Below are 72,089 nucleotides of genomic sequence, written 5' to 3'. Positions count from 1 at the left end.
CGCGGGGCTCGAACTCACGGACCGCGAGATCGTGACCTGGCTGAAGTCGGACGCTTAACCGACTGCGCCACCCAGGCGCCCCACACATTGCCTTTTTCTAATGTGAGCTTTATTTTATGCTACTTGGGATTACGTGTGATAATGTATGTAAAGTGCCAGAGCTTGGCACATAGCAAGCACTCAGAAAGTGTTGGCTCATTAATTATTATTTTCTTGGGTTCTTCTGATAAGACTTTGAGACCGTGCGTATTTGGCAAACTCCAAGCCCTGGGGATGGTGGTAGAGCTGAGAGAGAATCAGTGGCATTATAGGGCCGTGGAGCTAGTGGGTTATATTCCTCTTGGGACAGCCATGGTTCAGTGGCTGGAGTTTTTCCTTGAGTTGACTTTTTTAAGCCTGTAGGCAAGATGCCAAATGGCAGTTCAGCAAGGGTACTACATAGGGGTTGGAAATAAAAACTTTACAGATCAGACAACATGCAATGCCTTCTGCCCCCTCTGTGCTGGGACCAGGGAGCACTGATGTGGTGTCCATGGAATGGGGCATCTAAAACTGTAACCTAGCCTCCAGGCTAGAGGGGCAAATGGAGACCTGACAGCTTACCTCACACTCCTGCCAGTTCATCAGGATGGGAAACAACAATAAAGGCTTGTTGAGGTCTAAGCCCTACAGATGGTTCTCAAAAGGAGTATTATTGGCATTTGGGGTTGGGGTGGGGGAACAGTTCTTCACTGGGTGGGACTGTACCAACAATGCAGGATATATGGTACCTGAGGCCTCTGTCTCAGTAACGTCAGTAGAGCTTACCTCACAGGTGCTGCAAGAACCAAAAGGTTTCTTAACCTCCCCAGGTTGGGAACCACAGTGTGAGGAACGACAAGCCTGGGTTATCCTCCCTGCAAATATGCCTGCACACCTGCTAGCTGGTGGCCACCTGACCTCAGCTCCGTCACTCCCTCATCCTGGTTCTTTTTTTTTTTTTTTTAATGTTTATTTTTTTGAGAGAGAGAGAATATGAGTGCATGAAAGGGGAAGGGGCAGAGAGAGGGGGAGACACACAATCTGAAGCAGGCTCCAAGCTGTTAGCAAAGAGCCTGATGCGGGGCTCGAACTCACGAACCATGTGATCATGACCTGAGACAAAGTCAGACGTTTAACCAACTAAGCCATCCAGGCACACCCCCCCCCCCCCCCCCCCCCCGCCCTCATCCTGGTTCTTAAGTGTATAAGGCTGGCAGAGTGAGTTCTCAGAGTTGAAAAGTATTTAAAGATTGTAGATCCTGACTGGCCCCTCCTTGGAGATGTGGCCTTTCCTGAGGGGGCTGTATTAGTCACACTACCCCAGTCATGCTTGAGTATGACCGGCAGAGGGTGATTGAACCTAAGGCCAATGGAGCTTCAGATTCAGAACCTCTTCCAAGGCTTGTGTATGAATGAAACTTGATAAGATTCCCAAATTTGAAACATCCTAGAATTTTAGATGACATTACCAGTAACTCCTCACTTGAGAAGCTTGGCGGTGGAATGATATTAAGAATAGCTGCAGACGGGGCGCCTGGGTGGCGCAGTCGGTTAAGCGTCCGACTTCAGCCAGGTCACGATCTCGCGGTCCGGTCCGTGAGTTCGAGCCCCGCGTCAGGCTCTGGGCTGATGGCTCGGAGCCTGGAGCCTGTTTCCGATTCTGTGTCTCCCTCTCTCTCTGCCCCTCCCCCGTTCACGCTCTGTCTCTCTCTGTCCCCAAAATAAATAAAAAACGTTGAAAAAAAAATTAAAAAAAAAAAAAAAAGGAAAAAAAAAAAAGAATAGCTGCAGATTATTATGTCTGTGTGTGCCAGGCACTCTGCACCAGGTGCTTTCAATGGTTCTGTGCATTCCTTTTTCATTACCCCTATTTTATAATTGAGGAAATTCAGGCACAGAGAGGTGCTTAAGATCACACCTTACAACAGGGTTAAGAATCAGGATTCAAACTCCCACGTTTCTGACCCCAAAGTCCCATGTGTTCTGCATTTGGCTACACTGCCTTTCAGGCAGGGGGAATAGCTAATACCAGGAAGTGTGTGTCTAGTAAAGGGGTTTGTATTTATCTGAAGAGTGGGTGTCCAGCTTAGGCTGGCAGCAAGGGGTCCCTGCAGAGGTGGGCTTTGGGCGGGCACGGCGGTGAGTGGGAGCAGTTTAAGAGGAGAAGGGGTGGGGGTGGAACACTCTGGAGGGAACTTGAAGAGTCTGACAGGCCAAGTTCAATCCAGAAGTTACTATTCATGAAACAACAGTGGCATTGCCCTTCTCTCACTGATCAGAGGCCATGGAGCCCTCGGACTTGCCAGTTCTGGAGCAGACAGGCAAGGCTGGGCCGACAGGCAGGAGAGTCAGCAGAGGCATTTCTCTGTTGGCAGAGATTTGGTATTTGAAGTACAGGTTGGGTAAGTATAGGCATTAAGAATGTACGTTTTCAGAAAAGAGTAAATAAAGGCACACGCACAAGACAGACACACCCCAGTATGCACTCATGTGGGGCAAGAGCAGTGCCCCACAGAGAGGAGAATTCCAGAGAGGCCAGAAGGAGACACATTATCTTACCCACAGCAAGCGAGGGGATCTCTCCAATGGTTTCTTAGTGAGGAAGAGTTTGAAATGTACATGAGAAACCCCTCTTATCTCACTCGTTCAGTGTTGTATATAATTATGCTTAACTAAGCTATGTGTGATTCTCATTATATAATGTAGCTTCATTATCAACATTCCCCTCTTTGCCATCATAAAGTGAAGAATTAAAGATTCACTGGGTAATCTGACAATTAGCAAAATGGAAAATGCACAAGCTCTGTGAGCCGCTTGTTGGAACGTATCTGACAGAACTACTAGCACGGGTACATAAAGAATATGGACAAAGATATTTATTACAGGACCAGTTGAATAAATTATGGGTCAGTAGACAGTGGATTACTATGTAATCATTAGAAAAGGCTTGAATAGATTTATATTAAGTGAAAAAAAAAAAGCAATGTGTAGGATAATCTTATTGTGTAATGTGCAAACACAGTCTTTTATTATTTTAAAATTGGTGTGTGTTATGTATATCTACACATGTTTGTGTGAACAATGCAGAAAAACTCTGGAAGGACTGTGGATACCTTTGAGAGCTGAAGTTAGAAATAAGAAGGAATTTTCAGTTTTTTATTTACACCATTCCCCAGAAGGTAGAAGTAGTGGGTTTGTGGGTGAGTTTTGTTTCCTTTTTGCACTTTTGCAATATTTTTCCAAATTTCCCATAAAGAACCCATGCTGCTTTGATGATCGAGCTTCATTTCTGCCTGGGAAGCAGCATGGTGTATGTAGTAGCCCCACTGTATGCAGAAGCTGAAGCAAAGCATATGGTTGTGCAGTCAGCACACCTGAGTTCACATTCCCTCTACTGCTGTGCAGTAGATGATGGCTGTGAAGAGATGACTTCACCTCTCCGTGTCACAGTTTGTATCCCATGAGATTGTTGGGAGGGTTCAGTGAGACCCTTTGTGCAGAGGGTGTGGTCAGGATTTAGGAATGGTTGAGTATGGACTTCCTTGCAGGAAAGATCAAGCTCCAGTGCACAGGTAGACAGGTTGATGTTGAGCCAAGGGCTATGTTTTGCTGTCTCCATCTAAGATCGGAGGGACAGGACCCAACTGGAGGCGAAACAGGCCAATGAAGAGATGAGAGTAGTGTCAGGACCCTGCTTGGGGTGCTTTTCCTCTCTCAGTAGAGCCACAGGGAAAAGGTCCAGAATAACCCTTAAATTTGAGTCCTTGCCCACCTTACATGTGGTCCAGCGAGGTTTTTCCTTCCTCCTACAGACCTCACTTCTGCCTGATTTTCTGGGACTGAAGTCTGAAGGTTTTAGTAGGGGACCTACCTTACCCTCCTCCACTGGGAGGCAGGGAGAAAGGGAACCTACCCTTTCTGCCAAGTTCTACAATGCCCTTAGCCAATCTGGTCAGGTTGCACCTGTTACCCAATCTTCCCTCAGCTTTCTTCATTTTGAAGCTTGAACAAACAAACCATCAGTCACCGGGAGCTGGGTTCTGCCTATGGTGGAAATTGGTTTCTCAGAATTTACTGTTGGCCTCTAAAATCATGAACACTGAAAATAACTCATGGCCCCATTTGTGGTTCCTTTTCAGATAAATCATAAGCCAGACAAATCTAGTGTGAAAGTCACAGTGGCCAATGTAGATATCAGCATATTTAGGCTCTCTTATTTGACTGATTTGACTGTTTAATGAAACAGGCCTCCAAGTAACTGAAAATGGTCACCTGAAGGCCGTGTAAGGACAACTACACACTGAAAAACACCCGAGTGTGTGGAAGCTCCGTGTCTGAAAGCACCCCTCCCTCTTGGTAGGTGAGAACACAGCTATGTCACTTTGCCTCTTGAGATCTCTTACAGTTCTGAGAATACAGGGGAAGGCACAGATGGCCAAGATGTCTCACAGTCTGGCCCTAGTCATTATTGCCAGCCTCACCTCCTACCAACTTCCCTTCCTGCACTTTGCCCCTGCCTCCTAAACCATCTTGAGAGACTTGCTCCTCTCTGACACCTAAGACATGTGTCTCTCTCCAAGCCAGCTCATGCTTTCCCATCCATAGTGGTTTGTGTTGCTTCTCTGATTGGCTAATTCCAATGCATTCTGAGCGACCCCATTCAGCTATAATTTGCTCTAAATGTCTTTCTAGAGTCTTCTACCTTGGTGTTTCCTAAGACTTTGTTCATACTTCACTGGTCTTACTGTTTTTTAATTTTGGTAATATTTTGTTTACTTAGTTACTATTTGCTTTTATGATCTATACTTATACTTATTTATCTTATCATGGTGTGTTATATACTTAATCAGTAGCTCTCAAACCTCAGGGGGCAAAAGTATTTACAAGTGGCAGTAGCAACAACAACAATTTATTGAACACATATAACATGCAGGCCTGGGATTGGTAAAATAGTGGACTACACAATAGACTGGGTCCTAGAATGTATTCTGTTATTGTGTTCCTTCTTCCAGAAGGGACCTCTGATTCCAGAGCTTTACTGTGGAGCCTGGGAATCCGCAGGTACTAATTACAACCCTGGATGATTCTGATATAAGTTGTTGGAGACACACTCTTTAGGTAACAGTGTAGTAAACTTACAGTTTATATGAATGTAATGAATATCATTTACAATATTGCTGTAGAATAAATTTGAATCTAAGTGCCTTGAGCCTGGTGTGTGAGAACTAGCCACTTAGTTAGTGAGCAAAGCTAATTAACCATCTAGGACCCTCATCTCAACGATAGTGTGTTGTGTTTCTCTTCCAGTCTTGTAGTAAATGGTGTAACATTTCCTAAACAAGTATACTAGTGAACCTAATTCTGCAATACATGGGAAAATGTACTAGGTGCTATAATTGCAGAATAAAGAAAGTGCTATTGGGTAACAGAAGAGGGAGAAATTAATTTTGACTGGGATAATTAATTTATAGCTAGCAGTTGAATGAAATGCCAAAAGCAAACAAACACACACAGGTGTTCAGGATTGTTTTTCTGACACCATTTGCTATTCATTTGTGTGTTGCTTGCTATGAGCAGGAACATGGGTATAACTGGAGATCTGTGAATGCCAATCTTCAAGACAAGGAGCTGCCAAGGAGGGCTTTGATATGGCCAAAGAATTTTATTTTGCATTTCAGAAATCTCATTACAATTATGCCTTAGTAGACAATAGTGAGATATATTCAATTCCAAGCCCACAAAAATCATAACATGGAGGAAAGGCTCTGTAGAGGTTACACAATAACTTACCTTTATGGAATTTTTACATCTCCCAGAGGAAGCATGAAATTATGCAATTTTTATACGATTAATCAATTCCAGAATAGTCTGTTTGTCCAAGTAGCGGACTTTTGGCTTCTCTCTCCCTGTAGTAGTGCTTTGTTGGTTGGTTGAGGATTTCGTCGGAGAACTGGGGAAAGATCCTGGAATTTAGCGAGAAACACCATATTAACATCAGGCATGTATGTATTCATTAACAACTTCTAGAACTATTTGTTGAGCACTTACTACGTGCCAAGCATAATGTTAAGCACTATAAGTCAATACCCCACAAAACAGGCCCTGACTTCACTCTCATGTAGACACAATCTAGTGGGAGTTACAGAAAAGTGAAGGGATATGGATTTACATTTGAAGTGATTGGTTAAAGTAGTTTGGTTAAAGTAAAGTGATTGGTTAAAGTAGTGATTGGTTAAAGACATTTTTCATGGCCCAAGAAGTAGGGGTAGGTAACAAGCAGTTCTTTGGGAGAGTCCATAAGCTGGCTCATAGGACAAATAAGAAGTACAGAGTCCGTAAGTAGGGACACCAAAAAAAGGCAATTAGAAGCAGCAATTTAAGGATTGGCCTCTGGGTGATCATTCCTGGGAATGGTCCTTTAGTCTGATGCCCTTAAAGACTGGCCATGGGTTTGCTGTGTGGCATGTTGTCTTAAGGGTGCTGCTCAGGGACTAATGCTCACAGAAGAGAAACCCCCTGGGCCTGGAACAAGGTCAAGTAGACTGAACAAGCCTGTGCCTGGTGCCCCAGACACTTACAGTGCACTCATTGAGCTTTGTATTGGTGGACTGAGCTTCATACAGCAGAAACCACTCTAGTGAACTTAAGTAGAAATATTACCAGATACTGCTATTACCAGATATTGGCTCAAAGAGCTAGCTCTAGGATTCTCCTCAAAGAACACTTCCAGGCTTCAAAGTCATACAAACCTCGGCTATAATCCAAGCAGTTGCATTTCTGCTTCAGGAGGCCACTGAATTAAGAGGCTGCTGACTCAGATTGCCTCTGCCTCAGTCCATACCAGCAAATGGATAGGTGCTTTCTGTCTTCCTCTTTTCAAGTTTATTCGGTAAAACTGGAGTTTTTCTGGAATTCTAGCTGCAAGGGAGCCTGGGAAATGTAGTTTTTGGCTTTCTGGACTCTTCAGCATAGGAAGGCACACTAGAAGGAGGTTAGAATAAATTTGGAGTAAGCTAATTACAGTATCTGCTATAGGTATGCATCTCTCCCTGGTCTAATCAGGTACAAGTGGGAGATTCAAATACAACATATCCAACTTCCACCATTTTAATTAATAGGATGAAGGTTTTAGGGATAGAATATTGGATCTCCTGGCCCTGCAGGGTCAGGGATTTGGGTACTTTTTCAAAGGTTGTAGGAGCTGGAGAAGGACAGCCATGAAACTGACAGCCAGGATGTGATGGAAAGGGCCAGGCACAGCCAACAGAGAATATTCTGGAATGCAGTGGGAGATGAGAGAGGAGTAATGGAGGTACATAATTCAGAGGGGTAGCTGAGCCTCAAAGGCCAGAGAAAGCAGTTGAGATTTCAAGAGCAGGAACTCAGGAATGGTTCACTTTGTTATTCTGATTAATTGTTGGAGAAGTCATGATGTTGACCTATTACTGAGTTAATTAGGAGGTCATATGCATACCACGCAGTGTCTTCCCAACACTCCGGTCACTCAGTGGTTGATCTTAGTCTCAAGATATCCTGAGAGACGCAGATCACTCAATCTGATTACCTCACCGAGCAGCTTTCCTTCTGGGATAGGCTTTGTCTTCCCCAGTGGGACTGGGTCATGAGATTCACCTGCAGGCTCAGTCTGACCCAGATCCTGAGCCAACTGTGACAGAGGCAGGAGGTGAGAGAATTCCAGCCTCATCATTCAGGAGGATTCAAAGAGAAAACTAGATGCCAACAGACCTGGTATGTGGACCACTATGGGTTCATTCCCTTTATTCATTCACTTAACATTGAGCCCCTGTTATGCACCAGACACATGCACACTCTGCAGGGTGATCTAATGCAAGCAAGATGAGTCAGACACCATTAGGTGGAGAAGTGATGGAACAGCATATCATGCAAGAGAAAATAGGATGTGCATAAGCCTTGTGGCTGAAGTGGAAGTAATGAAAGTCAGCGTGGCTGGAGAGATGGGCAGGGGCTGGACAGTGAAGGCTTTATTGACTCCATTAGAGACTTGTGCTTTCTCCTAAGAGTATAGGGAAGCCATTGAAAAACGTGTTAGGTGGGAAGATGGACATTAGATCACACTTTATCATCAGTCCCATGCTTGCTTTCTTGAAGGATTGATAAGATGGGGAGAGGCTAAAGTAGGTACAGGGAGATCAGGTAGGAAGCTCTGCAGTAGTAGTGAAGGTAAGAGATGATAATCACACAGAGGGGGGTAGTGCTAAGGAGGAAGAAATTTAGAGGAGGAAGAAGACAATATAAGAAATGAACAGTTTTGTTCTTTTCTCTCTAGTCACTTCAAACACTATTTTCATTTTTATTTTTTTATAAAAATTTTTAAAATGTTTTATTTATTTATTTATTTTCGAGAGAGAGAAAGACAGAGCATGAGTCAGGGAGGGACAGAGAGAGAGAGAGAGGAAGACACAGAACTTGAAGCAGGCTCCAGGCTCTGAGCTGCCAGCACGGAGCCCAAAGTGGGGCTTGAGTTCACAAACCGTGAGATTATGACCTGAACCAAAGTCGGATGCCTAGCCAACTGAGCCACCCAGAAGACCCTATTTTCATTTTTAGACTTGTTTTTTATTCTCATATTTATCTTTCTAACTTTTATACTAGCATAAGAAAATCAAAGGGAATAGATCTATTTAGGAAAAGTCACATCACAATATGGATATGCTTGCATATAACACATTCCAAAGATTCTGAAGTGGTATATAGTCTGTATTATATATAGTGCCATGGTTAAGAGCATGGATTTTGCAGAGTAATAGTGATGTGACCCCTCATGAGCTATTTCACCTTTCTGGGCTTCAGATTCAGTGAATCAAATGAGGATTGATAGTACCAAACTCGGTGGCTGCTCTGAGAATTAAATGAGACAATCCCTATAAAGCCATTAGCATAGGTCCTGGCATAATGAAAATGCTTGATGAATGTTAACTTGTGTTGTTCTTCATAGATATTATCTGACCAACCTCTACACAGTTGGTTGATGGTCCTGTGGACCTTCAGAGCCACCGTGGAGCAATGTGTAAGCAATTATTGCAAGGACCCTAAAAAAGGTTATTCTTTAATTCTGCCTTTTTCCCCTAAAGCGAGGTTCTGTCTCTGGGACTGCAGAACTTGTTGGAGAAGGATTTCATGGCAAGGAGGGTGGGGAGGAGGGAGGAGAAAGGATTGGTGAGGGGGAAGTCTATGAAGTGGGACACAGGATTTCTGCTCCCGTTGGGTAATGTTGGTAATAGTTTTATTGTGGCTCATTTGTTGTAAAGCTCTCATTTGTTTTTTATTCCTCATTCATTGTGTGCCAAGCACTGATACAGGTATTGGGGATACTGTCATGAACAAAGTCTCAGCTTCTATGGAGCTTACATTTTGGTGAGGTTATCTTTTTTGTCAGCAATTTTATCTTCCTGGAAGTCTTAGTTGGCCCTCACTTCTTCCTCCATGATAGGAATGAAAAGATCCAGTAGAACACACTGCCTATTCTAGATCCATATTGAAAAGAGTTTTATTGTGTGGAGTTTGGTGTTTACTCTTCCTATGGAAATTCAGTTTGTCTTCTGTAAGGAAGGGGAATAATAGAGAAGTTAATCACTCCAAAGAATCATCCTCCTATCAGTCTTCAAAATATCCATGTTGTCAGAGATGAAGAAAATGAGGCTGAGAGCTTAAGTGATTTTCCCAAGTGGAGGTGGGACTCAAGATTTGGATTTTACAATCCCATGCTTGATTTCTGTTTTCCACAAACTGGGAGTTATTTGCTCAACTGTAAACAAATAAATTGAATGGCATTAGCCCAGTTGACAGTTGGCTTGATGTTGGTGGTTAGAGTTTCCAGTTAATAGATTTTACAGTGAATACACTTTCAGATAGAGTAGTCTTCTTGGCATATGACAGAGCTTAGTGGTTCCCAAATGCTGAGTCCACGGACCAATGTCTATGATAGAGTCATCACCAATCTCAACAAAATGCGAAATAAATTTAAGTTAAAGGCTGTTCTTCTCATAATGTCTTTTCAACTTTTTGTTATGAGATGATGATGAAAGTAAGAGGTAGTTAGGCGTTTGTTTTCAAATTGCTATTTTACAAAATAAAAAGTTGGCAAGCCTATGTCTTGCAATTCTTTCTTTGTTACAGTTTACTGCTGGGTAAATTCAAAAGGTTGGGGAAAACTGATACAGCCAATGAAATGAAAAAATAGAAGTTCTGTTTCTAGAAATATGGAATACTAGGTGTTAAAAAAAAGATCCTCCTAGTGCAAAACACTAAAAAGGAAGTAAAATTGGAAAAATTAGATATAAAAAATGCATAGTTGTATTGGCAAGAAAGGAAATTCTTAGAGACCAGAAATGACAAGAAGGCACAAATCAAAGAAAACTACACCTGGGAGAGACAAGACAAATCTCAAGGTGTGAACAATGTGGGAAATAGGATCTAAGACTTTTGCCTAAAGCTAGTGCTCCCCAATGGTCATATCCTTGGTGAAAAGAGGAAGTAAGAAAAAAAAGTGCCCCTCAAAGGAAGCCCAGTATACAACTGCCTGTCTTACCCTTGGGATACTAGGAAGGATGAATTTCTCCTAAGAAATTCATAGCCATGAGTCATTCTCATAGGATTTAACGCTAGAATTCCCATTACTAATATGAGCTGAAAAATCCCAAGCTGAGAATCCAAAATAGTCTGAGTTGGGTATTCTCTCCAGGTACCTGATGGGAGCAGGTAAATTTTCTCTGAAGGCGTGCTTCTTGATTTCGGCCTTAAAGAATTCCTACAGATATAATTCCAATTAACATTAGCTCAAAATTAAAAACCACAAAATATATGAAGAAATAAAATGTCATGGCTAGCAATCAAGAGAAACATCAAGAAACAAAATCAGAACTTTAAAAATTTCAAATATTAGAAATGTTGGATACAAAATATAAAAGAGTATTAAAGTATAAGAAATTACCAGGTATATACCTGGTAATTTCTTAATTTTTAAAAAATTTTAAACTTTTAAACTTTAAACTTTTAAACTTTAAACTTTTAAAAAATTTTCATGTTTATTCATTTTTGAGAGACACAGCTCAAGTTGGGGTGGGGCAGAGAGAGAGGGAGACACAGAATCCAAAGCAGTCTCCAGGCTCTGAGCTGTCAGCACAGGAGCTGATGTGGGGCTCGAATCCACAAACTGTGAGATCATGACCTGAGCCAAAGTCAGTTTGCTTAACTGAATGAGCCCCTCAGGTTGCCTCCCCAGGTATATTTTTTAAAAAGAACCAATTAGAACTTGTATAAGTGAAAAATTAAACACTGGCATTTAGAAGTTTCACTTACACAGGTGGAAAGAGATGTAGTGAACTGGAAGATAGATATGAAATAATTACTCTGAAAGTGGGAAGAACCAGGTTGCAAATATGGGAGATAGATTACGAGAAATTAAAGATAACAGTCAGACGGTGCAATATACATCTAAGTAGAAATTACAGGAAGAATAATAGAGATAATGAGAGAGATGCATACCCAAAGTTGTAATGAAGGGAAAATTTCCAGAACTGATGAAATAGAAGAAACCTTAAATTCAAAAATCCTTATGAATACCAAGCATGATAAATTAGAAAGCCACACCTAGGGGCACCTGGGTGGCTCAGTCAGTTGAGCGTCCTATTTCAGCTCAGGTCATGATCTCACAATTCGTGAGTTCGAGCCCCACATCGGGCTGTCTGCCGACAGCTCAGAGCCTGGAGCCTGCTTTGGATTCTGTGTCTCCCTCTCTCTCTGCTCTTCCCCTGCTCACATGCTGTCTCTCTCTCAAAATAAATAAAGATTTTAAAAAAAAAAAAGAAAGCCACACCTAGACACACTGTATTGAAGTTATAGAATATAAAGATAAACAGACCTTGGAAAAGCTACAGAGAAAAGAAAAATAAGCTATGAAGGAATGATAAGAAGTTGATAGCTGACTTCTCAACAGCATCTATCGAAATTAAAGGAGAGATACACATTCACCATCCTTCATTGAAAAATAGGTAACAAGCCACATGTAATATCTAAAGAATTGTATCCTCAAAAGGCTTACATTGTAGTAGCATATGAAACACCTTTTTAACCATAACTGGAATGAATTGGCCCACAAACTTGAAATACAGAATTTTTCCCCTATGTTTTTAGCCAGCCATTTGATCACTCATGTGTCCCACCTGCTTATTTTCAGGAAGCTCAGTGTCTTCTTTCGAGAGTTACCATGCCCTTTAAATGAATTGTCTAAGAACACTGGATACTTACTCCAAAGTGTATTAGTCCTCTTCTAATGCCAGATGTAGAGGGAAATGGATTTGGTCAGTTTATACCACCCAGTGCAGTTACTTTTTCACTGATGTATGTATTGTAGTTGAATTTGGCCTTGAAAAATTCCATGGATATTTGTCCATTGCAAAGACATTTTGATGAGTTCAGATCATTGTTTGATCAGTTTAACTTATAACTTTCTTGAGTAGAAATCATAACCTCCCAGAGAGCAGTGGGTCACATTGACTACCACCACCATTTTCAGATGGAAAATTACTGTACTTATTTCCCAGAGCGGTCACCTGCCTTCTCAGAGTGGAGGCAGAGTTTTAAAACCATAGGAAACACCAAAAGTCTTATATTCATCTTTCCCAGGGCAATGACACCTGCTTAGTCTATACTTATATGACCAGGGGGACTACTCAATGACCCTCACAGGATCTTCTCCAGGGAATCATTTCTCTTCTTCTATAGACTGAATGTTTGTGTCCTCTCAAAATTCATGTTGAACTCTAAGCTCCAGTGTGATAGGATTTGGAAGCGAGGACTTTTGGAGGTAATTAGGTCATGAGAGCAGAAGCCTCATGAATGGGATTGATACCCTTGTAAAAGAGACCCAGGAGAGCTCCCTTGTTCCTTCCATGTAAGGACACGGTGAGAAGACAGTTGTCTATGAACCAGGGAGTGGTTCTCACCAGACACCCAATCTGCTGGGGCTTTGATCTTGGACTTGGCCAGCCTCCATAACTGTGAGAAATACAATTCTGTTGTTTATAAGCCACTCAGTTTATAGTATTTTGTTATAGCAACCTGGACTAAGACATTCTTCTAAGCTACAAGGTCTTTTCACTTCTCATTCACAGCCCACTTTCAGCAACTGATCCCAAATGGGCAGAATCTACTTATATCATGACACAGCTGCCAACTTCTCTTGCTACAGGAGAACAAAACTCACAGAATCCATTTCTCATGGGGCAACTCTATGAGGCAGACTACTATAGCTGAAATGCCTGAACATACGTTTACCTGTGGGTAACAGGTATGCTTGTGTGAAAATCTCATTCCTTGCTTATTTCTAAATAGGGAAAGTATTTCTGATGGTATATGATTGCCAGTGAATGATGCGAACAAATATTCACATATATTGTGAGGGAGGGTGCAGGCAAATCTGAAGGTATAATCAGTAGATATCAAACTTGTTTTCCTTTCCAGAAAATAGGTCTGATTGCTTGGCATGAATATTACATTGGAAAGAGGCAGAAATACTTCATTTCTTCATTCAGAATGCAAACATGTATCATGAGGTCTGAAAGTAAATCCAGTATACCTAACCACATTCATTCTGCGGCAAATATCTAGAAATCAGCTGTGGCCTGCACACGTGTATTTATGTTTGTGTGTATGTGTGTGTGTACACAGATACATTGATTAATAGCAACGAGTACTTTCCTTGTGATCAAATCCAAGGAGATTAAAAACTTGACATCTAGTACCTAACCAGTTGCAAAAGGGTATTTATAAGTTACTAGGATTTCAAAGGAAATGAATGTTCGTTGAAGACTAGCCTATGCTGAGCTCTCTTTTATGTGTTATTCTACATATATGTTAGCTCAATGTTTTTAAGCTACCTTATCATTTATTAAATGTGGTCAAGTAACTTTGGATCCTTGATCTCAGGTTTTTAAAGGCATAAGAAAAATCCTGTAAAATTCAGGCCTTATAAGATATAATAGGAGGCATTTTTACTCCAAGGTGCTATTTTTATTAAAATATTGGATTCAATTATTACAAAATAATATGTGATGCTCATTTAAGAACTTGCAGACAATATTTCAGTAAATAAAGTAAAAACTGAAAGTTCCCTACACCCCTGATGGATTCCACTTCCCACTAGGCCACTGGTAATAGCATTACATTTCTCCCTCCTGATCTAGTTTTATTTCCTGCATCATGCTCTTTTACTTAACACTGTATCTGTGAGATATGTTAACCTCAGTACTAACAGAGATAGATTGTCCTTCCATAGTACTTCATAGAACAAATATACCATAATTATTTCTTTACTGATACACACTTAGGCTGTTTTCAATGTTTCATTTATAAAAACAAATTTATAGCACTTATTTTTATACACATATCTCTGTACATTTGTCAGAATATTTCTCTTGAGTAGATTTCTAGAAATTGAATTAAAATGTCAAAGGATCTATATATTATATTAATGAATATATTGTATTCATTAAAATTAAAAAAAAATTTCCTTAAAGTTAGCTAGATTTTCTTTAGTTTGTTTTAGCTCCAATTTAACCTCTAGAAAACTGCTGACATGGTTTTGCAGAAGCCCCTCACAGAGGACTAAAGATGCTGAGAAAATGTGAGGGAAAGACTTTAGGCTCACCTGCTAAAGTCACACAGCTCCAGGACCATCCCTGTGTCCCTGACAAAATGAATCAAAGCAAGTAGACAGAAGTTAAGAAAAACTGAGAGTGCTGGGTGTTCAAAACCAAAGATTTAGAAAAAAATACCTTAGAGGATCCTGGCTAGCTCAGTCAGTTAAGCATCTGACTCTTGATTTTAGCTCAGGGCATGATCTCACAGTTTGTGGGATTGAGCCCTATTTTCGGTTCCGTGCTAGGCATGGAGTCTGTTTGGGATTCTCTCTCTCTCTCCCTTTCTCTCTGCCTCTCCCCTACTCACTTCTTTCACTCTCTAAAAATAAATAAATAAACATTTAAAAACTAAAATCTTTTTTTTTTTTAAAACTAAAATCTTAAATAGTCTCTCTCTTTTTAAAAAAGTATTTATTTTTGAGAGTGAGAGAGAGAGAGACAGAGTGCAAGTGAGGGAGGGGCAGAGAGAAAGGGAGACACAGAATCCGAAGCAGGCTCCAGGCTCTGAGCTGTCAGCACAGAGCCTGACATGTGGCTCAAACCCATGAACTATGAGATCATGACCAGAGCTGAAGTCAGATGCTTAACTGACTGAGTCGCCCAGGTGCCCCTCTTTTTTTTTTTTTTTTTTTTAAGCTTCATGCCCAGTGTGGGGGCCAATGCGGGGCTTAAACTCATGACCCAAAGATCAAGACCTGAGCTGAGATCAAGAGTCTGGCACTTAACCAACGGAGCCACCTAGTCACCCCAAAATCATCTAAATCTTAAATGATGCAGGAAGTTTCACAGGCAGTTGAATACGGAGATCCTTATCTCCTTAATTATAAAATAATCTTATGTGGCACTATTTTAAATATTCTAACTTTTTACAAATTTCAAGTATTTCATGACTTAAGCCTTCATATTTCTCACAAAGACTTATGCTCATCAAGACTAGAGGCAGCGTTTTGGAATAAAGAGTGCATTCAACAAATCCTTATAGAGCGACTCTCAACTGTCCAACTCTCCTGTCACTAGCTGTAAGTGAATATGTATATAAAGGACAAATAAAGGGCCAGGCCCTGTTAGCTTTCAGATATCCCCAAGGAAAGAAATGTATGCACATTTCCTTGGGCGTGGCTTTCAGAGAAGTATGAGAGAAGCCGTGCACTCATTTGTTTTTGTTTTCTCTCCTGCTTCCCCCCTTCTCCTTGCTCTTTTTTGTTTGTTTGTTTGTTTGTTTGTTTATTATTTTGAGAGAGAGTGAGAGCATGAGCAGGGGAGGGGGAGAGAGAAAGAGAGAGAAGGAGAGAGAGAGAATGCAGGAGCAGTAGAGGGAGAGGGAGAGAGAGAGAATCCCAAGCAGTCTCCACACTGTCAGCATGGAGCCTGACACAGGGCTTGAACTCACAAAATGTGAGATGATGAGCTGAGCCAAAACCAAGAGTCAGACCCTTAACCGACTCAGCCACCCAGGCGACCCCTTTCTCCTTGTTTTTTGAAGTAATCTTGAAATGGGCTCAGTGACACCTATGGAGAGAAGTGTGACTGACCTTTCTTCTAAGTGCCCTACAACCAAGAGGTCTTTCTCCCGCATGAATATTCAGATGTCAAGTAAGAGGTTTTCTGTGACCAAGTGATTTTCCATAGTAGTTAGATTCAAAAGTCCTTTTCCCTGTATAAGTTCTTGGATGTTGACTGAGGTAGGCACGTGCAAAGGCCCTCCCACATATCTTAATGCTCAAGGAGTTTCTCTCCAACATGAATCCTTCAATGCTGAGTGAGCAGTGAGCAGCAGCTTCAGGCTTTCCTGTATTCACTGCATTCAGAGAGTCGCCCCAGCATCACTCCTTGGGTGTCAAGGGAAGGAAAAGCTGTTACAAAGGGCCTTCTCACACTATTTGTACTCAGCGTTTTCTTTCTCTAGAGCGCATCCTCATGTGCCTCCTTTTGCGTGTGGACTAAAAGGAGGAGGGTAGGCAAAGGCTTTTCCACATTCACTGCACTCATAGGGCTTCTCTCCAGTGTGACTCCTGATGTGTTGAGTGAGGGAGACACTGTAGTAAAAACCTTTCCCACAGTCTTTACACTCATAAGGCTTTTGTGCATTGTGGGTCATGCCATGTCCAATAAAAACAGAGTGGTAGATGAAGGTCTTTCCACATTCGCTGCACGTGTAGGGCTTCTGTCTGGTGTGAATCCTCTTGTATTGAGTGAAAGCAGAGTTGTGGTGAAAGGCATTCCCACATTCGTTGCACCCGGAGGCTGGGTCATGCTACGCGGGACAAAAACAGTGATAGTTGAAGGTCTTTCTACGTTCACTGCACTTATAGGGCTTCTTGCCAGGGTGGATCTGCTGGTGATACATGAGGTGTGTGCATGGATGTTGTCAGCATGGGGCTAACAACCTTTCCACACTTGATGTACTTATTGGACATCTCTCCAGTGTGAATCCTCATTTGTCAAAGTCTACCTTTTCATGAAAGGCTTTCCCACACTTGTGGCATTCTTAAGGCTTCACTCCAGTGTGAATGCACTGATGTCAGACAAGGAGGCAATTCTTGTTAAATGCTTTCCTGCATTCTTTGCATTTGTTTAGGATCTACTCTGCATGAACCAAAGTGCCTTTACATGGTCCCTGTGAGTCAGTCATGGAAAGCATCTCCTGCAGTGTCTTGCTTCTGTAAAACCCTTGAGTGCAGACTCTTCATCTGTCCCCAGCCACTTGTATTCAAGGCTCATCTTCTCCAGGAGGGCCTCCTTGTGGGAGACTGTAACTGGTCTCAAGTGCCCTTCCTGCATTTCCAACAACCATTCCTGATCTCTGGCTTGCCTCAACCTGCAGGACCTTCTGGTGTCCTGAGTGAGTCTTGAAGCAAGTCCTTCTGAGACAAAGCTGGCTACTCTTGGGTTTAACCTGTCACCTGGACAGGTGCTTCAGTAAAGACCTCTCTGTCTCTTACCAGAGCCTCAGCTGTTAGGTCAACTCTGATTTGGGAACTTCATGCTCCAGTGAGACCGGGGGTCTGCAGGTCTCCACACGCACTCCCCAGAATGGGGTCCTCTGGGCCTGGTCCAGTTGCCCTCACTCCTTCCAAGTGAAGGTCATGGATGGGTCCAAACACTGCCTCCTGGAACGCTGTGCACAAAAGGCGCACGCAACACTGCTTCCACCTGCACAGAGCTTGCCTGAGACTACGGATACCAGAGCACACAGTGCCCAGCTGCTGCGGCGGAACTACAAGTCCCAGAGGCCTTTAGTTTAAGTTTTTTATTTTGGGGAATTTAACCTTCAGTTACCCTGCAACAAAGTTCATACGTGTGTGGTAGGAAGTACACTCCAGTTGTGTCAGGGAGAACTTCTAAACATGTACTCAAATATGCATGTGACCATGCTGCAAGGAATTTTGTCATGCGGGGTGTGGGGCGTGTCCTACTTGCCGCTTTATTCTCCGTACTGACCCACATAAAACTGTACACAGGGGCTGGGTATGAAAATCAGTCCAGTCCAGATACTGAGTGTTGGGGAAGGCAAGGAAATTCAAGATGTCTTTTATGGTGTGTATGGTTCTGTCTTTAGTAAAACTGCTTTGAAAAAGTGTGGCCTTGCTTCCTACCAGTCTTTCCAAGGAGAAGCTTTTCCATGTGTGCCTCAGGAGACATGTACAAGAATGTTCAAGACAGTAAACATCTGGAGGGAGTCCTGGAAAGAGGGTAGATGAATGCCTTCTCCACAGAATGGAACATTTCCTCAACCGTCTGACAGTGCTCTAGCCTAGGCTGTAGCAGGGAACTGGAAGCATCACAATTGACATTGCAGAACCTGGGAAAGTTAGAGCCCAGCAGTGCCAAGTCCCTCTGGAGCTGGTGAGGAGCAGAGGCCATCATGGGGAGCATGGGGAGAGAGTTTGAGCATGACCCTGAGCCACTGCCCTCCCCTGTCCAAGCTGGAACTAGTTATGACCATGAAGAGCAGATCTTGGGACTAGAGAAGGAGAGGCTAATTTGAAGGTTCTGGTAGGCACTGGAAAGAACACTGGTGGTCACTGACACTCTGGATGTTGGGACCTCCACCTGTCATTGCTCTTCTTGAAGTTGTTTGGAATGGTCATCTCTGATAGTATGACCAGCTCAAGAGGAGAGAGCTAAAGATGCCGCCATTACAGGACTCCCAGTGAAATGGCTTGACAGGGTGACTTTCAGCCAATACTTAAACTTTGTTTTATTCTTCTGTCTTCTGTGCTGGCCAAAACCTCCTGTAGATGGAATGTTGAAGAGAAGGGGCGATAGCAAGTGCTCTTTTTATTTCCCTGATGTTAAAAAAAATCTAGTATTTCATAATTGAGATTATGTTTAGTATAGATTTTTGTTGACATTACCTGCTTGATCACTTTCATAACATTTGTAAATATTAGGGTCAGAGAAATGAAAGACTAGACAAACATATCACCTGGGAAGATCCAACAGAGTTTTCTCATCCATGGGACTTATTGGAAGTCAGTGCAGTGAGGATACAAGGCAGAGAGGTAGCTGTGTTTTCTCAATATCGGACTCTCTCCAGAATAAGAGGCAATAGTGGATGGCCATGACTATGCCTGGCAGCTATGCATGAGATAATCTGAATAGGTGCTGGACTGTCTTGGCCAGGACATGTGCGCCCATCAGCCTCAGGATGCTACACATTTGAGACAAAATTTTCTCCAGCAGTGGTTCTCCAAGTGTGGTCCTTGGTCTCAGCTGTATTCACTTTTAAGAGTTCAAGAAAGGCTGGCCCCTAAATACTGATGTCATAACCAGAATAGTGTGGGCAATTACAAAATGAGTTAGCTTTGCTTCTTGAAAAGTCCATTTTTTTCTTTAGTGAATTTAAAATAGTTTCAATCATATAGAGCAGTTTCTGAAATGATTAATACTTTCAGTCATTTGAGCCATCAGTAGCAATGCTTTTAAGTAGCCTGAATATCTTAGCCAGGAGTTGGTACAAATTAGGTCACATCAGAAGCAATGCTATACTCAGAGTCTGTTATTAGCCATTCTCAATGGCTTCACATGAGGCTTCTGTGTCAGCCAGGGCTGCTGCAGTTGACAACCATTGTGAGTGCACACTGTCACAACTTTTGGTTCCTGACCATACCCATGGTCCACCACTATTCCTCTGCCTCCCTTTAGCATTGTAGTCCAAGCATGAGTATAGACTTTTTCTCTGGTATTAGACCGGATTATGAGTTTAATAAGACTTTGCTAAAGGCTGGGGATTTTGAGGGGCTTCCACACAAAGAATAACTTCCAATTGGCTACTAGCTATCGTTCTTAAAGCCCTCAGTTCCTAGTCTGTCCTCCTGGGGCCTCCATAAGACTGCATTTCTATTCAGAGAACATTCTTTCCCCTTAAGGAAGAACCCAGGTTTTCTCTAACACCAAGAAACACCTTAAACATGCCTTAATTCATCAGAGTCTAGGCCCCAAGACAAGGTGCAGGGAGAGGAAGTTTCCTTCCCAACTCCATCTTAGGCCTGTCTTTTACTACACCCACCAATCAGGAGAATGATATAGTATCTACTTCCTTTAGTGGAGACTCTGCCCCCATTCACACAGTATTACCCTGTGTCTTCGTTAGTACATCCCTTTAGGACATAACTGGGTAATATTTATATAAAATATACATACTTACTGGTTGATTGCATCTCCTGCAAAAGATGTTGAAGTCCTAACCCCCAGTAAGTACACACAAATGTGATTTTATTTGGAAAGAGGATCTTTGTGAATGATAAAGTTAAGAATAAGGTCATTAGGATGGTCCCTAGACTAATACAGTTTATCCTTATAAAAAACTTTTAGAAAAAAGAGCTGCTTTCATTAGAAAGAATGATTATAATGGGAAAGAATAATGTTTTCAACAGATGGTGCTGGGACAACTGGATCCTCATGCAAACGAAAGAACTTGAATTCTTGCCTCACATACACAAAAACTTAAAATGGATCATAGACTCAAATGTGAGAGCTAAAACAATAAAACTCTTCGAAGAAAACAGGCGTAAATTTCTGTAATCTCAGTTTAGGCAGTGGTTTCTTACACATGATACCAAAAGCATGAGCAACAGAAGGAAAAAATAGACAAACTTGGTTTCATACAAATTAAAAATTTGGGCTTCAAAGGACACCATTGACCAGGTGCCTAGATGGCTCAGGTGGTTAAGTGTGTGACTCTTGATTTCAACTCAGGTCATGATCTCACAGTTGTTTAGATTGAGCCCCACATCAGGCTCTGTGCTGGGTGTGGAACCTGCTTGGGATTCTCTCTTTCCCTCCCCTTTCCCCCCCCCCCAAACAAACAAACAAAAGAAAAGAAAAGAAAAAGAAAAACAAAGGACACCACAGAATAGGCACAAATATTTACAAATTATATACTTGATAAGGGATTTGTATTTCTTGTACAAATAACTCTTATGACTTAATCAAAAGACAAAGAACCCAATTAAAATGAGCAAAGAATTTGAAAAGCTATTTCTTCATAAAGGATATGTAAGTAGCCAATAGCACATGAAAAAATGTTCAGTGCCATTAGCCATTAGGAAAATGAAAATCAAAACCACAGTGAGTTACCATTTCACACTTAGGGGATGACTAACACTGAAAAGAATAACAAGTATTGGTGAGGATGTGGAGGAATTGGAACCCTCATATGCTGCTGGTGGGAATATCAAATGCTGCAACTGTTTTGGAAAACAGTGTGGTAGTTACTCAAAATTTTAAATGTAGAGTTAGTTACCATTTTAACTTTTACCATTTTAGTTTTGCTAAAGGCTAGGTTGTTTCATTTTAAATAACACCTTGTAGAGGACATCCACAGTGTAATCCAGGCTGCATTTCCACAAGCTCTGTGGGGATCTCCTTTCAGAAGCCCCGAGTGAGGTGAAGATCATCTACTTGGCCACTCTTTGGAAGAATCTAAATCTATTGTTAGAAAGGACACATTCCTGCAGACACCCTCTACTGAGGTACAAGTTTGTCTGCCATGCAGACTAGGAACTGAGGTCCTGTGAACTGAGGTCCACAGGACCACACAGAAAATGTAGCTTGTTGGAACCACAACAGCTCCATGATCTCTACTTTTCTGTGGTCTCCACCTCTTCTAGGAGGTGTTTCCATATGGTTAAGTTCCACTGGTGAATGCTGTGTTTTACCTATTCTGGAAAATATGTGTTTTATTTTCCAGATCTGTTCTGTTGCCAGTTAGCAGAAATACAATACAGTAAAACCTTGGTTTGCGAGCATAATTCATTCCAGAAACATGCTTGTGATCCAAAGCACTTGTATATCAAAGCAAATTTCCCTATAAGAAATAATGGAAACTCAGATGATTCGTTCCACAACACAAAAATATTCATATAAAAATGATTACAATTCTGTAATATAATACAAAATAATAAATAAAAATAAATAAATTAACTTACCTTTGAAAACCTTCCTGGCTGGTCTGAGGGAGACAAGAGAGAAGAGAGTTATTGTGCAGGATGACTTTCACTATCACTAATGGAATTACTGCTATCTATTGGCTCAATGGAATCTTTTTCTTTCGTGCAACTTCAACATGGAACTTCTCCAATGACACTTACTTTTGTCTCCCTTTGAGGATTTCACAGAAATGTGACGTTGTGTTGTCGTTAAACAGACTTATCGCTCACACTGCTATAGCCTTATTCGGGTGGTGATTTCTATAAAAATTTGCACTATTTCCCACATTTTCCACATCTCCCTAATCTCATCTGAAATAAGGGATTCCTCTGCCTTTTTCTCCTCCTCTTCTGTAGACAAGATGCAGACTTCTTATAAAATCTGGCAATTTTGGCCACTTTGCATACCTCGTTTGTACTTCTCCATGATTTCCTTCTTAACTTCCACTGTAATCATCTCCTTCTTACCACCTTTCTTTTCAACCTTTTTCTGCATGGGGGCCATTGTATATAGTCGCATGGATGTTGACTATAGTACAGTATTAATAAACTCTTGCCATATACTGTATTTAATGTAACTGGCAATAAGGCAGCAGAGGAAAGGGTCTCTACCTGCAGGCAGCCTGACCTAGATTGAAGCAAAGCATTCCTAAGCTGACTCTTGTATGGAAAAGCTAAGGACTGTCCATAGGCGCTTTGAAGTGATCAAAAGTACACTAGGGCAAGTTGTGGGCACCTTCCAATGTTTTGAAAAATCACTGTTTTTTGCCAAACACTGCAGCCTGAGACTGAGCATGGGAGACGATCACCCACAATCTCACAGAGAGAGAAAGAGAGAGGAGAACCATTGGCTCAGTTGTGATCATGGGACATTCAGTGTCACGTACTACTCATATTGCAAGACATCACTTGTTTATCAAGTTAAAATTTATTAGAAATGGTTTGCTCATCTTGTGGAACACTCACAGAACAAGTTACTCGCAATCCAAGGTTTTACTGTATTCCTGTCATTTCATCTTAGAATCTGACTCCTGAGTCCATCTGTAGTAGCAAAGGATCCCAGTTCTGTCTCAAAGAAGACCGGGAGCGAGTTATTTCCACCTGGGAAGTCCTTGAGCATGTAGAACGCCCTTTGACTTCTTTCCCACTCAGCACAAGGTACTTCATGGGTTCATCAGTGCTGCTAAGCTTAGAGTCTTCAAATTTATCCTATGCAAATGTTCAGGCCAGGGCGATTGTCCTTCACTTGGTCAGATCCATTTACCATGGCTCTCTGCATAAAACATAGAGGAGGAGAAGGAGGAAGAGGAACTTATAGCATGAAAACATGTAGGACCTTGCTGTGGAGCCAAACCTCCTGTCCCCTTTTCACTCTGTGCTGGTAGAAAGGAGGGGAGCAGACGGGCCAGAAATAGGCCTGGGAAATGGAAGAGAACTAGAAGGCTCCCAGCCCTGCTCAGAACTTCTCTCTGGATGCTGCTGGCCCCACACCAGACTAGCTGGTGGGAAACCCACTCCAGGCAAACCCACAGATTTCTAGAATGCAGTGCAGTCCTACCCCTCGCATCACAGCAAGCCTGCCCAGCCACTCTTTAAATTCCTCAGTAAGGAGATGGGGAAGAGAAACTTCAAAAGCTGATGGGCCGGGGCTCTTAGCAACAAGATTTCCTGACCTGCAAGCAGGAAAATGAAAATCAAAACAGTGACTTTTAAAGAAACTGACAAGAGTGATATATTTCAATGCTGGCACATACTTTGCCCCCAGAAGTAAAATCCAATGGAAAGGAAAGGTCTTGAAATGTTTTTAGAGGTGAGTTAAAACAGCTTTAAGGGCTGGTGGTCTTTTGATTGCTCCCCTCCCCCAGCCCAGGCTCCCAGAGGAGGGAAGCCCCATGGGAGATTCTCTATTTAAAGCAAAAGGAAGCAAAGAACTAAATCTCCCCAGGCACTTCTGGTGGCCAGCCAGATTCTAGAAACTTTGTTAACTCAATTTCCTTCCTCCTGTAGAAAGGCTTCTTGAAGAACTCATCCTTTCCAGACTCACCTGTGATTTCTTCCTTCACCTCTTTGCCTGTTTCTTGCCCCTGCATGGCAAGTTTTTATTCCTTCTCTAAATGTTCAAGGCCCACCTAAAATGCCCTTCCTCTAAAAACGTGAATTCTCCTTGATTCTCTGTATTAGGAATAAATTCTCCTTTGTATCTCACTAGTCCTTTATCCTTTATCTCATACCACTTTCACCTTCTGCCTGGTGATAAGGCTAATATTGTGCTCAGCCTGACTCTCCCCAGAGACCACAAGCTCGCCAGACCAGAATTCCTGTTGAATTCATCTTTATATCTCCCAGAGTAGGAAACACTGTCCCTCGCATGTGGTCCTTGAGTGAATACATGTTTTGTCTAATTTGATTCCTTATATAACTCAGAAAAAAGGTGTTTTATACCCCTTTTTTATTGTGAAGTATAATCATCACACAGTCTCCTATCAGTTGTACATCATGGTGTTCATCGATCGGTTGTACATCATGGTGATTTGATACTTTTGTACATTACGAAATGATCCCCACAAAAGTCTAGTTAGCCATCTGTCACCATACAAAGCTATTACAGTATTACTGACTATATTCCCATGGCCCAAAGAAGAGAATGAAGTCTTACCAGTGCTTCCTGCTTCAAACAAGATTAAGTCTAACAAACAACAAACAAAAATACCACAACAAAACTCAGGGAAGTGTAGCCATTGATTATCTGTTTGGGGAGCCAGCTTCCCCTTGTGTGGGAGTAGTCCACTTCCAAGGCAGCAGGTTGTTACTCCTGCCACCTTGAGGACCAGCTCCTCCTCCTTTCCTTCTGTGGGGAGTTGCCTGTGGGAAACGGAGCTACTGCCATGAGCTGAACACCTGCCTCTCACATGCCCAGTGGACTCTGAAGTCCCTTCCCATGGTGGTTGCTGTAGGGAAGGATGAATTTCTGTTTTCTTCAGAAAATATCCTTTCTGACTAGAGGTTTCCCATGTGCTTCTTGTCTGTTCTACTTGTCTACCATTTGCTGACAGGTTGCCCAGCTCCTCAATTATTCATTTGCATATATATAAATAAATAAATACTTATTTATTTCTTCTTTGGCATGTTTCCCATTACCAGGCCAACGTCAGATCCTTCACAGGTTGTTATGAGATATCAAAGTCTCCCTCAGTAATATCCCACTAGAAACATTCAGGACTAGGAAACCGAGAGAAAACCTTGCTGTTTTTCGGTCTAGGAGAGTTTGACAACTCAAAATGTGAAGGCCAAGGTTTGAGGTAGAATTGACTTGTTGGATAACCTTAGGAAATTCACTTCACCATTCAGTTTCTTCATTTGGAAAATGAAGGATGAGCTCTGATAATCTGGACCTATGAGTTATCCTCTCACCACTTTTAGACTATCTCAGTCTTCAGTGAGACTATGGGATATGGGGCATATGGATCCAAGTGTGAAAAAAAACTACATAAATCTCAGAATAGGGAGGGTATATTAAAGAGAAAATGTGATCAGGGGTACCTGGGTGGCTCAGTTGGTTAAGCGTCCGACTTCAGCTCAGGTTGTGATCTTGCAGTTCGTATGGTTGAGCCCCGCATGGGCTCTGTGCTGACAGCTCAGAGCCTGGAGACTGCTTCAGATTTTGTGTCTCCCTCCCTCTCTTGTGCCTCTCCAACTTGTGCTTTGTCTCTCTCTCTCTCTCTCTCAAAAATGAATAATCATTTTAAAAAAAGAGAGAGAAAATGCCATCAGAAGCAGATTCATGAATTCGTAAAATCATAATTGCATGTATAACTCCAATTTGTAATTTAAAGGGCAAATATCACATGGACCACTGTGTTCTGTTTTAATTCAATATAACTCAGGATTCCCACCTCAAAGCTCTCAAAGTCCTTTGCCAAAAAGTCTGATCCAGTCTTGGCCATCTCTAAGTGTTGGATGGATGACCATTCCACCTCTAAGAACTCATTAACTAACTCCTCCCATGCGTGTCCTTCCCAGCCTGCCACCCCCAGCCATAAGATTGGACTAAGATGAGGAAGGAAGGATCCTGAATACAGTCTTTACTAAAGCCTAACTAGGGGACCTCCCAAACCATGCTTTCCCAGTCTTGGCTGCCTTAGCCATTATCCGTGGCTGCTTTTTGTTTTCTTATCCTTCCAAAGGCTGATCCATAGAGTTGCCCAAAGCTGCCAATTTGAATTCAGTCCCTTTTGGGGCGCCTGGGTGGCGCAGTCGGTTAAGCGTCCGACTTCAGCCAGGTCACGATCTCGCAGTCCGTGAGTTTGAGCCCCGCGTCAGGCTCTGGGCTGATGGCTCGGAGCCTGGAGCCTGCTTCCGATTCTGTGTCTCCCTCTCTCTCTGCCCCTCCCCCGTTCATGCTCTGTCTCTCTCTGTCCCAAAAATAAATAAACGTTGAAAAAAAAAAAAAACAAAACTTTGAATTCAGTCCCTTCTATCAGTGACTGAATAGGTGTGGCTGTTACTGTTTGAGACCTTCAACTCTCCTGAAGATTTTTTGGCTTCCCTTCCACAATGGGAGTGAATGGAGCTCATCTGGGAATGTTCTAGAAATGTTTTGATCTTTGGTAGAAGTAGGACGGGTTGCTGTGGTACTGCTCTCTGGAATTAGCCTGATACAAGGTAGCCTGATTTATTCCAGCCCACTGTCTCTCCAGACTCTTCATTAAAAAAATGCCCAGTTTTGTAGGTTTTTTTTTATTATGCCCACAGTTTGAAACTCTCCCCTCAGCAATGATAAGGGTTAGCTCCTCATCACTCCCATATTCAGAGTACATTCCAGAACCCCTCTACAACATTCTCCATAATAGAAGAGTATACATCCTTCAAAATACCCAACTGGTTTGGTCCCTAAATATTTCTCAAAGAGCCTCTTTGATTTATTCATTAAAGCTTAATAGATGGACTGTGGTTCTGGCCAAGATAGAACAGCTCCATTTCTCACTAGTCTTCCCTCTTACAACTAAAAAGTTCCTGATATAACAAACACAGAGACTCTGAAAGGTAAATGGAACAGATGTATTGCCTTGAAACTCAAGACTTGAGAAATGATACAATGGTGAGCTTCCTGGGTTTGTTTGTTTGATTTTGCCTCTATAGCCCAGACTTCAGGATGCTGAAGTCTTCAACCTGAAACCTACAACAGGTAACAAAACAACACAAAAACAACAAACAAACAGATAAAATCCAAGAAAAATTTTCTCTCTCTAGTCAAAAGAGCAGCCTAGTAGAACAGAAAATCTTTTTGGTACTACCTGGCTTACTCCAGCTAATGAATAGCCAGTATACTGGAAAAAGAACAATCAATTTGTGGTGGCAGATGTATAAAGTACAAGAGTGAATGAAGACACATAGACAGGTCTTCATGAAGATGCAAGCAGGGCCAACACATGTCAGAGAGCTTGAGTGGTAGATGAAGTACTATTGCTGAAATTCTTTGGACTCTATTTTTTAGATAAATTTAGAGGCACTACAGACATGATTTAAGGAGATAACAACGGGTTCATATTTATTTAAGTTTTAGGTGCATCGTGTCAAGGGCTAACAGGAGGCAACTGAAGTATTCCATGTGAGAGATGATGAAAGCTTCCATTTTGGCAAGGACATTGGAGATTTGGAGGTGAGGGAAGATTCCAAAAATTTAAGGACTTGGTAATTGGATGTTAGGGTGGTGGTAAAGAAAAATTAGGTGTCAAGAATGACTTTTAGGATTCTAACTTGGATGACTGTGTAGATGGATGCCATCAACTGAGATAGAGAGTATAGAAGTGAGTGTGTTGGAAGTGGAAATGTTGAGTTCAGTTTTGAACATGGTGAGTTTTCAGTACCTGTGGGTCACCCAGGTAGAGAATTCCCCCATATCATCAGTTGTTCAGGTGTGAAGGGGGTCTTACAGTAGGGAGGAGAATAGATCCTTGTTTTTATTTAAAGTCTTCTCTCTCACCAGGATCCAGGACCCAGGATCTAGATTATGACTAAGGGTTGGGAGCTAGGATGGATCCAAGTGACACATTCCATTCAGGAACTGACAGGAGCAGAGATTCTGAGAACTGAGGCTTTGTTCCTAAATCAGACTACCAGTGACTCATGCTGCCTTTTCATGCAGAGTCTTGTTTCTTGGGATTTCTGGTTTTTTAGCAAATTTTCCAGTCTTTCCTGGGAGGTCTGCTCATCTGGGTCAGACATACCCACATTCCAATTTTTACAATACAAAGAAGGGGTTGAGATGGGAGCAGGGCAAGAGGCATACAAGATAGAAAATTGATAGCTCTGAGACACAGGGGTGAGAGTTATGAGCCTGGTAAAATAGCTCAAAAAGGGAAACAGAGGGCATCACAAAATATCTTCCCGGTGTGATGAAGAGATAGGGTGGGCATGGAGACTGTAGGAAGTCAGGACTTCCTATGACCTGGCATAGCAGCCAAGTTAGTGAACAAGGATCCACTATGCCAAAGTTGGAGTGTTTGGATCATTAGGAAAGATTCTGAAGAATTAATGAGGTCAGATGGCAGATGGGGCCTGAAAGGGACCATTTGGTTCTTATAAACCAGAGCCACCTTCATCGTCCCTCAAGAAACAGAGGGGAACTCATGGGACTAAGAATAACTAGTGTTTATAGAGCTCTTTTCATTTGAGTCAAGATGACTGAGTGGTAGGAAACTTTGTAGATGATAAGGCTGAACTGTAAATAGCTTACAGTAATTTAAAAAATGGCCCAACATTCTTTGAGACTACTTTCCATTGAGAGGTGTTGTCCATGTCCCCTCCTCTCAAATCTGAGCAGGTTTGTGATTATTTTGACCAACAGAGAATGGCAGAGGTGGAACTCTGTGACTTTTAAGTCTAGGTCATAAGTTCTCTTGAGGTATGCGTAGCATCCATGTAAAATATCTGACCACCCCAAGATGGCCAGGATGAAGATGCCATATGAAGGCTCTCTGGTCAACAGGCACAGCTGAACTCAGCCTTCCAGCCATCCCCACCAAGGCACCAGACATGCTATTGAAGCCATTTTGGATCCTCCAGACCATCCCATCTGCAAACTGAGTTCTAATGAATGACATCAATGAATGCACTAGAAGCAAAAAACTTACTGTTATGGCCCAAATTGTATCCCCCACCAAATTCATCTATTGAAATCCTGACCACCAATACTTCAGAATGTTCCTAAGAGTGTGACTGTATTTGGAGATAGGGTCTTTAGAGTGGAGATTAAGTTAAAATGACGTTGCATGAGTGGGCCAGAATCCAATATGACTGGGGTCCTTCTAAGAAGAGATTAGGATACAGACACACATAGAAGGAAGACTACATGAAGGCATATGGAGAAGATGGCCATCTACAAGGCAGAGAGAATATTTTCCACAGCCAATTTACTGATGTAGTAGGTGTTTATTTAGTGATTCATGAATTAGCCAGCATCCATTCTAGAAGTTAGAAAGGAGCTCCAAAGCGAGAGGATTTTTAAAAACCAGAGTGAGCAAGAACAAGGATGTTATACTGGGCATTTGCTGACTGGTTGAAGCATAGTTAGTTTTCTTGTGTGGAGAAAAGAAAGTCTTTGAGGCAGGTCAGGTAACTCGTGGGGATTGGTTGATCCAGGCCTTCTTTTTTCTGGGAAAGCCTAACATAGAAACTTAGTTAAGTTTTGGTTTGCTGACATGTGGCTTAGCATGAGTGACTCCATCTTGGATATACTCTGAATAGGCCTCAGAAAATCAACCCTGCCTGGCAACACCTTGGTCTTAGACTTCAGAATCGTGAAGGTATTAATTTCTGTTGTTTAAACCACCTGCTCTGTGGTACTTTTTTATGGCAGCCTGAGAAAACTAAAATATTCATACAACTAAAATACGAATGTCTCACCTTACAGAAATTGTGAAAGATACTTAAATGGCTACTGTTTTAAGTCACTGAGTTTTTAGGTAGTATGTTACACAGCAGTGGGAATAGGAACAAGTTTGGACTTCTCAAGTTCCTCTTCCTCTTAGGGATATCTAGTTTCTAACTGCATTGTCAGTTTAGGATGGATCACAGTGAGTAACCTTGAAGAATTGAAACTACCAGAGAGAGAGAGAGAGAGGATGCTGTGAAAGGCCAGAGCTCAGACTTACAGCTTTTATGACACTGGAGAACCAGAAACTTATAAACAGAGGTTTGAAAATATTTTCTCATTAGTCTGAGAAAAATGGAAAGAAACTGTATGCAGAATGCAGCTTCATATAGTCATTCTATGGCTATGTCATTTGGTCAGGTGGGATTCCTTGGGAGAGAGAATTACAGTACCAGATTGCAGGCCGAGGGCCCCGTCTGACCTAGATTCTGATTTTTTAAAAGAGTGATTATAGCTCTGGAGGCAGGGGTTAGGTCTCATGGCCCCCACCAGGAAGTACTTTTCTTAGCCGTGGGGGATATTACATTACAGCTAATTACAGGCTGTCTGCTAAGATTTTCTAATTACTTCACTTACATTAGTCTTCCTTTCCTAAGGATCCTGTCAGCTTTTGGAAAGCATCTTGAGGACAGGGGCACATGTCTCTGGGTTTTCTACCCCATGCTGTGCCTCTTCAGTACCAGCCACCCCAAAGACATCAGCTAGCAGAGGTAGACAGTAGAAGATGAGTCACTGTACGCATGGGCTCTGGGGTCAGCCTGGTTGGGTTCAAATCCGAATTGTACTTCTTATTAGCTTTGTGACCTGGGGAAAATTGGCTAACTTCTCCAAACCTGTTTCCTCGTCTGCAGAATGGGAATACTAACAGTACCTACCTTACTTATCATGCAGTTGGAAGTGTGCCTGTACTTCAGTAAATGAAGTAAATGCTTTATTCACATTAGTAAGTTCTCACATTAATATATATATACATATACATGTATATATATATTTACTTCCATTTGGTTCTAAAAGTTCAAGAGCTTCTACCTCCTCACTGCTGTCAGGTTTGGGGTTTTGCATGCAAGGAGGGGAGCAGACAGGCAGAAATGGTTGCAGCTAAAGAGCATGGGTTTGGGAAAGATCTAAACCCCAGCTTCCCTCTCTCTATAGGCTGGGTAAATTTGCTTAAGCCCATGTCTTTGACATCAGGCCACATGGCAAGGATTTCCAAGGCCTGGCTGTCACCACTTCTCTCACCTACTACTCTTACCTCCTAGTGGACAAATCCCAGGTGGCCATCTGCTCCTGTGTCAGACCAGAGGCCCCCACCAAAGCCAGAAGGACTGAATATCTACCCCTGCCATAGCTGGGGTTTGAGAAATTAAAAGGGACCATGTTAATTAGAAAATGCTTAATTAGGAAACCAGTTCCCTAGAAGAAAGGGAATTAATTGAAAAATAGACCTTAATCAAAAAGTTTTGGGCACAAAAATCCAGTGTGGGATCTGGTTTGTACTGGCTTGCGGACATGATTGTGTACTTTTCAAAGTTCATGTTCAGTGACATCATATTGGGAATTTGAAATCACCATGGTGGGTGTATTGACACCACTGACATTGACAAAGCCTACAAACTTGGGACTTTTTTTCTGGGAGAACTGTTGTTCATCATGTACTACCACACAACTGCAAAAATCTAACTTGTATTCCAGTCAGAAGGCTCACTTGTGTCTGGGTCTAGAAACTTGTAGAATCACAGCCTTTGCAATGTCTCAATTCCTTCAAAGCTGATGTCTGCAACATAAGTTGCAAAGATGAGTCATTGGGGTACTTAAAGAAGATATCACATTTGTTATTTAAATATTTTTACATAATATCTAACTTTTTCTATTCTCACGTTCTGTTTTATAATGTATAAAATATGTTACTACAGCCCTATGTTTATATACTTCATATATATAAACATTAGGGAAGTCATTGCTTAATATTTTTTTAACTGATGGTATATAAAATTAAAAGGAAAAATGTGGAGAGCATTGTTTTAGGGTAAAAGAAAAGAGAATTGGTTCTAAGAAATTCAGACAGGATGATGTAGGAGTAGTGTGTGTATGTTGGCGTGGTAGTAGGGACATGAGATGTTAGAGGTGAAGATAAAAAGTAGAAAAGGTGGCCTCATTGCTATTTTAGGGTAGGATATGTTCATTGACATGCAAGAAGGAAGGTGGGCCACTGCAGTGATCAAGGCAGTGAGGCAGGCTACTCCTGGATCTGGGAGGAGGATTTCACAACCTGGAGGGTTGGTTACAGTGACTGCTGGCCCCACCCCCCAAGAGATTAGGATTCAGCTGGGTGGTGATGGGGCCTGAGAATTTGCATTTCTTCCAAGTTTTAAGCCATGTGATGCTGCTGGTCTAGGGTTACACTTTGAAAACAAGTGATTTAAAGATGAGTTTTCTCTTTTGAAGATAAAAGGGATATTGCTGATGGCAATCCATAGGACTTAGAGGGCAGAATAGGAGAGTTTGGAGTGGAGTAGGCAGGAAGGGTGGGAAATTGGGTCAGATTAAAACCTTAAAGGAAGGAGAGTCCAAGTGGCAAGCATTGACCTAGGAGCCTTCGACTTCTGGTGCTGGCTAAGACAAGCAGGAATATAAACCATGCTGGGCTTAGCCCTGTGTGCAATCTCCTTGTTGGCAGAGAGCTAAATTGAGAGCGCTAAATCGAGCTCTGAAGACCACACCTTAATTTTGACTATTTCTTCCTATCTTGGCAGAATTCTACATGCTGTTGGTTATTCATTCCTCAGATCATTTCTCACCTTTCTTATGAAGTCTTCTCAGACACTCTGGAAAGGGAGTGTCAATTCTATAAGTCCAAGAGAATGTGTGTCTGTTTTGAGGCAGGACTATGAGTGCCACAGTCTGACACGTCCACTCGCCCTCCAGCCCCACAGGAGACATGGTGTCCCCAATACTTTTAGAGGAGCATCAAGCCATTTGTGCTTACCACTTGACCTGCTCGGCCAAGGGGGCAGGCTATGCACATCAACCTTGTGAGATCAGGTGGGGATTTATAAATCAATGTTCCCCACCTTTACCGAGAATTTGGTCATACCTTCCCTTGAGCTATGACACCATTCACATCTATAATGTTTTATTTTTCACAGCCTATGTTTGTAAACATTCAGTCTAAGCATGCCCGAGCGTCCCATCATATTTCTGAAGTGTTGCCTAGGAGCACACGAATCTGGGTATGTGAATTAACACTGTCATCGCGACTCTGTCCAGGCATTGGCTGCATGCCAACACTTGTTACTGCTTCTGCATGTGCCTTCATATTATTAAGCTATATCTCCTTGCTCTAAGATTAGATATCCATACTTCAGCCGCACAACTACGGCTTTCTTTTCTTACCTAATACAAATGACTATCCTATAAATCTACCTTTGCTTGTCTCTGCCAATCGTTCGCACATATAGCCTACCTTATATTTTATGGTGTTTTTGTTTGGGCCTAAAACTTTCTACTTGGATTGTGAACTCCTTGAATAACCTTTTTCTTCTTTGTATCAACTATAATGCCTAGCACAGCAGTTTTGCAAAGTAAGTGCTCAATATTTGTTGATTGATTGACATGAAAAAATGTGTTAGGGCTGCTAGATTTGTTATGACAGAGAATCAAGCAGCCTTAGCTCAGACTAGGAACTGCCTACCCAATATGAGGAATTTGGCTAAATACTGAAAAGCTCTAGTTATTATGACATTTTAAATTAATTGTATATTTCCAACTGTATTTTTCAGTTTTATGCATAATTATTATTATGCTAAATGGTATTTATACTTAAATGTTTAGTAGTTAATGTAAGCGACTGAAATTAGTAATGTCTCACAGTCAAACCAAATTCATTTTTAATTATTCTCTTCTCACAGCCTTTCTATTGACAATTCCACCAATGCAATGCACCCTTGAATTCTAATCACCCTGTACCATGTTCAGGTGGGTTAAAAGACAGAGGCCCCAAGTTCAGTCCTGAAATAGGTAGGGGCCTCCTTGTAAGGGGTCTCCCCTCCCTCCGCAGCACTGGCTCTTTGACCTTGGGCTTCCCCATCCTGGCTGTGCATCCTGCCTGCTGCCTTCCTCTCCCTGCTGTTTCCTTTCCTTCAATTTTGACTTTTTACTATGAATTTTGAGTTTCTAGACAAGTAGAATGATAACGCTTAATATCCATATTCCTATCACCTAAATTAAGCAGTCAACATTGTGCACCTTTATTATTTTTTTAGGGATTTAAAAATCACAGACATTATGGCATTTCACACTTAAAAGCTTCAGTGGAAATCTCCCCAGACTTTTCCTGTGTAGCCAGTGTCATTATCGCACCATAGTAGTTTGTTAGGGCTGGCATAACACTCACAGATACCACAGACTGTGTGGCTTAAACAACAGAACTTTATTTTCTCACAGTTCTGGAGGCTGGAAGGCCAAGATCAAGGTGTGGGCAGGTTTGGTTTCTTCTGAGGCTTCTCTCCTCGGTTTGTAGGAGATGATTTAAAAGAATATAAACATTTGGTTAAATATATGATTTAAAAGAATATATTACATATATTGATTCAAGAATTCATTCATTCAAGAATATATATATTTATATATTATCTATATACATAAATCATGATTTAAAATCAATTGTATTTATAGTTCAAATTCAAATTTAATATTACAGGGGTTTATTTAATTATTTGAATGTATACTTCTATTTCCTCTTATGCTGTAAAGTTTGGTTTCTAACAACATTAATATAATTACCTATTTGTTATATTGTTTTTTCAAAATAATGAGAAAACTGAATGACTGGAATATATTTGTTTATCCTAGAATATATCCCACTAAGGAAACACAAAGTGCTAAGTTTTAAACTCAGTTAACTATTTTCTCTGTGTAGTTATGCTGTTCATTTTAGATGCAATTAGATTAATTTGTTTCTTTATTCCTTCAATTTTAGGGATGGCCTTTCTTTCACTTTTGTTTTATATAATATGTATTTTTAGATATGTAAAACATTGACACCCTAGAAATTAAATGCTATACCCAAAGAAGTTTCTCTTCCATCCCAATCCCCCCTCTATCCCATCCCTCTTCTGCCATCTAACATTAACTAATTTAAAACATTGAGTTCTGATTAATTCTTAACAGTGTTCCTTATTACAAACATAGGCAAAATTGTGCTCACATTCTCATTCCCCTTTACCCCTTCCCATGAGGTTTGCATATTATACACATTTTTGGGCACCATACCTTTTCATTTAAGTCTTCTGGAGATCACTCCGTGTTAATATATCAAGATTACTCTCATTCTCTTCATGGTTGCCCAGTTATGCCTCACGAGGGTGCCAGAGTTTATTCAGTAAGGAACTGGGTGTCACAGTTTATTCAACAAGATTGATAGACATTTGAGTCATTTCATGTTTTTTTTTGCTAGTACACGTAATGCCTCAACGAGTAATGTTTTGCATATGTCATTTCACATTTGTTTTTCTAAAATTATTTTAATGTTTATTTATTTTTGAGAAAGAGAGACAGAGACGAATATGGGGGAGGGGCAGAGAGAGAGGGAGACACAGAATCTGAAGCAGCTCTAGGTTCGGAGCTGTCAGCACAGAGCCCAAAGTGGGGCTCAAACTCACGAACCATGAGACCATGACCTGAGCTGAAGTCAGACACTTAACTGACTGAACCACCCAGGAGCCCCTGTCATTTCATATTTGTGAAGTTATATCCTTAGAATAGATTTCCAGAAGTAGGATTCCCAGGTCCTTGATAGATACTGACAAATTCTCCTCCAAAGGAATGATGTCGTTTCATATTCCCAACAGCGTTCTATGGCAAGACTTGCTTCCCCACAGCCTCACTACTAGAGTGTATTGTTACAGTCCTGACGTTAGCCAATCTGGTGGGGGAGACATGGTATCCCAGTGTTGTTTTAATGCACGTCTCTCTCTTTACAACGGGGGTTGAAGAAGTTTCCATATGTTTAAGGAACATTTGTATTTCTCTTGCTATAAACCATCAGTTTGTGTATTTTGGCATGTTCAGGGTGGTTGGTCTTTTTCTTTTTTGATTTCCAGGAACTCTTTATGTTAAAGAGATGAATCATTTGGCTGTGAAATAAGTTCCAAATATTTGTTCCTAGTTTGTCATTTGTCTTTTCACCCCTATGACTTTTTAGTGCAAAAATCTTTTTTTTTTTTAAATATGTACTCATGGGTACCTGGGTAGCTCAGTGGGTGAAGCGTTGGAATCTTGATTTTGGGTCAGGTCATGATCTCATGAGTTCATGAGTTTGAGCCCTGCATTGGGCTCTGCACTGACAGTGAAGTGCCTGTTTGGGATTCTCTCTGCCTCGCTTTCTATGCCCCTCCCCTGCTTGTGCGCTCTCTCTCTCTCTCTTTCTCTCAAAAAAAAAATATGTAGTCAAATTCCTCACCACGTTGTATTTATAGATTCCAGATTTTGAGTCACAGTTAAAAAGGTTGTCTCCACTTCCAGGTTTCAAAGGAATTCACACATGTTTTCTTTTAATATATGTATGGTTTCATTTAAAATTTTATTTGAATAGCTGATTCATTATGGAAAGTTTTCTTTGTATGACTTTTGCACATTTCTTGTTAAATTTATTCCTAAATATTCTTTCTTTTCTTTTCTTTTTTTTTTTTTTTGCTGCTATTGTAAATGTGGATTCTCTCCCAAATATCTTACAACTGGTTGATGATTGTATATAGGAAGACTATTTGTTTATTTATATTAATTTTATATCCTGCCAATTTAACAGAATTCTACTGTTTATGGTATTTTTCCCATTGATTCTCTGGGTTTTCTGCTTATACAAGCCTTGATAACTAGAGATAGTTTTTTATATCTTTATTTCTAATTCTTATGCCTCTAACTGCATATTTTACTTAATCAAATTAGCTAATACTTTTGATCAGTGGTTAACTAGTTGCAGCAATAGTGAGTACCTTGTCTTATTCCTGACTCTAGTGGGAATACCTCTAGTGTCTTCCCATCAAAACAGATGTTGGCTTTGGATGCCCAGGTGGCTCACTTTGTTGAGTTGGCTCTTGATTTCGCCTCAGGTCATGATTCTGGGGTCATAGGATTGAGCCCAGCATTGGGCTCCATGCTGAGGATGAAGCCAGTTTAGGATTCTCTCTCCCTCTCCCTCTGCCCCTCTCCCCTGTTTGCACTCTCTCTCTCTAAAATGAAAAATTAAAAATAAAAAAGAAGAAGAAGCTTTCTGTGTGGATTTCACTGTCGATCAATTCATTCGCTCAAAAAAAAAAAGAAGATTTTGGTTTTGGGGCTGGTTGTGTGTGTGTGTGTGTGTGTGTGTGTGTGTAATTATGTTAAGAAAGAATTTATCGATTTTTATTTTGCTGAATTTTTTTTAAAATAATTCATGGGATTGAATTTTCTTTTCAGCATCAAAGGAAATGACCATTTGCTTTTTCTATGTGGATATAGTATTTAATATTAATGAATTTTTTTTGGTATTGAATCACCCTGCAATCATGCTATAGACTCCCTGGTCATTGTGTATTTTGCTTAATATGCTTTTGGCATCTGTGTGGCAACTTTTATTTAGAATTTTTCCTTCAATATTCATAAGAGATTAGGATCTGATTTTCTTTTATTGTGTGCAATCTTAATCATTTTTATATCAGTTTGAAATTCACTTCATAGAACTAATTTGGAAGTTTTCTTTTGTGTTGTATGTCTGTATATTTTCAGTAACATTGAAATGATCTTCTCTCTAAAGGCTTGTTATAGTTCCCCTGTGAAATCATCTAGGCCTGGCATTCTTTTCAGTTGGGGAGGGAGAGCTCTTGATGGTTAGGAGGTTCCTTGAAAGATGTTTCCCTGTACTTCTATCCCTCATCCTATGTGTTTGCAATACTGAGGGCTCCAGGTGGCAGGAAGTAGGAAATAAGGCTGCAGGGGTAGAGGATACCTTTCTAAAGGCAGATGAGGTCTGGGGTGGATTGAAAGTATAATCACCTTTAGGGTGGAGAAGGGACAAGAGGGGAGTAATGTCGGAGGGGAGGTGTGGGTGCGCCAGCAAGAGAAGCCAGAGAGGCCCAGGCTGAGGAGAGATCAGCTGCTTCTTCCCAAAGATTTTTCTTCTGACTCTGCATTCCAACCTCTCCTGGGGGGTCTCTGTCCTATTTTCACAGCTGAGAAGGCAAAGGAAGTTTCCCGTAGTCCACAGCCTCTGTCAGGGAGGTTCTCAGAGTCACCTTACCTGAGGGAGCTTAGACTAACAACAGTCAGCAATCCCCTCCCCAAATTCTCCCCATTTGCATTTGTCCTGAGCCAGTTTTAGCCTACAAGTCCTGTGGCTCACAGACTTATTAAAAATCTTGAAGTCATAGACAGGTCTGAGGCAGCTCTCTCAACAAGAGGTTTGGAACAACCACTCCACTGCTCAGATAGCTCTGCTGTGAGATGGCTTTACTTTGGCAAATGGTAGATGGGGGTAGGCTCTTCTGGGTGCCTTGAGAGTCCATGCCACCTTCTTTCCCTTGCTTCCTGTCTCTCAGCTTCCTCAGCCCTCTGTGGACCTGCAGGAGACCCGCCTTGGCCACAATACAGCCTATCACCAACAGGTGCTGGGGTCTGTGAGGTAAAGAGTGGGAGCACTTGGCTAGAAAGGTCACCTCCCTGCAGCTTCAGGATGTTGCATTTGATCAAAGACAAGGAAGGGGAGGGAGAGGAAAGTTGTGATATCCCTGAAGCTCCCCACCACTTCTGAACCCAAGGAAAGACTTTGGAGAGGCTGAAGCTCACACGCACTGCTTAGAGATTGTTCTGTGCTCCAAATGGTGTTTCCTGAGTACAGGTTGCAGGCCTTGTGGAAAGTGTGACCACTCTCAGTGCCCCCCTCACCCTGTGCTATGATCTCTTCCAGGCCACAGATTTCTAGCTGGAGCTGATGGAGTGGGCGGTGGGTTTGCAGGGCGAGGGAAAGGCTGGGGAGTGCTTTACATTTTAGGCCAGCAGTGGGGCCTGCTTGGGATTCTCTCTCTCCCCTTCTCTCTGCTCCTCCCTCCCTGGGGCTCTCTCTCTCTTTCTCTCTCTCTCAAAATAAATACATAAACTTAAAAAAAAAAAAAAGAGACACTTAAAAAAAAGAAACAATTAGAGAAACTCTTTAACCTTTTTTAAAAAACTTAGTCTAAGTTTCTTGGGGTTTCTTATTATATAAGATCGATCCTACCTCTATGGCTTTCACCCATCCTACTGTGGAAACCCAGGCTGTAAATTTTTTATAACCCAAACTCCAGTGTCCCCCTCTCTGTGCTCTATTTCCACTACTTGCTCTCAGCTCTCCCACCCTGGGCTTCTCTGCCTGGATAGCCGGTTTTGGAAACACTCTGAACCCTCCCTTGGACACACATTAGGTATTACAACTTCCTCAGCTTCAGGCACTGTGACTGTTGAGAGGAGATTGGAAGAGATGTCTCTCCATGTGAGCCTTGAAGCTGAGTTAGGGCAGAGAGAAGTTGATGAGGCATATGTTGTCTAAGAGGCTGGAGGTGGGCTATGGGGGGATGCGTGGGTCATGGTATCCAGTTAGGAATGGGTGGAACCCAGGGAAGACAGAAAGTGGTTTGAGATGGAGCATCCTGTGGGGGAGGAGGGGAAGAGGAGGGCAGGAGCGTGGACAGTGTGGAACACTCAGGTTGCTTCTCTGGAGTGGAGGGGCACAGCACCAGGCTTTAGATGCTCCTCCTGGTGGAACAGCAGATTTTCAGGATGTGCACCATGAAACATGCCCAAGGTAGCAGAGGTGAGCCCTAGAGGCAGGTGAACAGAGACCCTCCACCTCCTTCGCCCAGAGTGTAGCTTCACTGGAGAGCAAGCTTTGAGTATCTGAAGGCAGGGGCTGTGATTATTCATCCTGTGTTCCCAGAGCCTGGTGCTGAGTCTGGTGTTTCGTAGGCTCTTTGGACTCTCAAGTGAATAAAAGAACAGAGGGAAGGAAGGAAGAAGGATGGGTCAGCAGTACAACTTGATAATGAGCTGGAAACTCCAGATGAGTATTGATCAGCTCCTTTCCAGGGTCAGGTAATTGGGGCTCATCCTCCTCTGCACTAGTGATTTTCATGGGCAGGGGATGGGGGGTCACCAGTCATAAGAAAACTCCCTCTTCTGGTCTCCTCTGACTCTGCTGGGTTAGAGAAACTAAGCCAGAGTTCAACAAAATCTCAGTCCAGATAGACGAGACAGAAGAAATCAGATTCAAGAAGAGGACCTCGTTTAAAGGAAAGTTGCTCTGTTGTCTGAGACTTTTTGTCCTGCCCACATCTAGTCTCTGAAGTAAATGCATCTTGTTCACTGGCTCATTAGATTTCAAGCACAAGTCTTGGTCTGTAAAATGTGCAAACTTAGATTTCTCTTAATGGGTGCACATTTTTTAGTAGGATGAAGCCAGGGGAGCCCAGTGACCTCCACAGGCTCTTCAGAATCTTGGGCGTTACCAGATACACAGGGCCCTTGAGCTTGTTAGACAAAGGCTGATACAAAACAAGTGCATCAAGACAGAATTTAAAAACAGCAGATTAACTAATAGTAACCCAAAGACCAATGCGTCTGTAACCACATTTTTGTTTATTTTTTAGTGTGTTTCCTTCATGGTCTTTCTTGTGGCTCACCCTATGCAGTTTGTGTACTTGTTGAGAGCTTTTTTTTTTTATAAATCTGTCTCTGACATTGTTTCTGCTGAACTCAGTTTTTCCGAGACCCTCTCTCCTCATAGGCTCAGTTTTGGCCTGCCAGCCACAGTCCTCCAGTTTCCGTGGTAGAAGAGGCCTAGGCTGCTTCCTGTGGGCCCCCCGCTGGGCAGAAGCATGCAGTGGTATCTCCTCCTGATTTGGGCACAGGGGCTGAGGCAGGCTCCCCTCCCCACCTCAGGTAAGGCCTATAAATCCAGCCTGGAACTGGAGAAACAGAAGGAGGAAGTAAGTCTGGGAGTGGAAGTGAGGGAAGGAAAGGCATGGTTTTCAGAATCCTGTGGCCCCTCATGTGAGAAAAGGCAGCGTCTGGGAAGCAGGTTCTGTTTTGGGTGGCAGATGGAGGCCTTGGGGTTGGGGTGTCTGACTGGCCAACCCAAGAAAGGAAATGGGGAGAGAAAGGAAACAAGGAGGAGGGATGATCAGTTTGCTTGTAGAAGTTCACTCCCGTTTCATCGTTCTTTCTTCTGTCCTTGAGGAAACTTCTAGAAAGACATTGTACATTTTCTGTGGATCAAAAATGTCTTCTTCACAGATTCCAGAGAGTCTACCATTATAGACTGAATTTACATTAGATATGGTTCCTTCCATAATAAAAATCATAGACATATGTTTCTGAGGGGGGCACAGATATTGAGACACTATATTATAATTTAATTTGTATCTTGTTTTTTTTGAACCATTTGAGGGTGGAGCTGTACCCAGATGATGGGCGGTGGTCAGTGCTGAGGAGGGTGGTTTTGTCTGGGAGAAACAAGTTTCTCTCCAGTCTTCCTTTCCTTTGGATTTTGTGGCTTTCCTGAAGGTTTTTCCAGGCACCTCAAACAGCAGTCAGACAAACAGCAAGGTTTTATTTCAAGGAATAGTGTGCCCAGCGTAGAATTGGCTGCTGGAAGATGAAGTAAAACAAAAGTGGTGGCTGACAGGGCTTATGTTGTAGGTAGGGAGACAAAATAAGTACATGGAAATAATCAAAGAGCTTGTCATGAAGCTAGATTATAGCAGCATATCCTGAGTGGGTGAAGTGTAGCAGTTATAGTCCATGTGGGGAGTGACAGGATGGGCAGGAGACACTGTCATTCCACAGACCAATTCTAGCCTCAAAGCCCTTTAGGATTTCTATAGGAACATTCCAGGACAGCTGTTGACCTAGGACTCATGCACATTTTCTCCCCTTCCCTAGGAGCCGTGTCAGGCAGGATAGTAACAATGGGGAACGTTTCTGCAGAGGAAGGTGGCTCTGTCACCTTGCAATGTCGCCTCTCCTCTACCACTGCCAAAGTGACACAGGTCAACTGGGAGCAGCAGGACCAACTTCTGGCCGTTCATCATGCTAACCTGGGTTGGTACCTCTGCCCAGCCTTCAGGGAGCGAGTGGTCCCCGGGCCCAACCTGGGCCTCACCCTGCAGTCGCTGACCAGGAATGATACAGGGGAATACTTTTGTACCTATCACACCTACCCCGACGGGATATACAGAGGGACACTCTTTCTGGAGGTCCTACAAAGCTCAGGTATGCACTCTGGAGCAGGGTGGCTAATGAACTTTCATCCTCCAGAACAGAAGATGTGTTCCTGCTAAACACTGTAAGAACAGGGTCTTTCAACCCTGGTTCACATTCAAATCACCAGGGAGCTTTTAAATGACACTGATGCTGGAGCCGCATCCCAGACCAATTTAATCAGAATCTCTAGGGGCAAAGTTGGGATGTAATAGATTCTAAAAGCATGCCTGGTGATTCACATGTGCAGCCAGAATTGAGAGCCACTGTTTTGGGTAAGAAGGGCATCTTATATGTGTTGGTTAGGAAGAACACTTATTAAGGTCATTTGGGAAGGGTTCTCATTTATTGGTTTAGGATTAACCAGGCAAATTAGAATTAGCTTCTGGGGCACCTGGGTGGCTCAGTCAGTTAAGTGTCTGACTTTGGCTCAGGTCGTGATCTCACAGTTCATGAGTTTGAGCCCCACTTTGAGCTCTGTGCTAACAGCTCAGAGCCTGGAGCCTGCCTCAGATTCTGTGTCTCCCTCTCTCTCTGCCCCTCCCTAGCTCATGCTGTCTCTCTCTCTCTTTCAAATATAAACATTTAAAAAAATAAAAAGAAAGAATTAACTTCTAAGTTTTTTATGTTTATTTATTTTTGAAAGAGAGAGAGAGAGCAGGGGAGGGGCAAAAAGAGAGGGAGACAGAGGATCTGAAGCAGGCTCTGCCCTGACAGCAGAGAGCCCGATGTGGGGCTCAAACTCTCAAACCTCGAAATCATGACCTGAACTGAAGTCAGATGCTCAATCGACTGAGCCACTCAGGCGCCCCTAGCTTTTAAGTTTTACAAAGGATTAAAACACAGTGTGTGCTAAATGTAAATACATAATAATTTACCTTTGTATGGTACCTCATAGTTTCCAGAGTGCTCTCACATTCATTATCACCTGAACACTTAAACCAGTTCTCTGCAAAGTGGGAAAAGATTTTTGCATCTGAGAAACAGTATAGCAGAGTGGTGATGAGCTCAGACTATGACACCAGAGAGCCTGGGTCCAAATCTTGGTGCTGCTGTTGACCTCAGACAAGATTACTCAGCTTCTCTGTGCATTGATTTTCTCATCTGTGAAATGAAAATAGATGTAACCTTATGAGGTTCTAACATAGGACTGAATACCATACTACAAGAAAATGCCCTAAAACAAGGCCTGGAATGGGGCGCCTGGGTGGCTCAGTCAGTTAAGCATCCAACTCTTGGTTTCGGCTCAGGTCATGATCTCACGGTTTCGTGGGTTTAGGCTCCACATTGGGCTCTTCACTGACAGCACTGTGGAACCTGCTTGGGATTCTCTCTCCTTCTCTCTCTGCCCCTCCCCCACTCGTGCTGTCTCTGTCTTTCTCAAAATAAATAAATAAACTGAAAAAGAATAAAAGAAAAAACAAGGCCTGGAACATGGTAAGTACTGTTAGCTCTGACTGCCAGCCACTCCCATGTCACTATTTGATGGAGGTGGAGGCTGGGCCTTACAGCTGCTCAGAGCAGTAGAGCTGGTTTTAACACAGATGATCCGGTTCCATTAAATTACACCCTCAGAGCTTCTTGCTTTTTATTTTATTTTATTTTTTATTTGAGAGAGAGAGAGAGAATGAGAATCTTTAGCAGGCTCCGCACTTAGCGTGTAGCCTGACAGGGCTTGATCCCACAACCCCAGAATCATCGCCTGAGCTGAAATCAAGAGTCAGGTCCTCAACCAACAGAGCCACCCAGGTGCCCCTAGACCCTCAGAGCTTCTGCCTGTTACTATCGATTGTGTTGGAGATTAAGCTTTATGAGTTAGCAAAATATGTGTAGACTGAGAAGATAAAAGGCTACTTTAAAGTTCTTTTCAATGCTGCTTCTTGGCTGGCTCTGACATAGGTCAATGCTGCATGTGGGGAAGAGCCTATATCCTTTCTGGTTCTATGCACAGCCCGCCGCAGCCCTTCTGCCCCCAGAAGCTGTGTTCTCCATGACTACTTTGCTCCCCATCTGCCCTCTTCCCCTACCTGTGGCCAAAGCAAGAGGCTGAGTCTGCAGTGCAAGAGGAACTCATCCTGGGGAGCTTGGGCTCCCTCCCCCCTGGTACCGTGTGGGTCTATGGGCACTGCCTTGTCCTTAGTGACTGCAATTCCTTAGCCACCTTTCCCACAGTGTAAGCCCTTAGAGGGAAGAGGGCCTGCCTCTGCTATACCCTTCTCTCAAAACTTCCCTGCACCCCTGGGTTCTGCCCAAGCTCCTAGGAAGGAGGTGGGAATAGGACAAGGCAGCCTGGAAACCCTTCTACCTACAGTACAGCACACATCTGAGCAATTGTTCTGTTTCTCTCTCGCTGTCCTTGGATCAGCTGTCACTCTTTTCAAAACTCCCTTTCTGCTTCTTCTCCTTACACTTTATGTCTTAGTGGAAATTCATTTGTTCATGCTTTAATTCCATATTGCAAATATTTATTAAGCACCTGCTATGTGCCAGGTGCTGAGAAAAAACAGGATAAACCTCCAGAACGTTACTCTCTCCAGGGTCTCACAGATGGAAAAATGTTACAGGTTTAATGTGAAAGGTTATATTCTTTCCCCCCTCTTTTTTGTGCTTTAATTAATTAATTTTATTTTAATTTTTAATTAAACATTTTTTACTAGTATGATTATAAATGAAATTTAATAAAATGTTCACTCTCTGGGTTTTTTTTTTCTGGATGTTATTTTTTGTTTCATTTCATGATTAGCATGGAAAGTGATTTTGTCGAATAGAGGAAGGGAGTGTTAACAATGGTCTGCTTTGGTTCCAGAGATTAGCCATTGATTTTACAGTGAGCCAGGTAGATGCTCTTCCGTTCAAGGAGCTGGGCTTAAAGACTCCAGTCCTATGGTTACAGAAAGACCTGGCCAGCCTGCACCTCTGTGCCCTGACACAGAGGCTTCCCTGTGTAATGGCTGCCCTTTGCTTCTGGCTTTCACCCCCCCGCATCTTCACTTTGTCGCCCCTCCAGTGGCTGAGCGCAGCGCTGGGTTCCAGATCCCACTGCTTGGAGCCATGGCCATAGTGCTGGCAGTCATCTGCATGGCAGTCATCGTGGTGGTCACATTGACCAGAAAGGTAAAGACTGTGGCTGCACATCTCAGTCATGGCCACTCTGCCCCTGCCACCTTGTCCTTTCATGTCCCCTTCCTGTCCAGAGAGAGACCTTGATGTGCTCTCCCCCGCTGCCCTACATATCTGTTTTACGGTCCTTGCTCTGCCTTTCAGTGAAGTTGTTTATGCTCTTCTTCTGTCCCTTTCCTTGTCTGGGAACTGCAGAAAGGCTGGACCTGTATTCCCCCCCATCTTGCTGTCACCTACAGCTCCTAGTTCTTGCCTGTCCCTGAAGCCACTCCCTAGAGAGTTTGATTTATCTATTGTGAGTTTGCTGTATTTTGGGCATCTACTCGGTACTAGGGATTTTTGTGGGTTAGCTTATGTAATTTTAACAACCTTCTGTGGTGTTGGGATACTCAGCAGTTCTACAGGATGAGAAATAAACATTCCCCAAATTTAGGGGAAAAAGGTATATGGCAAGATCAGTAGGCTATACATCCTCTGTTGCTCTAGCTTAAGAGGTCATGCAGCTGAAAGAGTGCTGGATGGGGAAGTAGATGATGTCGTGTCTGAGCTCAGCATTGAGGGTGATTACAGGGAAAGTTGTGGAGTCTCCCAGGTCTCCATTTCCTCATCCAGAAAGTGGGGATGATGGTGATTCTACTTGCTCTGTATCACAGAGCTGTGATGAACAGGTGGCACAGTACCTGTGACGGCCTTGTAAACAACGAAGAATTAGGTGAATGTGCTTGTGTTGTAAACTGGTAGCTACTGATTAGGATGAATGAAAGAATTTCTGCTCCCTGTTTTGTCTGCCCTTTTGGACTTTTAAAGCCATCCCAGGTCGCCTTAATTTCAGTCACCAAACATTTGGGGGAAAGCAAGTCTGTGATTGCCAACATCGTTTTCCACCTCATCCTAGACCCTCCTCCCTTGTTCCTGATTCACTTTCCCCCCAAACTGGGTTCGGCTCAGTGAACAACCCAGCTCTTCATCCCTGACATTTCTTTCTCTGGACCATGTGCTTGGTGCTGTTATTACTGATATATGTGGGTTTACAGCTACCACCTTATTTTCTTCATATATGTTTTGCCTGTTTTTTCCCTACTCTTTCTTGCTGTCTTTTGAATTAAGTACTTACTATTATAAAAAGATCTATTTGGTAATTATGCTAGATTTGCTATTCTTTTAGTGGTTTACACTAGATATTACAAATCATACCCCTGACTTATTCAAGTACAGTATAAATTAGTGCTTTAATCATGTCTTGGATTTTGCAAGAATCTTAGGGCGCATTAACTCTTTTTTACCTACTTTCCCAACTTATTGCTATTATTACCATGTGTTTTAGTTTTATATATATTTTAGACCCTGCAAGAAATTAGTATTGTTTTTAGAGTCACTATTCACTTAGATTTACTTTCTAAGATTTTACTTTCTGTTGCTCTTTACTTCTTCCTGCATTTCCTGTCTTGTACCTAGGATCATTTTCCTTCTGTCTGAATAATATTGCTTATATTTCCTTTTGTGTAGGTGATGAATTATCTTGTTTTTTTTGTCTGAAAATATCTTTAATTTTTCCTTAATTTAAAAATGATATATTTGTTTTGCTGGGTATACAATTCTATGTTGGCAGTTACTTTCTTTCAGGACATGGAAAACATTTTTCCATTGTCTCTGGCTTCCCATATTTCTGTTGAGAAACTATGGGAATCTTATTTTTGCTCCTTTGACGATATAGCTTTTTCTTCTCATTCCTTTAAAAACTTTCTTTCTCTTTGATTTTCAGCAATTGTACAGTGATATAATTAGATACAGCTGGGAACATGTAGTACTCTCAAGGCGGGTGGCTTGAAGACAGTTTAAAACGGACAGTTACGAAGTACTGGGCAGCATTAAGGAAACCATTAGGAGAAGTGTAGCAGTGTATTGTCACCCCTAGTCTTTAAGGGAAAGGGGAGAAGGTGATTACTAGAACCTGGAAAGGGAGAGATATGTGGAGGGGACCAGCTTGAGAAGTACTGTAATCTTTGATTGAAGGTTATAGCCAGTCTAAGGCAACTATGCAGAGAGAATGCCAGGGATATATATATATATATATATATATATATATATATATATATATACACACCCTCACCTCACTCTCCTTGCCTTCATCCTCTACTGTTGCTCTGCATTGGTTGAGCCCAAACCCAAGCCTGAGGGCAAGGAAGCCTGCTGATGCAGTACACATAGTTCTGTCTTCTTAGGAAACAGAATCAGGTGCAGAAGGCTGGAGAGCAGAGTTGGCAGGTGAACGGATGGTATCCACCCTTGTTGCTCACAGACCTGGAAACTGGGCAAGAGATTTTGACTTCCCAGGGGTGGGTTGCTAGTCTCAGTCTTCTCTCATGTATTCTTGATCTCTCGTCCGTAGATAAGCAACACCCCTCCCTGTTGGTTGTCCATCCATATTTATCTTAGGAACACTGTGCTTTATTAGCCATCTTAATATCCTGGTGGGTCAGGCTGCCATTGCAGTAACTACATCCACTTTGTTTCTTTTTATTTATTTATTTATTTATTTATTTATTTATTTTTTTTTTTTTTTAATTTTTTTTTTTTCAACGTTTATTTATTTTTGGGACAGAGAGAGACAGAGCATGAACGGGGGAGGGGCAGAGAGAGAGGGAGACACAGAATCGGAAACAGTCTCCAGGCTCTGAGCAGTCAGCACAGAGCCCGATGCGGGGCTCGAACCCACGGACCGTGAGATCGTGACCTGGCTGAAGTCGGACGCTTAACCGACTGCGCCACCCAGGCGCCCCTCCACTTTGTTTCTTAAGTGCTACCATCTGCCCCTATATCATTTTGGGGTCTCCTCATTCCTATTGCTACTAGGGATCCAGGTCTATAAAAGCATTCAGCCCCAGCCTACAGAGGAGAGATACCACTGAGGTTCCCAATGATGCTGGTGCTTTCTTCACTAGCACATTCTTTTTCACCTTTGTAAAAGAGTGTCCTCTGGATCTTCCCTAGAAACATAATCAGCTATTGGATTTTCAAAATTATGTAGTACAGGGATCGACCAAGTTTCTCTGTAAAGGGCCAGGTAGTAAATCTTTTAGACTTTGTGGGCTATACGGTCTCTGTTGCAACAGTTCAACTCTGCCATTGCAGCATGAAAGCACCACAGACAATATGTAAATGGATGAGTATGGCTGTGTGCCAACAAACCTTTATTTATAAACACTGAAATTTGAATTTCATATAATTTTCATGTGTCATGAAATATTATTTTTCTTTTGAATTTGTTTTCAACCACTTAAAAATATAAAAATCATTTTTAGCTCACGGGCAGTACAAAAATCTGTGGTAGGCCAGATTTGAGCCATGGGCCTTAGTTTGCCAATCCCTGATTTAGTAGGTTATATTGGGGAAAACTCTGTTTTTTTCTTCTTCTCTACTCTTAACACTGCACAGAACACTTCTAAACAACAGATGGGTGGGTTTATTCCCACACTGACCAATTCTTCTATACCATCTGGGTGTCCTACAATCAATTCAGTTCTGACACTATCTACTTGGAGTTAACATCAGAACCCACACATTAAGGGCTCAGTCCTACAGGACTGCCCTCACTTTCAGACACCAACTGCAAGTCCCAGACTGTCACCTGTACTTCTGACTGACCAACTATAAATTGAAGCTTCTACAACCCCCTCCTTGGATTTGATAATTTGTTGACAGCTCACAGAACTCAGAGGAACACTGACTTACATTTACTGGTTTGTTATATAATAAAGAATATGATAAAGGATACAGATGAATAGCCAGATGAAAGAGATACACAGGATGAGGTCAGTAAGGGTCCAAGCACAAGAGTATCTGTCCCTGGAGAACTGGGGGGTGTTACCCTCCTGGCATGTGGATATTTTTAGAAAACTGGAAGCTCTTTGAACTCCATACTTGTGGGATTTTTATGGAGACTTCATCATGTAAGCAAAATTGATTATTAGCTCATGTTCCAGTCCCTCTCCTTTTTCTGCAGAATGGGGGGTGGGGATGAAAGTTCCAAGCTTCTAATCATGGCTTGGTCTTTCTAGTGACCAGCCTCCATCCTGGAGCCCACCCAACATCACCTCATTGGAACAAAGACACTCCTATCACCAGGAAATTCCAAGCCATTTAGGAGTCCTGTGTAAAACATTCCTATCACTCAGCAAATTATAAGAGTTTAAGGAGCATTGTGTCAGGAACTGGGGTTAAAGACTAAATATTAGTAGAAACTGAGGATAGAGACCAATATATATATGTTCCTTATGATTTTACATACGTCCATCATTGCATCCCTACTTGTCTGAGGGTTTGGGTTCTTTCTTCCTTAGTTTGCCAAAGTGGTGTTGGTATGTTTATTGACAGCAGCGTATTAGTATTGTCTCCCAGAGTCCTTGTGAGGGTGTTATATCTTAAGTCACAAGATGTGTCCCAATATTGGCCAGTCTCATATTTTGCTTGCCCAGCATGCCCCTTCGCTCTGAGAATTCACTCCCAGACATGTTCTCCCATTGCTGCCGGTACATGTTGGCCGTGTCCTTTAGGTATAACCTCTCTCCTCCTTAAGCATTCCTGGCATTCCCTCAGGTACTGTAGGCTGCAGTCTTGCCCTAAATATGGGGCTGATGGCCTGTAGGGGACACAGGTCCTAACAGGGCCATAACTTCCATCAAGGAGAAGTGGGCCATTTTTGTAGTTCCATAGGATACAAGAGAAGCAGGTAGTTCTCAGTGAGTCTACCCAGAGATCCTCTTCCCAAGTCATAGATATCTCTCCTTTTCTAAGCATAAGAGACTTGCACAAGCTTACAATCCAGCCTACTTTGAAGTTCTATCTCTCTTACAGTTAGGTCCTGTGCCTGGTCTTCAGTGCCAGAGATGTGTTTTTCTTGAAATGCTATCAAGAAGGAGCTTTGACTCTTCACACTTTGCTTCCAGGTGCTGAGAGATCTGAGCCTGTCATGCTCCCCGCTCCATGTACTGGGGAGAATTTAGTAAAAACTACTCAGTCCCACAGTTTGAATAACCACTCTTTTTCCATACTTCGCAAATGCCAGTGATGTGGCACCAGCTCAGATTCCCCTTCCATCTGTGTCCCATCCCATTCCACCACCACCAGTGGGGTTCGTATTCCCATCCAGCTGGGGAGGGATCCCTCCACAATACCATCCTGTGTCTGCTTCTAGGGCCATTTCCAGGAGCAACTGTTTTGGATCAGATCCCCATAAATAGATCCTGACATGAATTTTGGAGAGAGTGATTTACTGGGATGGACTCTCAGGTGAAGGGTAGTGAAGGAGTAGCTGGATAGGGCCAAGGGCAGAAAGCTCAGCCAGACTTTGTCTCAGCTGGAGACTTGACTGCAGCAAGAATTAATTGTATGCAAAGTTGGCTGTACCTTGAGGCAGGGAGCCAGATTTTTGAAAACCCACCTTAGTCAACCCCCAATTCCATATGCTAACCAGAGAGGGCAGGGCCCAACCACCATTCCCCAGAGAAGGGGCAGCTGTGAGCTGCCCACAGCCCATACTCTCAGTGTCTGGGGAATGGGATCCCTGGTCTAGCAGGTAGGATCTGAGCAGGGTGCCAACAGCGTTCCTTATAGACCTGGAGAGCCCATTGGTTGCATTATTTAGGAGCGTGGACTTTGGAATCAGACAGACCTAGCTTTGGATCCTGGCTGTACCACTTCAGTAGCTATGGTAATATCTATAAAGTGGGAATAATTATGATGCAGCTCTCATAGCGTTGTGGGAAAACATCAGTCAAGTAATTCATGTAAGGCACTTGGCATTTTTCCCGGCATGTATTAATAAGTATTAGTTATTAAGTTCTTGTAATTATTATAGATTTTATTTACCGTGGCACTTTATAATACTTGGTACTCAAAAATATTGATATTGCGTGGATGTATTATGATTAAATGAATGGATATTGTTTGCTAAGCAGGTATTGCAAAGAGTTTCCCTAGGGGATCTTCTATGAGGGAAAAGAGAGATGGCTGTGTCCAGCTCCATAACACTGACTACCCACTGTCTGTCCTCCTCACGTCTCCCAGGGGGCAGTGTTTGTCCTCATAGGACCCAGCTGCAGTCTCCCTTCTTGCTCCTATAGGACCACTTCAGCCCCAGGCTTGTTTTTTGTACTGGCAATGACAGAGCCCCAATACACAGGGATTAAATGAAAACTGAGCAGCTGAGAGACCCATCTCAGGAATGTTTACATTTCCCAGAAGACTTTGGAAGCCAAAATAGTCAAGATTCCAGGGCAAGGGTGGCCAGTCTAAGAGTGGAAATGAGAACACACCGGCACCAAAGGTCACCATCAGTTCTTTGAGAAAGAATTGGATATTTATATGTTTGAAATGGATTGGGTTGCATCAAGGGATGTAGCACTCTTTTAGCACAGCATCAGCATGACCAATGATGACCCCTTTTCTTCATACCTATGGTAAGGGTGCAGCCATTGCATTGAAAAGGAATGAATGAAACAGTGAGTGGGAAGAGACCACCTGACTCCTGTGTGTCCTTCTAAGACCATGGCTTCTATCTAGGCCAAGTTCCTCAGGGCCTGCAGTGTAGTGCCACCCCTAATATTTGATATTTGTTCATGGTGTACATCCGTGCAGCCTATCCACCCTTCCCATTAGCCTATATGCATGCACCGCTGAGCTCACACTAGCCAGTAAGGATGCTATTTCGTCTCCTGGGAAGTAGTGGATGATGGGAAGAATGGGATTTGGTTTTGTGTTTGTTGTTATTTTCCAAGCCTGTGTGTGGCTTTTTGTAATTCTGTCATCCAGACCCGTGGACGCACCCCATGGTGGGAGTGAGTGACATACTTTAGAGCAGAGTCTCCAGTAAGACTGAGAGGGTGTCACCTCTGCAGTTGATGCCATTAGGTGTTTCTTCTGCCATCCTGCTTGTGCCTACTGGTCTTTGATTTCCTTGGCTTAGCACAATCTTCACCTGTGATGCTCTCATATGGGGGCAATGGCTGACCTCATACCCTTTGTTTTCCCAAACAGATTTCACTGTCTATTTTCCCATAATAGCAATTGTAGCTGTCTGACTATGAGTCCCTTTGATTTGGAAAATCCTGTTCTTTTAGGTATGGGCTGAGGAAGAGTGTGTGTGTGTGTGTGTGTGCTCACGCGTGTGCATGCATGCCTGTGCACGTGCATGCATGTGTGAACACACACTTTTCAGTCCCCAAACATATATTGAATGTCTGTTATGGGCTCTGAGGTTACACAGAGGAATACAGCATAGATCCTTCCCTCAGGGAGCCCACAGTTTGGAGAAGTAAGAGGGGTAAACAGATAAGTTCTAGACAGCATTGCATGTTACAACAGAGAACATCTAGAGAAAAGGAAGAATGTCACTCTCACAGAAGGTCAGGGAAGGCTTCTTGGACAATGTGCTATGGAGCTGAGTCTGGAGGAAAGAGTAGACAACTTTTTGGAGATCATATAAAAAGTTGGGGGAGGCAGAAAACAGTGCATGGCCTTTGAGAAGCAATAAGATGAGAGGCAGCCTGGTGGAGGAGAAAGAGCATGGCCTGGACCCAAGTCAGAACGGGGATTGTCCTTGGGTGAGTGGCTTCACCTGTCTGCATATGAGCTCATTCCAAAACAGAAACTTCAGTAGGGTTGTTGCTGAGATGACACGAAGAAGCTAGCCAGTATGTGTTCATAGCAGCTTCTGAATAAATGCTCCCTGCCTGACACCCAGGCCGTATGCCAGGAGCTGGAGTGTTGAGTGGGGATGCACCACAGGTGATGAAGCTGCAAAGGTGAGTGTGACCAAATCACCAAAGGTGTTTTGGGGGGCATCACACACAATCTTCTGCAGGGAATGTAGTGAAATTATGGACTAACCTACGGTGTTTTACAAACCCCTTGACATCCACCTGCAGCCCCTCCAGGAGGTTAAGCACCCTTCAGTAGACAAGGGGAGCCATCCAAGGGCTTTAGGCAGAAGCATGGTGTGATCCAACTTCCAGTTCTAAATTACCACTGTGCTGGTGGCCATGTGAAAGTTGGACCAGAAGAAAGAGGGAGTTCAGAGGTAGGCGGGTGCTGGAAGCACAGGGCGAGATAAGACATGGGGGTAGGAATAGAGAAGAGGGAAGTGATTTCAGAGGGACTTAGGAATAAAATTGGTTGGGAATTTATGGCCGATTGGAATTTAACATTAGGCTTCTGGTCATCTGGTGCTGTGAACCAGGAAAGAGAACGTAGGGACAGGAGCAGGTTGTGGGGGAGGGAACATGATTGTCTCATTTGAGACAGAGTGAGTCTGAGCTTGCTGTGACTGGCCATTGGGTGGTCTGGAGCTTGGGGCTGGAGCCCGGGGTAATTTGGGTAGAGATCTGGGAACGTTCAGAGGGCAGATGGTATTTGTAGAGGTCCATATACATGAGGTGATTCAGAGAGAGTGTTCAGAGTGAGAAAACAGAGGGCAGAGCTTGGGGAGTCCCTTTATTTGGGGAGCTAATGTGTGAGCAGGAGAAAAGCAGGTCCGGCTGAAGGTGAAGGTGGGAGTTTGCAGGAGGAGGAGAACCGGGAGAGAGTGATACTGTGGGAGCCAGGGAAAGAGAACATTTCCAAAAGGAAGAGGTCAGCAGTGTCAGAGGCAGTAAAGAGAACAAGAGAATTGAGACAAAAAGCTGCTTCACGGGGTGTGGGGCTCACTGCATGTGGAACAAGGGTGGTTTCACTGGAGTGGTTAGTACTGAAATCTAGCTGCGATGAGGCTGAGAAATTAAGGTTAAGGAATTGGTATTGGTAAGAACACAACTTTTCTTGTGTGTGTGTGTGTGTGTGTGTGTGTGTGTGTGTGTGTGTGTAAGAAAGGAAGAGAGAGATGATTGTAACTATGTATCATGTTGGGGAATAACTTCTGAATGACATCCCCTCCTCCTCACTTTGTAGTTTGTTTGTTTTCAGAAGAAATCTCTCAGAGCCCATTCTTCGGAAAGTGGCCTCAGGAGAATGCCTCGTGAACAGGAGGGATGGAGTGCCGGCGTTCTGTCATCTGCTGGAAGCTGCATCCAGGCAGAGGCTGTGCCCGTGGTCTTCTGCACAGAGCAGAGGGGAGATGACTGTGCCGAGCCACATGAATACTTCAACGTCCTGAGTTACAGGAGCCTTGGAAGCTTCAGCTTCCCAGCAGAGACCAATTAGCTCCCAGAGGCATCGTCTGGGAGATACACTCCTGTCTCTGCTATTACAGGTGGATGATGTACAAGGGTCTGCAGTCTCCATTATTGCTGCGCGTGTGGGTGTGTATGTTCAGTTGAGTGAATGAATGCCATTCTCTTCTCCACATCTCCTCTGCCTTTCCCTTCCCTGGTGGCAGACCCAGAGTGAACAGCTTGTGTCTTGATTATGAATGCAAAGTTAAAAAAAAAAATAACTTGACCTGGTTTGAGCGGATCTTGTGGCTCTGAGAAATGCATTCCCAACAGGAGCACTGGGCAGGGCTTTGGGCTGCAGTTTTGTGATGGATGATGATGATGATATGATCATCTCATTTGTCATGGTCATTTTCATCAACATTCACACATTCAAGGCATTTTATGAACAAGGCATGACATGGGCATGGGCTTCCATGGGGCGATTTGGGCATGACTAACCCACCCTCTCAGGTCTCAGCCCTTATAAACCTTAAAGTTAAATGGGGTGATGACATTTGCATTAAAGGCAGTAAGAAGACAGGGAGACAAGACATGTGTCTTTGGGAAGAGATGTGGTACAGGCTGAGGTGGTCAGGATAGGCTTTGTCTGGGGCAAAGTCCTGGGAGGATGGAAGGAACAGTGAGGCTTATGTGGTCAGAGCAGGAATTTTGTCCAGGGAGGTCAGAGAAACCGAACAGAACTACTGAAATTCCCACATGGAAGATCCTGGCACCAAGGGAGCCAACAGGGCTTCAGATTTTACTCCCTGAGAAGCTAATTCAAGTCTCCTTTTGCTGGGTGTGCTTGGAGTCCAGGGATGGGCTGCAGCAGGGGACCCCAGGTCTTCCAGCTGCCCGCTGGGGGGGGGGGGGGGCTGCAGCTTAGCCCCTGGCCAGGATCCACCTTTTCTCTGTCAACCCACCACGGAGCCTGTGAGGAAAGAATCTGTGTCCACCAAAAGGAAAACCTGGATTTTTAAAACAGGGACTCTTCCTAGGGGGGAGAAAAAAGAGTGATTGAGGGTTTGAAAATGAACACCCTCCCACTAGCTGCTCTGAACCCTTAAATTCACCCTCTGACCTCTTTGTGCTGGGCTTTGGGTGGTATCTAAGTGCGAGTTTCTGTTTAGCTGACAATCAGGCCTTTATCCTGCCATCACCTCTCTTATAGGATTGAGGAGGAATGCTGGGCACGGAGGTGACAGATTTTCTTTCATGGGCACAGGAAATGAGAGAGGATGTGAAGCAAGGCTGTCATTTGCCAACAGCTGAAGTGAAGTATTGCTCTGCTCCCTAAGTAGGCAGGCTGAGCAAGAAGAAAATTCAACTCCTACTCCTTGGATTTGTATTTTTATTTTTCTCGCTTCTCTACCAAATAGGTATGTACTTAGGAGCAACGAGCCCAAATCTGTCCGGAGTGCTGAGTCCTTTGGAAGACAGACAGATGCATGTCAAATGCTGTTCTGGGCCATGGCAGCCCAGCACATTCTTCTTGCCGAACTAGTGCAAACGGCTTGGGAGTAGAATACCATTCACGAATTAGAAATGAACTAAAACGTACTGACAAAAGGGAGCTGCAGTTTGCTTTGGAGGAGACATATATTGAGGTCAAGGCTGGACTGAGTGTTGGGTGTTATTTAACATGATTATAGTGACAGGGAAATATCTACAAATACCATTTGGATGGAGATAAAAATACAAAAGAACCCATAGATGCTATAAATGGGCCAGGTTGCTAAAATGAGATTGAATTAGACAGAAAATAAATTTTCAAGTGGAATTCACTGAACTAGATTTTCCTTGGAGAACCAGAGAAGACAATTCCCTAAAAGCCAGATTCCTGGACAGGTGTCCTGTCCGGTGCGGTAGCCGTTCTCCACAGGTAGCTGTCGAGCAGGTGAGATGTCATAGTCTGAATTGAGATGTACTGCGCTGTAAGTATAAAATGCACACTAGATTTTGAAGGCTGGTTGTGTGTAATAAAAACAGAAACTATCACGTTAGTAATCTAAACATATTGATGACATGTCAGAATGATAGGATTTGGGATATTTTGGATTAAAATATGTTATTAAAATTAATTTCACCTGTTTCTTTTTAATTTCTTAATATGGCTACCGGAAAATCTAAAATTGCATATGTGGCTCCCATTATATCTTGATTGGGCCATGCAGCACTAGACTCTGGACCTGAGCAGAGCTGGTACCAGGGAAGGGTGTCCATCACTGATTGGTGGTCTCTCTCTTTTGCTCTCATTCAACATAGGGTTTGAGGAGACTTTCTCCTCTTATTATGTCTTTTGAGAAACACATAGGAGAGGATTATAGGGGAGATGGAGTTAGGAGATTATTAAGTGCAGACAGGAAGTGGTCCTAAGCTCTCTTGGATCCCCTCTTGGATTTCATGATAGGAGAAGGGAAGATAAATGAATTAAAGAATGAAGAGTTTGGGGAAGAATAAATGTACCGGCTCCCGACCCTTAGAATTACTCCACATTCTAAGCCTGGGCACGTACAGTCTGATCTCTAATCCAAAGAACTATCCTGAACAAATATGAGAAATTTTGAGTCATAGAGCTTTGAGGTAGGTGATCTTCATGAGTAGATAGAGTTTTCTCATGCAGTTTTATTTCATGACTCATTCCTTCTCACCTGTCAGCCCCTGGGGATGAATCATCACGCACTCAGGTTCATACGGATTCCATCAGTGCTGAAGCTAGACAGACAGGGTGGCTGTGTGCTGTGTGCAAATGGCAGCACTCTGGTGGGCGCGCCGTCCCCACAAGGCGGAGGGAAGCAGCAGCATGGCTGTGGCTGCCAGCTGGGGGACGTGAATTTGGTTCCATCTTCTGGGTCTTCCCAGTGCTGCTTCAGGGCTGTAACTAGTAAATTTCTGCATCCACTCCAAAGTACACCTGTCAAGAGGCTCAGAGGAGCCTTATGTGTGCAAGAGCCTGAGCTTTCAGGAAATCAGAATTATGAACTTCAATGTTTGATAGAATTTTTTTGCAGAAGGTAGAGTCTAGGACAGTACTATCCAGTAGAACTTTCTTTGATGATAGAAATGTTTTGCATCTGTACCATTCAGTGTGGCAACCACTAGCCACACGTTGCTATTGAGCACTTGAAATAAGGCTAATGTGACTACAGAACTGAATTTTAAATTTTATTTCATTTTAATTAACTTAAATTTATTTATTTATTTATTTATTCATTCATTCATTCATTCATTCATGAGAGGGGAAGAGAGAAGATGTGTGTGAGTTGGGGAAGGGCAGAGGGAGCGAGAGAATCTCAAGCAGGCTCTATACCCAGCGCAGAGCCTGACGTGGGGCTCGACCTCATGACTCTGAGACTATGACCTGAACTGAAATCAGGTCATAGTTGGATGTTTAACTGACTGAGCCCCCCCCCCCAAAAGTGCCCCGTCAGTTAATTTAGACATCACAATTCTAGTAAGTCTCTTGCATGTGGAGAAAACACAGAAGAAGTATGTTTATAAGCCATTGGATGGGTCTACAGATGCTATGCATGTGGAAGGGCTCCCACCAGGAATAAGCATGGAGGTCCTCTTCCATTCTCCTGTGGACTTTCTTTGATAAAAACAAAGCATGAGGTGAAAAGCAGGCTGTGCATTTGTTTATTTCAGACTCTTCCCCAAAAGGTATCTGAGGTAGCCAAGGGGTTGTGTTCATTTAAGCAGGGCTACGGTCCTCTAAAGGTTTGCAAGTCATAGGTGTTATGCAGGAATAGACATGCATCACAGGATTTGCCCTGGACTACAGTCATTCTGACTTTATGTCAGAATGTTGTGAAGAATACATCCTCTGGTGCTAGAAGTCTAGTTGATTTTACAGAGATCAGAAGAGAAGTACCTAGGGTGTGTTGTGGACTGGAAGGGGTGGGGGGACCCGGTTAAGTGCTAAGTGCTGCTACTGAGCTTTATGGCATTTGATAAGCCACTTAACCTCCTGATCTTCATTATAAATGTTTCCTTATTTGTAAAATGGTGATAATAATATCTACTTCTTAAGGCTCTTGGGAAGATGAACAAAATGTGGTTGAGTCTTTGTAAGCTATAAAATGCAGAATTAATGTTATCATTATTGTGCCTGGCACTGCTTATGATGCCACAGAGGTCCCCGAGGGGGCATCAGACCTTGTTGGGAGCAACCAGGGTATCTCGAATTATCAAACTCTTAAAAACTGGGATGTAAGGAATGCTAAGAGTTGCAGATATATCTGTGGGATCTGCAAGTTCTCTGTAAGTATTTTAAAATTTTGTGTTTGAAGTGAGACAAACTTTTAAAAAGTCAAACATATCTTGGATAATGATGACTTTTTAAAACAAGGTATTGTTGTTGCCTTCAGTTTCCATATTTGTGTTTACAGTTAAGTTGATTTCAAGACATGGAAGCTTAACTCATAGATGATCCATTTACTCCAGGAGAGTGGACTGGTGGGAGATTTTGCAGTAGTTGAAATAGTAGGAAAATGGTGGGAAATCTGTTTTCACTCTGTGCGCAGTATGGATGCCACCCGCAGAGGGACATGGGACAGAGCAGGCAGTCCACCTCACTTTGTGAGTGGCAAAACATCACCCAGTATATTAAATTCATAGCTATTTTAAATTATTAAAATTAATAATCCATCAAGATGCTGCTACAGTTCACAAAACTCATGTAAGGGCAAACCAGGCATCATGAAATATTTTCTTTTTCTTTATTTTCTATTGCCTAGAGTATCAGGAGAACTTAGGGGTTCAGTGATTGAGTTGCAAGAACTTAGTATTGTAATTCACAGAGGTCACCTTTCAGCCCAGAGTTCTCCTTAAGACCCTTCCCCCATCCCACACCCCTGCCTAGGCATCTGTATTCCTCATACTGGTGGAGATGTCCGTCCACACTCACTTCCTCCAACCCAAAGTCTGCAAATCCCTGGGAGTCCCCAAACTTGACTGCTTATTGCTTGGACCCTTCTCTGGCATGCCCAACCCATAGATCTTTCTCTTAGTTTATCAACTTCCATGGCACTGACAGTCTGAATGGTACAACCTAGCTCTTGATTTTATATGAATCTTTCTTTCTGGTTGTTAGATTCTAAGGTTTACCAGGGCTAAAGTAATTTTCTTCATTTCCTTCATAAACAGCACAATGTTGAATGAAATGTAGATGCTTACTGATGACTTGGTGAATGTACTTCAGTTGGGTTGACCTCCCTAGGTACAAACGAGACGTATGTTTTCTCCATCACACCAGTAATTTCTGTGAGGACCATGAGATTCGAGAGTCCTTGTGGGTAAAGCTGCACATGAGAAAGGGACTATGGAGCAAATAGCCTCTTACGGGGTTTCAAAGCCATCAAATGGGGGCATATTTTGAGCCACCAGCTTTCCTTGGATACATGGATAGAAGGGCATAGTGTCCTACAGTTATTTCCACAGGAGGCAGATAGATACTGATGTGCACACAGGAAGGGGGGAAAAAGGTGAATCAATTTAGACAGGGGTAAATGAGCCACATGATCACGTGTGCATTTTGGACAGGAAAAGAAGATGCCCAAATTTGCCTTATGTAGCCTCAAAGTGATATCAATACACCAACACTGGGATTCTTACATCTTGTATCAAGAGGACTGATGTGTTTAGAACTTCTCTGGCCTTTCAGGCATAATCCTCACTTTTGATAGTCTCCAACTAGACCTAGACCACGGGGTATGAGAGAATGTGAAGAACTGCCTGAAACAGAAACCCTGCCACAGTACAAAGAAGACGCAATGGGAAACCCAGAGAAGAGTTGTTTTTTTTTTTTTTAATTATTCCTTCATATTCAAACTTCACAAACAGTGTGAACTTGTACAATACCTCGGAAAGTGAAACTTACAAAAAAAGTGCTGGTAACATTTAAAAAAAAAACAACAAAAACCCCAAAAAACAAACATCATTCTTAGCAACATCAATTACTCTTCCACACAAAACAGAAACCTTGTAAAATTTATTTTCGTATTTTTAAGGCGTAATACTTCCGTATAAAGTATATGCAAGAGATAAAACTTCACAGTATTCCAAAATGTCACAATAATAATAATAATATAATAGTATAATGAAGCGCTACAGTTAATTTTTCTTTTTTTGAATGTTTTTTTCCTGTTTAAATAACAAATACAAGTCACAGGTAAATATACGTGAGAAAAATACGAGGCTAATATTAAATGGCAGGTAAGGATACTGTCACTGTAAGAAAAAACTGGCAGGATGTGTGTATTTAGTCTATATTTTAAAGCACTTGATAGAAAAGGCGTATGCAAGGTTTTTCAAAACAATTTTTGTTTGTTTGATAACTGACAACAATTTAAGAGTATAATGAGGAAAAAAAAAAAGGAACAAACTCCCTCTCAAAACTATTGACCTGCTCATCCCAAACCATGTATATACTGATGGATGGATGGATGTGTGTGTTGTGTACACATGGATTTAGAGGGTACACAGATTGATACAAGCAGTGTTCCATGCCCACCTGCAAAGATCGGAGGGTATAGTCTCTGCAGTCATTGAGCCCAAGTTCCTGTTGGGAAATTATTCTTTCAATTTAAAGCTCACTCTTTCCTTGTCTTTCCCTCTTTCCAAACTCTTCCCCATTTCTCAGGTCTTCAGTCTGAAAAGACAATCTGGTTAGAAAAGTTGCCCTCCATTCAAAGTTCACTGGGAAATAGATACTGCATAAACAGTGACACCCGCACAGACATTGAAAATACCACTTGGACGAATGAATATGTGCATGTGTGTGATTGTGTGTGTGTGTGTGTGTGTGTACAGTAGCAATTGCAAAAAAGGGACCATATTCCTTTCCATACTAAGATACAATGTGATAAGAAACATTTCTGTGCAGGGAATAGGGTTTCTTCGAATCTTATCACAACACTGTGGCGGGAAAATCAGGAAATGGGTTCACCTTTCAGCAGTCACCACAGTAAACTTCATTGAGAACACACATGTCCAGACGTCTGGTCTGTGCACATGCGCATGTTAACAGCTAGCCATTCAGCCAACAGGTAACAGAAAGACAGCAGATAGCAAAACACGTCGATAAGGTGCTCAAAGAAAAAAGTGGCACCCACTCCTTGAATGGATGGCCACATTAAGGTGCTTCAAAAAAGTTTTTTTTTTTCTTCAGTTTTTATTTCAAACATTAAGAGAGTACTGATTTGCACATGGTAGTTCTGAGCCAGGCCAAGGGTTTTGAGATTTCTGACATCTTCCATTGAAAAGGGCTTTCACTGTAGTTTTATTCAGTTTGTTGTGGGTCACTTGAGTCTAAAAAAAATTTTTTAATGGCCAAAAACTGAAATCAAATCAACGTTGACTAAAAGAAATAACAGGTGAAATGGTATAGAACATTACTGCATTCCCATTGGATCAAGATGGTCTCGCCCATTTTTCCTCTTTCACTAACACTGTTCCTTTTTTTTTCTTTGTTACAATCCATTCCTTGTGAACATACAGAAATAACCAAAGTCACTGCAAGTGGCTGTTTTTATTTTTTGTGATCTGTTGCAAGAGTCCAACCTTGTTTCCTCTGCTGCTGTTTGGGTAGCATCTGTCATGAGCATCTGGGTTTATGATGAACATCTGATTTTGTTATGTGCATGTGTGTATATATGCACATATACACGCCTATACATGTATAATATATACACTATATATATATGGATATATATAGGAAGTGTGTATACATTTATACATAATATAGTGTATATTGTTTCAACTGGAGATAAACTGAACTGGGTTCAGACACTAGCACATGTTTATCTTTCCCCTGCTCCCTCTGTACATTTTAAACAGTCTGGAGCTTTTATTTATTTTTTAAAGTGCATTTTCAATGCAGAATAACTGTGATCTACTGATTCCTTGGAAAACATTTTTGATGAGAAAAATCTGACGGTTCTCAGCCCCAAGCAAGAGAAACCTGGGTTTGATCGTGCCCGGGGCTGACGTGGCAGTGCCAGGCTTGTGCCTGAGTGATTACTGGGCATTCTGGACTCCGGGCACCTTTAGCAGCACAGCAGCAGCAGCACCTTGACGAGAAGGCGGAGATAAAAGAGGAAGAAGGAAGGAAAGCTCAGATGAGGAAGGGTGGGTTTGCGGTGTGTCTGCAGGTCGGAATTGTTCGCTTTGTATGGGTTTGTGCAGTTCCCGCTCGGCTCCAGCTAAGAGATGCCATCTAGTCTCTTCCCTGCCCACCGACACCAACCTCTGAGTGCTCCCCCCAACCCCCTCCCCCGTCCCGCACGCTCCAGCATCGCCCGTGCGTCCCCACTCCCGAGGCTGACTTCCGTGTCCGTTCCCTGTGGGTATGTGAGTGCCAGCATCAAGTAGGAATAAGGCACCAGAGAAATCAAAATGTTACAAAAAGATGCAAAACCCCGTTTCAAAGAGCCTCTCCCATTGCTCCATTAAAATATTGCATGTGATACCATTCATTTGTGTGTACTTAAAGTGTGTCAAATGCAGTCTCTGGAAGGAACGCGAGTCCCTTCAGCACCAGAGATCTATAGGAATGCACCCTTTATCGAAGCACACCCACTCCCCCACCCCCACGCCCACCCCATGCCACGCTCAAAAGCACCAAATCCGGAGAACAAGGCTCTTTGCCCTTGCTCGCCTCATTTTGGATAAACATGAAAGAAGTCTATGAAATAGAATTTTCAGGAATTGCTCTACAGTCAAATGGGTTCAGGCTGTTATGTGTCTGGTTATGCGATGCTCCAAGTTTCCAAAGAGCATCGAAGGGGTTGAAATGTTTGTGTCAATATTTAGGGGAATGTGTTCAACAAAAACTACTTCTCAAACGATACCCAAGTCCTCCACTAACACTTCAACCTCCCCTATTGTTTTAAGCACTGTAAAAAGGAAGAGGTTCATCTAACTATAAAAGGAAGAAATGAAGGCACATGATTTTATTCGGTCCCACAATCCTTAAGAAAAATGGTATTTTGCAAGTGTGTGTGTGTGTGTGTCTGGGTGTGGGTGTGTGTGTTTGTGCGCACACACACATGAAAATGGGAGTCCGAGGGCCATTGGGGCAGTAGTCCAAGGGAAGGTGGAAAAGAACAAGAGAGAATTTTCAGACAGAGAAGAAAGGAGAAAGGAGGAAATGGAGGCCTCTCTTCGGCTTTCTGTCATTGACAGTCTCAAGATTTGGCTGCTTTAGGGTCCAGAACGGTATTTGTTTGTCTTGGTCTAGAAAGTGCCCCCAGTTAAATATCTCCAGTTAATCATGTTACAGCTTTTGGTGTTTCCCTTTTCCCTTCCCTCCAGCCAAATGATTTTTTTTTAAAAAATCACAGTTTTTAAAAATTATTTTTTCAATGTTGAAAAAATATGGAAAGCTATTGAACAGCCTTAGGACACTCTGCCTCTCCATCTTCACAGTGAGCAGATGGATGGACAATCCACAGAATCAAAAACGAGGCAGACAAGATCCCTTGTGCTAGATGGTCCCTTGCCCTACCTTCCCCAGGGCTGGGGGTGTCTTTAAAGCACCCAGCTGTTACTTTCAGCTGGATCCTTCCTCCCCCAGCTGGTCCATAAAATATGGGCTGCGGAGAAAGGCAGAGCCAGTCTTGGAGAGCGGTGGTAACAGAAGGGTCTTAGAAGCTGAGGGTGGAGGTACTGGAAGGCTCTCTCTTTCAGAGGCAGCCGGCAAGCAGTGTGCCCTCTGGGCAAGCCTTGCCTCTGGCAGGGAAAGCGCGGTCGCCTGCTGAGAGGTTGAAGTCCCACTCACGTCTACTTCCTGACACCTCCGGGCCCCCTCAGGCTCACCACCTTTATGCTTCTCTTTGCATTGGCCCCCCAGCCCTCAAGAAGGCGATGATCCAAGACGGAGAGGCAGAGCCCACTGGCTGCGTCATACAAAAAAGGGCTACGGACAGTGGGATTTCAGAAACAAATTGAACTTTGGTTTTCTGACTTTTTCGAACCATAAAAATTAAAGCAGGGCTTCAGTGGCTTCCATCATCTGACAGCTGTTATATTTTTCTCATTTGGCAAGGCTAAGGCAGGGGGGAAGAGAAAAGGGGTTTCCCATAATTGGTCGAAGACACAGGGTGGTAAAATGCTTCCACACTTAAACTCACAGTCCAGTGTTTTTGACATTTCATAAATAGCTTTTTTTTTTCTCTAAAAAAAGAATAAAACAAGAACAATCCCTTTACTTACTCATCTGAAACAAAATAAACAGCAGTGGGTACAAACTTCTTCTTGTAACAATTACAAAAAACAACAATATAATCCCAACTTTTAACACGCATCTTGAATCAGTTATTTTTTTTTTTTTTAACCTCAAAACTGCAGCATATCCTTAAGGGCAAACTTTTCGATTAGTTTTTTTCTTTTTTTTTTTTTAAATAATGTCTTCACCAAAAAAACAGTCTTGTACCAATAAAATGCATTCAAAAATAGAAAATATTACACAACAAAAATATGTATCCTTCCTTTCCAAAAAAGATTCTTCACAAAAAAATGTAGAAAAAATTCCAACAATTTTTTTCCTCTCCTAAACATTAACTTTCAGTCTAGGGCACAATTAGTTATTGATTTAAATGTCTGTTTTTGCATAAAACATGGAAGATGCAAAACAATTACTGTATTAGGATTGTGAAGTTACATCCACTCCCACCCCTACTCCAAAACAAAACAAAACCAGAAAAACCCAGCAAACTTTAAACAAATGATACAGCCACGTGGCTAGGCCAAACACCTGTCCTTCCTTTTGCTGTGCATTTGTATGGGTTAACTGGCTGTGCTGGTATTGGGAATGCTGAAGAAGGGGGGTCAGGTTGGAGACAAGAGGTTCTTTAGCATTAGCTGATGTTCTAGTGAGTCATTTAGTCTCCCATGTTGCGGGCCTACCTGCCACAAATCCTCACGGAGGAAAGAAACACGTGAGGCAATACATGGGCAAAGGACTGAACGGCATCCGCCTGTGTCCCATACACATCCCTCTAGGCAAGCCAGGTTTTCAACCATAGCACATCTTTTTTTTTTTTTTTTTTTCTTCTTCTTCTCAAAACGCAGCCCAAGCACAAGATAAAAGGTAACAGAGTTCTAGGAGTTCTGGGCTTATTTCCTCCATGGTTGCGTCTCCCACATTTAACCCCTTTGGGCATTAATTGGAACAATCGCAAGATCTCAGATCTCAAAGGAATGCCCCATTTTCACCATCCCCACTGAGCCCAGGTTTCTTTTATATTTTCAGCACTGTAACTTCTGTGACTTATCTTTCTAATTTGATATTTCTCTTTCGTGTGAGATGTACTTTGTGTATTTAGTATGAATAGATTTTTTTCATAGCCTTTTTTCTTGTTGGTTATTTGGTTGCTGGTTTTTTCTTTGTGGTTTTTGTTCTGTTTTGTTTTCTGAATTTGTTTCTGAACAGTGAAATGTGTCCAATTTTATTTCCAGTGCATTAAACAAATTTTAAATTAAAGAAAGAAATAAAACTTTTCCCCCATCCTTCTAAAGGAAATGACTGAAAAGTACAATATAATAAAATCAGGCATCGCCAAAAATAGCATGATGTGCAACTTCAATTACATCAAATAAAAACAAACAGACAAACAAAAATTATAGAACAGAAGCATGAAGGAGCCAAGACTATATAATCCCAACTATGGTATGATTGGCAAGCACTGGTTAAAAAATAGGTAAGGCTACTCTTAGATTTCTAACTCAACATAGTTAACCACTGCTCTTCTGTCTTTTCCTTCAACTCTTAATCTTTTACTCACTAGTTCTTTATAACTTTAAAATGAACAAATTTGTTTTTTATATTTTTGGTCTACAGTAGAATTACATATTAATAATACAATAAAAAGATATTTCATTAACAGGTTGGTACTGCATCCATGTGGGGAAAATAGAAAAAAAAAGTACTCAAATAGACATAGAAAATGGACTCTATTCTTATAAAAATAACCACAAATATAATAGAAATTATAATTGGGGCAACAGATTCAACAGAAAAACAGGTGTAGAAAGATCGATTTTGGATAATACAAACTCTTGACAAGCTATGCCCTAGAATCACAGCCTCCACACCCTTTCTGTCATTTCCACCTTTCCATAGGATCACTCAAAATTCAAATGAAAATGAAAACAAAATGAAAATAAAGTGACAGGTGGTTGAGCCAGCCACAGCTTCCAAGTTATCTTAGTTGACTGGTCAAGACCAGGTGGACAGCATTCTGAGAAACTGGTAGGCCACAGGGGAGCCACTGATGGTATCTGTTTTTAATTTTGGAAGAGTTCCCAGCCCACTGATAAAGAGAAAAACCAAGGAACCAAGTAATTCTTCTGGTAACATAAAGAAATGAGATGACATATAATTCTGATAGGACAGGGGGGTGAAGTGGGAAAGAGAAGAGAGAGGGGAAACAGATAAACTGTGGGTTTATCTATAGATAAACCCTTGTTTTTCTTCAACACATTGGTTTCCTTCTCTAAGCATTCGTTAGGACTAACTACAGGCCCAATGTGCTCTAGGCAAATATGTATCAGGTCGGCTCTCCATATCATATCTCTGCTTTGCAGCCTTCCTAAGGGCTTGGTGGCTCTGGAGGAGCCCTGCCCCCCCCATTGTCTCAAGCCCTTGATGAAGCAAAAGAGGGGCGCAAAGTTGTAATGACAGATGCTCTTTATATTAACTATTCCTACCTGATGGTTAATTTACACTGAAGGTTCAGTGTGGGGGAAAAAAAATGAAGGAAAAGAACACCAAGTATGAAGTTTTCTTTCAGGGAAAAGAAGAAGAAGGAAATGGAGAAGGAGAAGGAGGAGGAGAAGGAGCAGAGGCAGGAGGACGAAGGGGAGGAGGAGGAGAGGGAGAAGGAGAAGAGGCATCAGTCAGAAAATACTGCTTTTGGTTTCATTTAACATTGAACCATCCTTGGTTTTTCTCTCATTCAGTTGCTCCAGTATGAAGTAGAGTTTAGAATCTAGTGCAAATATCATCAAATCACATCATTCCAGGAGCAATATCCTGTCCCTTCATCCTAAGCGAATACTATCCCTTCAGACCTCCTCAGAAGACTGGGGGTAATGGTCCAGAAAAGCCTAACTGAACAAATTATTGAGTACTTGCTACAAGAAAGGCACTGTCACAACAGGTCAGCCTCAGTATTGTCCTTGCCACGGGCAGGGACGTTTTAATCACTCCAGCAACCACAATGAAACCCAGATTGTGTCTTTTTCAATAACTGAATTCACTCACCAGTGATCTGACTCCCCTGGCCATTGCTGTTGGCTCTGGCCAAAAAGAACACTGATCTGCTCTGTTGTCTACACCGCCCCATGTTTCACCAATGATCTTTGTTTGGTTCTGTATGATTTAGCTCACTCTCTTCCATGGAAGTTTCTTTCTCTCCATCAGTCTTCAGGTCATGACTCTATTGAAGACTAGTTTACAGTGTCAAAGTACTTTTGTTTATTTTTTTCCCTAGTTTTTTAAACCTCTGACCAAACCCCAAGTCATAAAGACAGTTCAGTAGCTCCTTTATTAACGAGTCTCCTGTAAGTATCACTGTGAACAGAATGAAAACCAAAGCGTCCTCCCTTGACCACCAAAGCATACCCTTCAAGCCTGTCATATTACTTTTGTCTGGGAGAGAGGAGATAGGGCTCTGGTGATTAAAATCTTTGGTGACAAAACTGGACCAGGTATGCAAGTTTCACGAAAAAAGGTGTTTCCCCAAAGCCTCAAGAGAGGTATCCTAGGACAGTTAATGTGAATGTATTTTAAAAGGTCAATTATTTCTTTCTATACCTTTGGTTTGTTGCAGTCAATATCCTCTTAGTGCTTTCTTACCCAATACACATCTCTAAGTACCTGTTAAGAGCTCTGAATTGAGAGTTTCTTCTTTAAAACTGAGATAATGCTTTGGGTGCTTAAGGGATTGCTTACATTAGTTTGAAAGCCCTAAGTGGTGTTTTTTCTGACTAGCAAGGCGGACAGTTTCCTTAAAATTTTTTTTTTTTTTACCTTGTAATAGTAGACTTGGATGGATGCTACGGAGGAGAGATAGGTATCAATGTTGTAATCTTAGGAAAGACACCTCAATTGTTTTCCAAATTGATGTCCCCACATGTGCTAGTGTTCAGAGAAATTCAACATTAGCCATTTATATGTGTTGTGGCCCTTTCTTACTGAACCAGAATCTTCACAGCTGTCACCTTGGGTTCTGGAAGAGCTCTTCGGCACCTTGGCTCTTGTGTTATTAATGCCCCACACAATTGATTGCTTTTCCTGTGGCGCAAGCTTCTTTTATCAATAGTCACTGAAGAGCTGTCACCCTCTCATTACTTCTCAGGTTTAAAAAGGCAATAAAAATAAATCCAGTAAAAAAAAATTGAAAAAATTCAGCAACTTCAAAACTAAACGTTTAGGCACTGTTAAGGTCTTCTGCTTAATAAACGATAGTCTACGATGGAGCAGCTAGTAAGTAGGTTCTGATCAATTTTCCAACCCTTCCTTTAATTTCAAAGTTGGCCCAGCTTGTTTCAAAAGAAACCCTTCACCTCACTGGTTTTCAGTGTTTATTGCACTGTTCCCTTACTGCCATCTTAAAGGATTTTATCACGTGCATGGCCTTCCTCTTTGGTTAGCCTGATCTAGGTCTCACCCAGGGATGGAAAAGCATGCTCAGGCTGAAAGGATGTCTCCAACACAGACAAGGCAATGTTTGTTTGAAAGCACACACCATTGCCCTCTGCCACACGGAATGTGCATCAGCAAGGGGCTTTGGGTGGAGGCCAAGGTGAAGCCTTCCAGGTCACCTTGGTTATTAGTTTCCTCACCTTTGCAACTCTTACCAAAAGCTTGGTTGGAGACATTGGGAAAACTTTTCTTTAAACATCTTCAATTTACTGTACTAGCCCTGCTTCTTTATAATAAGAAAACAGATCCTATGAGCATGGCAGTTTCTGGGCCCGATCAAGAGTTAGCAGAGTCCACAGATTCTCACCAACCCTGCTAAGACCAAGCACGACAGAAACAATTCTCCATTTTTGTGATGCGTCCTGTTTCATAACTGCCTCCTTCTTCCCCATATGTCACACACTCTCTCCCAGCACAAGTAAATACATTTCAGTAGTGCAATGCAGTGCAGTCATATTTAGTGCAAAAAAAAAAAAAAAAAAAAAAAAAAAAAAAAAAACCCAAAAAACAAAAAACAAAACACAAAACAAAACAAAACAAAAACCAAAAAAGACCCCAAGACCCCCAAAACAAACCAAAAAAAAAAACCAAAACCAAAAACAACAAAAAAAACCAAAACAAAGAAACACCCCCCCCCCTCCAAAAAAAAGCCCTGTTATAGACCCAAGCTCAACCCTAAACAGCTCTTACTAAAGGTTACCAGTGCCACAAAAGTGGGAAATTCAGTCTTTACCTCACGCTTCTGTGAGTCATCTCTTGTTGCCCCTGTTTCAGCTCAGAGGAGAGAAACAACTAGCATGCACCTATGTATTATTCTGTAAAATGTTCAATCAATAGGCAGAAAATAAAGGGAAGTAGATGAGTTGAAACCAGGGGTAGTGTTTAGAAGAGGAAAATAGCTATTTAATGCAAAGGTCAGTAGTGGTTTTTATTGAATGGTTTTCATCATATCAAATGGCTCTGATACTAAAGAGAATGGGTACAGAAAAAGAGAAAACTTTTCTGTTTCCCCAAACATGTTCTAAATTTAACAGTGCTGGGCTCTTCTTTTAGAATAGTGCAATCAACTCTTCCTGGAGGATTTCTGGCTGTAGCCACCTCACCTAACATAAATAGGGACCCGAGGGGCACTCACTTCTTCACACTGACCACCGTCTCCCTCCCCTCATTCCTCTCCTACCCACTTTTTTCCTGACTACATATAAATACAGATCTACAGACACATACACAGAAATTCCCGAGGCCCCTCTCAGGATGAAAATTGGTACAAATAGCTCAGTGACACACACAAAAAGTACAACTATTAAATACAAAGGTGAATTATAATTACACCCAAATTAAGAATCTGCATTGTACCTCTTCTTGTATTATTCTGTAAGAAAAAACATTCATAGTAGGATATGTCTTATGGAGCTTACTTCTCGCCTAAGACTAATCTGGAACTGGTTTTGGATACGGCAGTACTGAGTGATTCTGGAGAAATGCTTTGTATTTGATAATCTTAAGAGTTGATCGTTTTGGTTTGTCTGGGTCTCCATTCTCCAAATGTCAATTTGCTCGTCTGCTCATACCCACACATGCATGTTGGAAGTCTCGGGAGAATCAATATATAGTTCAGAATAGATTGTAGAAACAAAGGCATTTGGCATTGTGGGGTCAGCACACCCAAATTACTTTAAATCATACAGTTACCATACATTTTCTCTATCTTATCAGCTTCTTGCCTTTGTTTGCCATGATGAGGATTACTAAGAGATTCTACTTTCATTTTTTTCTGAAAGCCACAATTTTTTCTACACTAGGGCAAAAAAGAAACCGATGTTAATTGAGTATGTGGAAGCTACCGTTAATTTCTATCTCAATAGGCCCCTCAGGAAAACTGAGGTTCAAGTCAATGGGATAAGGAAGTTTAACAGCTGACAATGCTTTTGAGTATTTTCTCCTACAAATCTACATCCAGATGGTTCCAAATCAAAGTTTGTCCCAAGGAGAGCAGGAACAGAGAAACAAGCCTTATTTTTCAAAGAACCCTCTGCAGTGAACATACAGAAAGCACTTTAGACACTGTCTAAATCTTGTATCAAATTTGAACCATTACTTTATTTTCAGATCTCTCTCTCTCTCTCTCTCTCTGCATATGCCCTGGAGAGATTAGTTATAGGAGCAGTCAAGGGTCTGCAGGATTTCTCTATATGGGTTTAATACTAATAAGAAGTCCTAAACCATAAAGAAGTGAGGTTTTCTTACTAATTCATAAGCCTATAATAGTAAGGATGGGGGAGAATGGCAAAGGGTGAGTGGTGTTAGCTTTCTCTGGTAACGCTGAACACTGGCTTTAAAAATCCAGAACTGTATCAGGTTTAGTCCAATCACATTGCCCTATCGCCCCTCTTTGCTTTTCCTCTGTTCACCTAATTGAAATTGCAATTATTTTAAAGATTGAGCTAAAAATGCAAATTATAGCACAAAAGACAGGTTATAAAAAGGTTGTCAGGCCATCTGAAAATTGAGTTGAATTAAAAACAGTTGCTTTCAAATGAAGCACTACAATTTCTCCTTTTTTTTTTTCAAAAAAAGTTTCTAATTTGGTTTTTCCTTCTTTTGTGGTGGTGAGGATATGCCGGGGTGAAGGAAGTGCTGGCAATGCAGTGCCAGGCTCCCTCTGTGACTGTCACCTCCAGTGCCGGGTGGGGGAGATGGGAAGCAATGGAGAAGTGGGTGTCTCTCTAGTTAAGA

The 72,089-nt window shown here is 42.2% G+C and overlaps 1 protein-coding gene across 4 annotated transcripts; it reads left to right on the top strand.

Annotated features, from left to right (window-relative positions):
- Window positions 1-40,760: 40,760 nt before the first annotated feature.
- TIGIT (T cell immunoreceptor with Ig and ITIM domains) lies at window positions 40,761-56,767 on the top strand. Of its 4 annotated transcripts, XM_030330017.2 has the most exons (5): window positions 40,761-41,015; window positions 42,018-42,347; window positions 45,343-45,449; window positions 54,399-54,699; window positions 56,023-56,767. In XM_030330017.2, exons 1-4 carry the CDS (start codon window positions 40,952-40,954, stop codon window positions 54,648-54,650), a joined length of 753 nt encoding a protein of 250 aa, XP_030185877.1. In that variant the 5' UTR covers window positions 40,761-40,951; the 3' UTR covers window positions 54,651-54,699; window positions 56,023-56,767. The 4 variants fall into 4 exon arrangements, with proteins under 4 accessions (XP_030185877.1, XP_030185876.1, XP_030185880.1 ...); XM_030330016.1 differs by lacking the exon at window positions 56,023-56,767 and having other exon boundaries at window positions 40,764-41,015; window positions 54,399-54,714; XM_030330020.1 differs by lacking the exon at window positions 56,023-56,767 and having other exon boundaries at window positions 40,765-41,015; window positions 54,417-54,714.
- Window positions 56,768-72,089: the final 15,322 nt, after the last annotated feature.

This window comes from Lynx canadensis, chromosome C2 (assembly GCF_007474595.2).
Source record: "Lynx canadensis isolate LIC74 chromosome C2, mLynCan4.pri.v2, whole genome shotgun sequence".
Classification (NCBI taxonomy): Eukaryota; Metazoa; Chordata; class Mammalia; order Carnivora; family Felidae; genus Lynx; species Lynx canadensis.
The sequence above is the reverse complement of the archived record's forward strand: the minus strand, read 5'-3'. Positions and strand labels throughout refer to the sequence as shown.

Excerpts from the sequence above, each read along its gene's own strand:
- TIGIT (XM_030330017.2), top strand. The coding sequence starts at position 40,952 with ATGCAGTGGTATCTCCTCCTGATTTGGGCACAGGGGCTGAGGCAGGCT. Across the intron at positions 42,348-45,342 it reads GGAGGTCCTACAAAGCTCAG|TGGCTGAGCGCAGCGCTGGG; the intron begins GTATGCACTCTG and ends TCGCCCCTCCAG. Across the intron at positions 45,450-54,398 it reads TGGTCACATTGACCAGAAAG|TTTGTTTGTTTTCAGAAGAA; the intron begins GTAAAGACTGTG and ends CTCACTTTGTAG.